Source organism: Macaca thibetana, chromosome 1, assembly GCF_024542745.1.
Source record: "Macaca thibetana thibetana isolate TM-01 chromosome 1, ASM2454274v1, whole genome shotgun sequence".
NCBI lineage: Eukaryota > Metazoa > Chordata > Mammalia > Primates > Cercopithecidae > Macaca > Macaca thibetana.
The window spans coordinates 46,628,856-46,700,359 of record NC_065578.1 but is presented as its reverse complement, the minus strand read 5'-3'; the positions used below and the strand labels follow the sequence as shown (position 1 = coordinate 46,700,359).

The following is a 71,504-nucleotide window of genomic DNA, read 5'->3' as shown; positions in this document are numbered from 1 at the left end:
CTCCTTCAGCTCTCGGCTTAGTGTTTCCTTCTCTATGAAGCCTTCCCTGACCGCTGGCAGCCTGGGGTCTCCTGTGTGTCCTCTGGATCTGATAGGATTATCTCCCCTACCCCCAACCCCAGGAGCTTGCACTCTATTTGAGTTGGAACTGTGGGTTTGCACATTGATCACTTAGATTCTGAGCTCCTGAGAGTCAGGGAGTGTTTGACCCCTGCGGTGTCTCTAGCGGCCATCAGGAACTCAGAGAATGAATGCATTGTGGGGTTTTTGAATGAATGAGTGAATAACTGGATGTCATCATTGCCATCACAACAATGGCTCCATTTGTTTATACACATTCTCAATATTAAGCCACTTCATTTTCACAGCATAGCCATGTGGTTGACACTATTAGTGCCCATTTTACAGTTGAGAAAACTAAGGCTTCAAGAGTGACTCCCCCAAAGTCAAACAGCTAGTAAGGCTTTCAAACCCAAGTTTGTTCATCTCCCCCATGGTGTTGAAAAGACTTTCTGTCAGCAGGTATCACAAAGCTCAAGGAAGCCTGGGAGAAGAAGCCAGCTCTGCTAGTGGCTCAGGAAGGACTGCAGGATGAGTCAGACCTTAACAAGGAGATCCTCTGAAGACAAGACTCCTTCCCTACCCCTTGGGGGTCACTCCTAATGGTTTAATTCAGCAAAAAAATGTCTGCCATTTCCTGTAACCTCTGTCTTCCCTACCCCAACTCCTTCAAGATGCTCTGCTGACACCTAGTTCCCTCCACCTTCTTGTCTCTTAGCTCAGGGGCATTTCCAAACTGCCAGCCCCATGCTGCTTCTGCAGCCTGATTTCTTAGAGCCTGGCCTCCTCCCACATGCTGTCTCGTCCAATCTGCTCTGCAGCTCCCCAAGGGGACATTATAGTGCCCAGATAGGAAAACCAAAGCACAAAGAAGTGGCATGACTTGCCCCAACCACACAGCCAGTGACTGGCAAGACTCAAACTGGGGTTCGTCATGATGGAAGACCCCTCAGTACATGAGTATGCTCCAAGTACAGGACTGCAGACTGAGAAACCAGGATTTAAGGGCTGGGTCTGCCGATGTTTCATATATGACCTTAAGCAGAACCTTGCTCCCCAGACCTCAGCCTATCCTCCAGAGCAGAGTCAGTGAAGGGGAATTTTGTGGTTTCTGAGGTGCCTGCGAGATGATGTCATCTTGTCCCTACGCAGTTCTGCGAAGCTGGAATTCCTGGCGTTAGCATCTCTATTCTGCAGGTGGGGAAACTGAGGTCCTGGGGGATTACATAACTAAAGCATTGGAGTATGTCTAGAAGAGGAGACCCAGGTGTGGTGAAGACTGGACCCATGAACACTGATGGGCAGTGAAGGTGCTGAAGTCATTTAGTCTCCATCAGTGCAGGGGGCCCAGGGTAGTGGGTCTGCCCCAGATCTGGGCAGGACACTCCCAAGTCAGAGATAATACGTAGCCTGTAGCCCCCATGGACAGAAGACCAGGTTCTGAGGGTCAGAGGAAGTTCATCAGCATCTAGTCTAAGCCATAAATGATATCCCCGCCAGGTATTGTCTGTCTATGTCTTGAATGCTTCCAGTGACAGAAAGTTCAGTACCTGTCAGTACAGCCCGTTCCACGGGGGTGCTATTCTGATTTTAGCTCCGTCAAAGGAAGCGTTTTCTATGAGGAATCAAGAGGAAATATCTAGGAGAATAGGCTGGGAGTGACGGGAAGGCATCGGAAGCTATACCTGGACACGGTAATAAAACCTTCCCTCCCAGGGTGCCTTCCCTTTTTCCAGTGACCACAAATGTATATGCAGCACTTCACAGTTTACATTTATCTAAACGCATCTCTCTAACCACCTTGCCAGAATATCAGGGCAGAAATTACGAAGCAGCTGGGGCAAGGCAAACAGCAGGAGTCCAGAGAAGGTATGGGCCTTCTCTGCCCAGGTCACTCAGCCAGCGAGAGGCTGCGCCAGGACCAGAGCCCAGACCTTCCCTGTCCCAGTGCGGCTGCCACAGTGGTGCTTGCCCAAGTCATCAAAAAGCCACCCACGTAGGGTGCCCGATACAGAGAACATTACAGGCCACTTCCAAATTTGGAATGGGGCACCCTCAGGATTCCAGGCTCTGCTATTTTTAGGTTGATCAGCTGTTCCACCCCTGCTCCCCCACCCCAGGCCCCCCACACAGATTTCCCAAACAATCAAATCCATGTGTTGCCAGTTCCAGCCCTGGCGCTCGGCGAGGTGAGCGCTGGATGCTCACAGAGCCACCAAAGGATGCACGGCCCTCCAGACCGGGACAGTCTTGCCTTTTCCTGGTGGTCCAGACTCCAGAATCTCCAGCCGCATTTCATCTTGGGGCGGACTCTGACACCTCAAGCCCACCCACATCTCCCAGGAAACTCCAGAGGCCAGGGGGCAGGAGGAAGCTACCCCATTTGATGGAGAAGCAGACTGAGAACCAGAGAAAGGTCCAAAGGTGCCCTGATCCCCTGGCCCAAGTTCCTTCTAGGCCTCACAAAGCCCATCTAATTGCTTCCGGTCTAAGCTGGGCTGGGAAGGGCTGGTGGCAGCTCCTGCTCCTGCTGCCTCCTCAGGAAGTGGCCCTGTGTTGAGAGAGTAGCACAGTCCCACACAGACCTGGGGTCAAATAAAATCCCTACCCTGCTACTTAGCAACATAAGACTTGGAGCCAGAGGCTCTGCCCCAGAGTCTATTCTCTGATTTCTAAAATGTGAATAATAATAGGACCTCATCCATAGTGTAGTTGTGAGGTTTTAATCACAGCATGTGTGTAAAAGGCTTCACGCAGCACACAGCAAGTAGCAAGCATCCTATACAATCTTTAGCTTACTATGACTTCTTAATGATATAAAGAGAGGAGTGGAGGCCTTGTTGAATTATCACAAAAATGGGAGGGAGGCAGCAGGGGTAGGAACATCTATATAACCCCCTTCCCTTTCAGCACCGTCCCTGGGAATCTCATCTTGCGCCCCCTCCAGCCCCCTGGCAGTGTCAGTCAGGGGTGCGGGCTGTGCCCACTCCAGCAGCCCTGGCCATCTTGACACAGGAGACCCCAACCTGGGTGACACTGTCTGTGCCGTTGGACCTGGGCTGCCCGTTCAATGAGGGCAGGAGCCACAGCCTCCACCTACTCCACAGCCCCACGGGGTTGGGTATACAGCAGGCACTTGAGACCTATAAAACATCAGATTTCAGGAAGGACACAGAGAAGTTAAAAAGCATGGACTTTGTAATATGACAAACTGGTTTCCATCCCAGCTCTGCCATTTTCTGGCCATGTGACTCTGGCCATGTGCCTTGCCCTCTCTGAGACTCTATCTTCCTATCTGTAAGTGGGTCTGAGAATATCAACTCTGCAGGACTGTTGTGGAGGGTAAAGAGAGCAGATGTGAGCACTTCTTAACGATGTAGATCCGCATGCCAGGTTGTCAACTGAATGGCTCTTAGCGACCATAGAAGCCCCACAAAGAGATGGAGAGGAAAGGGCTCCTGCAGGGTCACACATATCAGCAGATCTTGCAGACCCAGGACCCAACAGCCAGGCCCCAGGCTGAATCTTTTCCACACTAGATGAGCAGAATCTATAGCGAATGCAAACAGAAAAATACTGGAGGTATCTCCCTGGTCCAGAAAGGTCCTGAGGCCAGTTGAGGAAAAAGGCTTTCTGGAAGGTCCTGCCCACCAAGCCCCCCAGGACAGCATCCACACAGCCAGGGCCCTCTTCCTGCAGCCAGCACACACACGCAGCGCCAATGTGTTAGGACTTATGCACGCTCCCCGCCATGGGAACCAGCCACCTCCCTCCACCAGCCGCCCCCTAATTCTTCCAATGTGGCTGAGAGCTCTGAGACTCTGAGGGAGGGAGGCAGGAGGGAGGAGAGGGAGGGGCAAGACCACCTCTGCTGACAGCTCGTTTACAGCCCGCCCATCAAGCGCATATTCCCTGAGAGACTGGCCTCTGGGAGCAGAGAAGCTGGGGGGCCAGCTCACAGCTACCAATGACACATCACAGGCGCTGGGGGAGGCCTGACCCCTGTCACTCAGCGTGGTCCTGGGGACTGCCACAGCTGGACAAAACCAGGAAAGTCTGGGTTGTCCCCACCAGGCAGCAGAGGCCTGGCAGCTCTGGAGCAGGCCTGAGCCCGAAAATAACAAACGCTCAGCCTTCCAATCTGGATCCAGCCCCACGTCTTGCCAGGGCAGCCAGCAGGTCTTGGTTCCACAGGGCTGCTTGGGCTGACTGGGCAGGCCCAGGGCCGACAAGATGGAGAGCGAGACTGGGGATTCAGAGCTGCCTCCCACTCCCGGCGGCTCGTGTGCCAGGTCTTCATGGGCAGCATCCAAATAAGTGAGGCTGTGGGGATTGCATGACAAGACCTGGCTTCAATTCCAAGTCTCTCACTGGCTTGCTGTGTAACCCTGGGTTGGACTCAGCCTCTCTGGATCTCTGAAGCAAGGGAGTAAGAATGTTTCTCTAAAAACAGTAAGACTAAGGTTCCCAAGAGAAAAGGACGAGGCAACTGTTTAGCATCTGACTCTAGGCCCATCACTCTAAGTCACACTGTCCTCTAAAGCTGAGCATGAATTAGAATGGGAGCGGTGGGAGGGGCTCAACAGATGACTCAGAGAATAGTCATTGATGCTTATATAGGGTGGGGACTGGACAAGGCTTGGGACAGTGAGCTGAATCAACCTCAGTCCTTGCCCTTCAGGACCTCCCAGTCTGTTTAAGGACTGATTGTGACAAAAGGTAAATGGTGAGTGTGACACTGGAGGGACAGACATTTCTTCCAAGAAAAGGTAGGAATAGGCCTTCAGATTCCACAACAGAAGCTAGGAAATTACCTGGGGGAGATGGCAGTTGAGCCAGGCCTGAAATGGTACAGCCCTTCTCTTATGGTGCATGGTACAGAGCAGGGACTCAGGGGATGGATGGATGATGGATGCATGGGTGGATGGATGAGTGGTAGATAGGTGAAAGGGATGGTGAATGATGCAGTGGATGGATGATGAGTAGATAGATGATGACATAGATGGGTGGATGGATAAATGAGTGGGTGGGCAGATGGATGGTTGGATGAGTAAGTAGATGGATAAGCAGATGAATGGATGGATGGATGGATGGATGGATGGATGGATGGATGGATGGATGGATGGATAGATGGATGGATGGATGGATGGAAGGAAGGATGGATAAATGGATGGACAGAGAGACAGACGGATGGATAGAGGGCCAGATGTAAGAACAAATATTATTGAAGTGATTCTTACAACAATTCTGTCAAATAAAAGAATGAATGTGACAGCCCCCTACCCCAAGTTATCAAGATGAAAAAAAGTGACTTGTTTAAGGTCACATGGTAAATTAATGGCAAATCCAGGACCAAAATTTAAGGCTTCTGACTCCTGTCCAGTACTCTTACCACTCTATAACCCCTGCCTATTTCATCCTCCTATTCCCCTCCTTCTCCACATAAATAGTTGTGGCAAGAGAAAAGGAAAGGAAAATGAGAGGAAAGAAGAGGAGGGAGAGATGGAGGGAGAGAAGGAGGGATCCAATCATGACTTTGTGGTAAGGGTCATGGGATCATTTGATTTGTCTTGGCCTCTTTCTCTATTAGTAAAAATGGGCTTAGATCACATACAGGAAAAGTGTTTTGAAAGGCACGAAAAGCCCCTGCAAATGGGAGGAAGAAGAGAGTCATTTCTGTCATAGCTCCTCACCAACTCAGTGATTCCCCTTGGTTTCCAGACAAATGAATTCAAGGGCCTAGTCAGGAGAACAAGCCCATTGACTCTTCATCCAGGACCCCACTCCAACATGGAGGCTGGGAGGCAGGGGGAGGGGAGAGGATGTGGGAAGACAAGCATGGCCCTGGTGCTGGGCGCTGGGCTCCACTCCCACTGCTCTTCCCCTTTAGTAGAAAGGTGGCTAGAGTATGGATGGGGGACCCAAGGGCCTGGGGTAGAATTCAGGCTTCGCCCCTTCTTATCTGTGTGGCCTTAAGCAGGTCCCCTAATCTCCCTGTGCCTCAATTTCCTGATGTGTAATGAGGAGGTGCACTTGCCTCACAGAGTTGTCACAAAGATTAAATGACTTAACATACACAAAGGACTTAGAGCAGCACCCCATACATAAGAAGCACAATTATGTGTTAGCTGTTAATACCGTCTGAGGCTTCTCCTTGGTGCTGAGTCCTCCAGGAAGCTTTCCGGACCCCACAGGCTGGATTACACTCCACTTTGCTCCCACAGGCTACTGTGCTTCCCTCCAGCAAGCCCCTTATCTTCCTGTAGTTAAGTCCTATTCTTGAGCCTACTTCACAGAAAAGGAAACTGAAACCCTAGAAGTTAGGTGACTTGTCTCCCTGCCCTGATCATCCATCCTTGGCTTACACATCTCCAATTACAGGAAAATCCCCCCCTTCCAACCACTGTACATATCCTGGGCAGGCAGTACCATCTGAGCTGAGTTTTGCAGGGTAAGAGTTAACCAGGAGAAAGTGGGGCCTGAGATAGGAGGCATTTCCAGCAGAGGCCCAGCAGGATAAAGCAGCCGAGGTGAGAAACTCCCAGTGTGTGAGGTACCTCTAGCAGTCAGGTGGTGCTGGAGCACAAAGTAGGGCCGGTGCCAGGAGGGGACAAAGATGGAGAGGTGGGCTCTACCACATCACCACAGCCTGGGATGCCAGGCCAGAAGGCTCAGACATGAAGCTGCAGCCACAGGGAGGCCAGCAGACCATTTTCAGCAGAATAGCCAGATTTCCCCTGAGGGCCCTCAGTGAGCAATAAACACTGTGCAAAGCTTACTATTATGGCTAATAATGGTTTATCACTCTGCACCATAATTGCCATTTACAAGTCCATCTTCCACTAATTCATAAAGCCCACTAGGGCAGGATGTGTGGGTCTCACTCATCCCTGTGTCCCTATGCTTGACACAGAGCAGATACTCAAAAGATGTTCTGTCAAATTATTAATACTTACCTACCAAGAAAAAGTAGCACATGATGCCAACTGTTATGAATTGTTTTGCAGAGAAAATTCTCTGGAGTCAGGCAACCCTCAGTCCAAACACTGATGCCCCAGTCTCACTGCGGAATGGCCTTGGCAAGTCACATTTCATCTCTGAGTGTCAGCTTCGTCCTCCTCCAAGTGAGTTTAATAATTCCTTCCTCTTGGGGTCAGGGTGGAGCTCCCAGCAGTGCCTGACACACAGGTAGGCAACTAATAGCAACTCAACAAATAGCAACTAAAAGAACGATATGAAGATATCTGGGCTAGGCATGATGGCTCACGCCTGTAATCCCAGCTCTTTCGGAGGCTGAAGCAGGCAGATAGCTTGAGCTCAGGAGTTTGAGAGTTTGAGACCAGCCTGGGCAACACGGCAAAATTCCGTCTCTCAAAAATAAAATAAAATAAAAAATTAGCAGGATATGGTGGCTCAGGCTTGTAGTCTCAGCTACTTGAGAGGCTGTGGTGGGGGGATCACCTGAGACTGGGTGGTGGAGGTTGCAGTGAGCAGAGATTGTACCACTGCACTCAAGCCTGGGTGACAGAGGATTGAGTGCAGAGGTGACAGAGGTGACAGAAAGCCTGTCTCCAAAAAAAAAAATCTCTCTGCACAAAGTTGCAAAGCCACTGCCTATTTTAGACATTGGCAAACAGGAGGCAAACAGGAGGGAGAGTATAAAGGGGCAGAATTTTAAATCTGAGAAACATAACTTTGAATCCTGGTGTTGTTCTTTCCTAGCTGTGCAACCTTAGGGAAGTAAATGAACTTCTCTGGTTTCCTAATGTGTTCATTCTGGGCATTATCAATAATAGCAATCTCAAAGAGTTGTTGCATGGACTAAAGGAGGTAACAGATGTGAAAGTGCTTTGTATACAAGCGTGGGCGATTATTATTATCATGACAGTTCATAAAACCCGGGTGGAGCTTCTTGTTATAAACAAGTTCTCTCCCACCCCACCGGCAGTCCAGGGGCTGGCCCAGTGCTTTGTTCCCGGGAAGGGCACAGCTGGAGGGGCCGGCTGGGTTGGGGCAGAGGCCAGGGCGGGCTCCTGGCTCCCACCATCTGCACCGCGGGGTCGGCCCATCTGTCCAACAGTGGGCACACATGTGGCCTCATCTGAGGGTATGAGGTCGTTGGGGTCAAGCAGGAGAAAATTGGGGGCAGATGAGGGGAAGGTTCCAGCTTATTTTTAGAAAAGGGGGAAAGAGAGGAAGACAGGAAGGGCCTTGTTCGTCAGTATTTCCACCATGTGGATGGCAGGCGGGAGGGCGGGCAGGCAGCCAGGCCAGGGCTAGAGGCAAAGATGTGTCCACTTCTGCGGCTGCTGCCACAACCACCGCAGGATGGCCATCCCCGCCCACCCTACCAGCCTAGGCCTGGTCCCAAGCCTGCACCCTGCCCCTTGGGGGACCACTCTCTTGCCAGACCAAACTGAATCAGAATGGTAAATCAGATTGAACTTTTAAATTAATTGATATATTTTTAAACTAATTTTAAAGCATCATAAAGAACCAAGATTACAAATTCCATCTTCAAACATGCATTAAGCACCTATTCTGCGCTATTTCTGTGTCAGGCACTGGGAATGAAATTAATAAACTTAACAAGGTCCAGTTGGTGGAAGAGCCCCTAATTCCAGTAGGAAAGAAGGATTGGAAGTTCCATGAAAGTACAGACTATGTCTGTCTTGCTCACAAGTGTATTTCCAGTGCCTAGCACATAGGCAGCACTCAATAAGTACCTACAGAATCAGTTGCAACTATCCAACCCAAGGCAGGCCGAGGGGTTGTATAAAGATGCAGACACAGAGCAAAAGGGACCTGCAGAGACTCCCAATACCAGCTGTGTGATCTAGGAAGTCTCCCAGAAGAGGTGGCGATTGTGAGCTTTGAAGGCTAGAGGAGGTAACGGAGAGTGTACGGTACAAGCATAATGTAGGAGGTGGGGAAGTTTAAACCATGCATGAGACATGCAGGTGGGAGAAGAAGACACAGGGCAGGAAATAATGGGTTTGGGAACTGTGTCCCCCTTTGCACATTCAACCTCAGGTGACTGCACAGCCCAGCCCTGTCAGTGCAGCATTCTCACTTCCAGCCCTAGCTGTATCCAGTGGGAACTCCTTCAGGACCCTGAAGGAAACTGAGTCCAGAGGTGTTGAGCTAGCAGGACCATATCTGTGCTTGAGGAGGGACCTGCTAGTTGCAGTGTAAAGAGCCTGAGGGGTGGAATCTGATGGCAGCAAGGCCAATGGGCCCTCCCAGGACAGGGCCTGCACAAAGTAGGGCATGGCACACAGTAGGCCCATAAGATGTAAGAATCTCCTCCTCCCAGTCCTTTCCGGGGTCTTGAAGTCCTGGAACCTCTTGGGGCTAACCTGCCCTGTGTCCTGACAGGTGGCACTACAGAGTGATTAAGATGGTGACTGTTACCACCCATTAAGAGGGTGAGCTAGATTGCTGAGATGTGAATCCTGGCACTTCTATTGCCTGTGGTTTAGGATCAGTTGCTTTCCCTCTCTGTGCCTCCATTTCTTTGTCTGCAGGATAGATGTAGCTATAGTCTGTAACACACAGGGTTTTTTGGTTTTGATTTTGGTTTTTTGTTGTTGTTGTTGTTGTTGTTTTTGAGACAGAGTCTCGCTCTGTCGCCCAGGCTGGAGTGCAGTGGCGGATCTCGGCTCACTGCAACCTCCGCCTCCTGGGTTCAAGCGATTCTCCTGCCTCAGCCTCCTGAGTAGCTGGGATTACAGGTGCCCGCCACCATACTCAGCTAATTTTTTGCATTTTTAGTAGAGACGGGGTTTCATCCGCCCACCTCGGCCTCCCAAAGTGCTGGGATTACAGGCATGAGCCACTGCGCCTGGCCTTGTAACACACAGGTTTGTTGTGACAATGAGTCAGTCTATATAAAGCACTCTAAACAGTGCCTGGCCCTCAGCGTTAGCTGTGTCATATCAACCTCCAGCAGGCTGTGTGCAGCCAGGGCGGCCTGGTCTGGGGAAGAGTGGGTTGAGTGTGCACAGCCCTCTCCAGCAGGACTCTAGGTGGAGGGTGGAGCAACCAGAGGGTGGTGGGCTTGGTGTCAATGAAGAGACTAGGCTAGTCCTGAGGAAGCTGGAGGCCTGCTCCTCAGCAGTCAGACCAGTCCAAGGCTGGACATTGGCAGGCCCGGTGCCATGAGCATCTTTATGGCTCTGGTGAGCATCTTTGGGGAAGAGCTCAAAAATGACAAGAATTTTCCAAAGTGCTTGCTTTGCTATTCCATTTGCTGAATGCTTTGCCATTCTCAGGCCCCTCCCTCAGCCCCTGTCTTCAAACTTTTCAGTAGAACTTTGAAATGTATCAGGAACAACAAGGTAAAAGTCTAGAGACCCCAGAGAGAACTGTTCATCTCAAGTCCAGGTGGCAGCACACCTGCCAGAGCTGGCAGTGGAAAAGTGTGAGAGAGCATGGAGTGTGTGTGCGTGCACACATGTGCACACGTAAGCATGTATGTGTCCCTGACAAGAACATACATGGACAGACACAGGTGCTGATGTGCATGTCAACAAGGGGCTGTATTAGCACAGCGGTCGTGGCCATGCATCTCTGTGACTGTGTGCACATGTCAGTGTGCATGTGCCTGCATCTGCCATGAGTGTGTTCCCACGTGAATAGCAGCCTGGCCACAGAAGGCACAAGAGATGGCTGGCATATATTATGCATTAAACAGCCTGGTGCCTAGTGGGTGTTCATCAATCACCTAGTGGGTGATTTCTATGTCCATTCATCTAAGTGTGTACACTTGACATTGTGTAAGGTTTGGCTGTGTGTGACTCCCACACCAGTGCTCCTTGACGGGTCCAAAGGAACCCCCTACCAGGGGCAGCTGGAGGTTGAGAGGCAAGTTCCCAGCTGCCACCCAAGGATCTTCTTCAGATCTTCCAGAGCCCTCTTGTGGGAGGCCAAAGACCAAGTTTTCTAGCTCTAGTCTTGCAGCAATTAACCAGTGTCTGTTCCTTTCTGGGCCTCAGTTTCTCCACCTTTGTCAGAAGGGGCAGCCTAGATCTCTGAGGGGCTCCCCACTCCGAAGACCCCTGGCTCCACAGAGGATGGTAATTGGGAGCAGCTGCCACTCGAGCAAGCATGGAGACATTGGGGAGGGGGGTCGCTGGGCTTCTCCAGCTGCCGGACACTGCCCCGTGGCTTATGTCAAATTGTCAGACCCAATCCTGCTTTCCTCCTGGGCAGGGCTGTCTTCAATGGACGTCAGAGAGATGGCCTGTCCAGCCACTGTGTTTACAGAGCTCAGACGCCGCCGGGAACCTGATCCAGGCATTCCAGGGTGGGCAGCCCCACTGGGCCTGCGCTGTGTCCACACTCATTTCCCGGAGACTGAACACGGCTGGCCCGCCCAGCTCGCTGGGTCCAGCTGCCCAGTTATCCTCCCACAGAAGGCCCGGCTCTTACAAGCAGGCACCTTGGATAGCCGCAGATGGCAGGGCCCAGGGAGCCAGTAGCAGGGCTGGGTGGGGGTGCAGGGTGCAGATGGAGAAAGGAGGGGGTGTCTTTGCTCCAGACAGGTTCTCACTATTCCTTCAGGTGAGGGTGCTCTCCTGCCCCCTCTGCCAGGCGCGAGTGCCCTGCCACCTTGTTGACCAATGCGCACACTCGCTCACTCATGCAGTCCTCTCCATCAGGGTTTCAGCAAACCATATGGCTCCTGGGCCAGATCTGGCCACCGCCTGTGAGCTAAGATTGCTCTTTATGTTTGTAAATGTTTGGGGGGAAAATTTTAAAAAGAAGATTTTGAGACACATGAAAATTATATGAAATTCAAATTTCAGTGTCCATAAACAGTTTCATTGGAACACAGCCACACTCATTCATGTTTCCGTACTGTCTGTGGCTGCTTTTGCGCCACAATGGCAGAGTTGAATAATTGTGACAGAGACCATATGGCCTGCAGAGCTGAGAGTATTTACTATATGCCCCTTCACAGAAAATGTTTGCCAATCTCTGATCCAAATTATTCATGAGTGGCAGTATAAGTCCCAGGTCTCAATCATGGGAACCTGCATAGGAGCAAGGGGATACAAGAAACATCACTTCCTTTGTTTCCTGTAACTTAATTTCTTACCCCAAGTTTCTGGGGTCATTCCACATTTCTGGAATCTTACATGATGTCAAGATGTGGGGCCCAGGCAGGGAAGGGCACTTAGTCCCTGAGAGTTGACCCACGTTGCTTATACCTGAGAGCCTCCACTTGACCCCGCATATGTGGCTGCCTCTGCCACCAAAATGCAGCATCTCCCGGATGGAGCCCTTCCCCTCAGGGCTCTTGTTACCTCCCCAGCAAAGCTGCCTGGGAGACAGAGACCTGGTCCTGTCTCTTTCCTCCTCCCATTTATCCTTCTCCCCTTTACTTCCTCTGTAAACACTCTCAATTCTAAAAGCTCAGAGATTTGCAGAACAAAGGCCAGAAAGGCTTGCAGGGTTTCTGTGTCCTGCCTGTCACATACCTCCCCTAGGGCAATGAGCTCAGAGCCAGGGGCCTGGGAGAAGGAGGAGGGTCTGGGAGGAAGGACAGTCAGACCCAATGGAAGCTCAAAATCCAGCCAGACATGCATTCATTCACTTTCTACTCCATTATCTCCAAAAGTTCATTCCCTCATCCCCCCACTCACTCATTGAGTCATTGAGTGAGTCATTCCTCGTGGAACACCCAAGACCCCCATCAGACTCAACAGGAAGACAGAGACGAGCAAGGCACAGTCCAGCCCTCACGTTGTCCACAGTCCAAGACAATGGCTGACAATAATTGTTTAACAACTGGCTCTTCCAGAGGAAAATGCTCTTTATCTATAGGATTTGCTGATTTCCGTGATGTAAAATATCCCTCCATGGCCAATTTCAAGCTACCTACACGTGACCACTGAACATAAGGAGTTGGGAAAAGATGTGTGCTATCAACTCTCACAGCTGGTAGGAGCCAACTCCAGCAAACCATTGCTCCCAGGAGATTCAGACACACAAACAGACATCGCACACACTTGAGTAGATGCGAAATGAGAAAAGCAAAGGGGCAGTGGGAGCACAGATGAAGAGCACCAACCCTGGCTTGGAGGGTCTATCCCCAAGGGCTTCTTAGAGGAGGTGGCATTAGAATCGGACCCTAGAGGAAGAGTAGGAGTTTGCTGGGCAAAGACGGGAGGAAAGGTCTTCACAACCAGCTCACTCCACCTGTCTCTGCTTTCTCTGTACTCCTACGTAACCCCCACAGGCTGAGCAACACTTTTATATATAATTTGGGTATCATTTTTCTCCAGAGGTTCTTAAAGCCAGGAAGCACCTGCCTGGGCCACACAAGGTTGGTGGAGGGAGCTGGCTGGAGCCCACATGATGGTTACAGCCTGTGATTGATGGGCTATTGCTTCTGATCATCCATACCCCAGCTCCTTGCTCCTGTAGCAGGATTTACATTGCCAGGTAGCTTGCAGGGTCTCCTGTGGGCAGAGTTTACATGGGACCCCACCACACCTCTTGCTTTACCAGTGAAATGAGTGGAAGGGACATTAAGAGCTATTGCGTGGTTCACCCATTTCGCCTTTTGCTCTCTGCCCTGAGTAGGTCATGTCCCAAATAGGGACAGCTGCTTCACAAGACTCCTGGAATAAAGAAGACCCATGGAGCAGGGCCACAGTCAACCCACAGCCACCGCAAGCAGAATGTCATGTGGGCAAGAAGTAAACTTTCATTATTGTAAAGCCCCCATTTGGAGCATACCATGGTGTGTCTATTACCACAGCATAATCTAGAAAAAAAACTGTCTAATACTCAACCCATCCCCAACCAGAACTGGCACGTGCCCCAACATCCCCTTAGTGAGCCCATAGAGACACACTGAGTTTCCACATCTCCTCCAGTCTTGAGCAATGGTTTATGCAACACACACTGATGAGGCAAATCTGGAGTCCCTGAAATGTCCACAATTCTCTACAATTCTGGGATCACCCCATGGTCCTGGGGAAAGCAAAAGGATCCACTTATTAGTGACTTCTCCAGTTCAATTCTCCCCATCTAACAGTAGAGATTTGTACATGTCTCTCTTGGCATCAAAAAAATGCTCTCAGTCTCAGCCCAAAATCGCTGCAGACATTGAAAACTCTTCTTTGAGAAACAGACCAAATGCAAAAATCCTTCTGTCCAAGAAAGAAGTCAGGGTGAGGTCAACAGGAAGTGGACTCTGTGCTGGGCAATGCCTGGGGCAAAACAGAGTCAAACCCAGCCATCCCTCAGGGAGCTCCCAGGCTGGTGGAGCCAACAGACACAAGTACAAAAAATAAATAAATGCAACTGACTGGGGTGCTCACCTGTTTTTTCAAAATGCTGTGGGATCACAGGGGAGGCGGAAATGAACTCTACCTAGACAGCCAGAAATCCTTATGGGTAAGGCATAAAGAGATGGATGGTGGGTGATGATGGATGGATAAGGGAGGGAAGGAGAAAATAAAATCTATCTGGAAGGGTCAGAGGACCTTTCACAAAGGACATCTGCACCAGACCTGGAAAATGAGAATATCATCAGGTAAAGAATATGGACGGAAGAGATGGTGCTCCAGACAGAAAGAACAGCCCGTGTGAAGACAGGAAGGAAGGAAGGTTCACTGATCTAGGAAAGGAGAAAGGCAAGAAATACAATGGGTCACCGTGGCACACTGGAAAGAGAAGTGACTGGGAGTCAGACAGACTGAGTTCTGACCTCAGCATCAACACTTTCTGGCTGTGTCACTTCAGGCAAGTTACTTAACCTCTCTGTGTTTGTGCTAGTATTATCAAAACCAGCTGCAACATGGGAGTAATAATGCTTTCTTGCAAGGTTATTGAGGCATTTTAGTGAGATAATATAAGCAAACCATCTAGCACACTATTGTGCAATTGATGATGGCTCCCTCTTGCTTCTCCCAGGTTCAGTTCTCCCAGGGTCTGCGCCCTGCAGTGATAGGGCTCTGCCCCCTGGCTGAGACCACCACTTCCTCCCTGTTCTGGGACTTTGCTTCCCAAAACTCTTTCCCCAAGGGCCCTCTCTGCCCTCCTGCCCCTTCAACCACTCCACTCCAGTCTCTGCACTTAATTGCCCCACATGCACCAGCCAGCCCAGGATGCTCCCCAGGCTGTAGAGTGAGGCTGCTGGGTCTCATCCCCCAAGGAAGACATGGGCAGTCAAGAAGACAGTGCAAAGGCCAGGTGGAAACGCCATAAGGGGCCAGGCATGCCCTTGGTTGCCACCCTTGCTATCTCGCCTCTCCTGGACTATGATGTCCCTGATGCTATTCCTGGTCTTGAGGCCAGTTTCCTGTCCCACTCCCTCTAGTACAGCTATCCCCATGAGATGGGAAAAGCCAAACAGCAATTAACTAAATTTAGAAACAAATCCTCATTACAAATGTTACGGACACTCAGGCCAGGGTCCAGGAAGGGAGGTGATTCAGGATTTGGAAATGTCATTCAAGGCCTTTCACAATTTAGTATGCACTCAATAAATATTTTTTAGCAAATGCATACCTGTCCCTGCTCACCTCCCCTGTTGCTCACAGAGTCCTGTCCTGCAGTCCACCAAGCTACCTGTGACTCACTCTGCCTCCGACAATTGGACCTTTGCTTCTGCTGTTCCCTCTGCCTGCAGCATGGACCCTACCCCCTGCTCTTCTTTGCTGAATTCTGCCTCATCCTTCAGAGTCTAGCTCAGACATCGCTTTTCCCAGGAAGACTCCCCTGCATTCCCACAGCTTTCCTGCTATCCCAATCACAGGTCTTACCTACTGTGCAGACTGCATTTGGGTGGTCTCTGTGCATTTCTGCCCCCCTCATTGGACTGTGAACTCCTCCAAGGACAAAGATGGGGTCCCTAGCACCCAGCAAGGGTTCTGGCCTACAGGAAGGATTCTGGGTCTTTGGTGAGTGAATACATGTGTTTTCAGTTCAGGTCATTCCCAGGAGCTGGGCTCTCCAGGGGGAAACGGAAGCAAGTCAGGAGCAGCAGTAGCCCTCCAGGCCACCAGGGGTGTCAGACAGAAGTTAGGCGGGAATCCTGCTGAATGCCTCCCTCTCCCCATGCTGGTCCAGTAAAATTACTGCAGTTTCCCCTGGACTCACCGCAAGGAGCAGCTAAGTTTTGGGACAGTCTGGGCTGAATTCTGAGACCTCAGAATCCTGGAATATCAGAGCCAGAAGGGATTTTACATCTCAGAGAGCTTGAGCACCATGCCTGTCCCCATTTAACAGATGAACAAATTGAGGTCCAGAGAGAGGACGTAGACTACCAAAGGAAAATCCAGCTGGAGCTAGAACCCAGATCTCCTGAGGAATATGGAAAAGAGTTTGAGGACAGGGCTGTCCAAAGTGATGGGACTTCCAGCCTGCAGTGCTGCGTGATTGGTCCCTGGGTTCTATTTTCTCTCTTCCTCCAGGCTCCATGCAGCCAGAGCTGGCCACAGGCTATCACTTGTCAGATACTTGGTAATTAATTTGTCCTAAATCTTCTCTTTTAATGCCATTGTATGCTCTGGGAGGGGGGTTTGGGATCCCACTCTGTCCGTGACTGGTAGTGTGACTTCAGACAAGCTGCCTCCCCATCTCTGCTATTGCTTTTCTCAGTTAGAACTAGAGGGTGGGCTAGACCAAGAGTTTCAGATAGGTTTCCTTTCAGTGCCAACTTTGATTAGTAGTGTGCTTCAGAAGATAGGTAGGGCAGGGGCGCTGTGAATGATGAGCCAATGCCTGTCATGGGACCCGGAGCAGCTCTGCACTCTTCAGAGTCACCTAGATCTATAAACGCCAAACAATGACCTGGGTTCCTAAGGCCCTGAGCCCTTTCTAGCTCTCACCATCTAGATTTCTTCTTTCTCCTGTCTCTACTGCAACCATCAAAAGTGATATCAACATCCAAGTTGGACACGAAGTTTTCAGAGATAATCTCACAAGATCCCTGTTCTTGAGAAGCTTACAGTTTGGTAAAATATATTTGCCCACGTTCACACACAAACAAGTGCTGTTTTCTGTCTGAGCAACAGTCTTAGGGAGAAAGGGGCTTTAAAGGTCAGGACTCTGATGCCTCAGTGATTGCAAGAACCCTCTTGACCAGCCATTCATCATCCCTCACTCCCCACCCACTCACAGGCATTTGCTGTAGTGGTGCAGATTTCAGCCCTGGAGCCTTGGTTTATCACAGGCTCTGCCACTTCTCAATAATGTGATCTCAGACAAGTTATTTGCCCTCGCTGTCTCTCCATTTCCTTATCTATAACATGACCTGGTGGGATTGCCGTGAGGAGTAAGTACAGGTAAATTGCCTGGCATGGAGTAGCCTTCACCAAAGATGAGCTGGCTGGCCGGGCGTGGTGGCTCACGCCTGTAATCCCATCACTTTGGGAGGCCCAGGTGGGCATTTCACTTGAGGCCAGGAGTTCAAAACCAGCCTGGCCAACATGGTGAAACTCAATCCGTACTAAAAATACAACAGTTAGCTTGGTGTGGTAGCGCATGCCTGTAATCCCAGCTCAGGCACACGAATCACTTGAACCTGGGAGGCGGAGGCTGCAATGAGCCAAGATCATGCCACTGCACTCGAGCCTGGGCAACAGAGCAAGAGACTCTGTCTCAAAAAAAAAACAAAAAAACAAACAAACAACAACAACAACAACAACAACAAAAAACATGAGCTGGAAAAATGACTCTCATTTAAAGTCTCCTCCTTATCATTCCCCTGGCCCTGCACTCTGGGGAAACAGACATCTGCCCCCACTGCCCAAGGCAGCTCTCTAGGGAAGTAGGCCACCAACACAGCCCTACCCAGGCTTCTGGGACTGACGCGTGGCACCTCCACCCGCTGCTCCTGTGAACACGGACTGGCCGTGGTGCCCTGACTCCAAAGCCCATGCTCCAGACCAGCTTCTCCAAGGGAAGGTTCAGATCCCTGGAGAAGAGAAAATGTGACTGTTGTGGGGGTACTCCCTGCCTCCCCAGCCTGGTTGCGTACCCACACTCAGAGGGGCCCGGCCTGGGAGCTGTCCTTGCCCTCCTGGGAGAGCCTACCTCTGTGCAACCAACCTCAACTCTCCCCCGTGTCAGTCTGAATGTTTGCTCTTCCACCTCTCCCGGAATCATTAAACATTCTGCAGTGGAAACACGGCCGGTCACGTGGCAAGCACAGCTCGCCAACCTTGGCACTTCTCCTCTGATCCCGTTTGTTTTTCTAATATAAAACTAATATGACATAATGTATAATCTAATTTGGAAATTACCATTTGCTTGGCTGGCCACACTGCCAGCCAATACCAACAGCAAGAGAAATTATTTAAGAATGTTTCTTTTCCTTCGGAACACGGCTGATAATTTATTTTTCCGTCAGAAGATTACTTTTCTCTTTACGACATTTCCTGCCCGTGTGATTTGCGTTAACGTTCAATAAAATGGTCTGTGCCTAATGTAAGGAGGTGAGTCAACATGACTTTCTTCCCTTAAATGAAGGGAGGGTGTCAATTGTGGTCAATAATGGGCTCAGACCTGTTGCCCAGGTACAGGTGCCAAGGGGGATTTCAGTGGCAAGGATTGAGAGGATCTCAGGAAGTCACCCCTGTCCAGTAAGCCAGCCCTGAAGGTTGCCTATAGGTCCAGGGTACCCCGGGACCCACTGGCCTCTGGGGTAATGAGTAATGCCCATTTGGCATTCCTGGGCAAGAGGGCTTAGCACCAGGGTGGACTGTAAGCTGAGACTGTGTGTTACTGAAATTCAGGCTTCCAACCTGTCTACACCTGTGTCTCCACTGGGATGAAGTACCTCTTCTTTTGCAGCTGCCACACATTCAGACACACAGGTTCATTATGCACCATCTCACCTACACTTTCAGTACGATGCGGTTCAGGCCAACTCATTCCTTCATCCTTTTTTTCAATAAGGATTTCATAGGCACAGCTGGCTCCTTAAGTTAGAGCTGGTTTCAAATCCTGGCTCTGATACTTAGCAACTCCATAACCTAAAACAACTTTCTTCATCTTTGTGAGCCTCCATGAATCTCATCTGGAAAATGGGGGTAACAACATTGCCAGCCTCATTGGGTTTTGTAAAGATAAAATGTGAAGTATGTTAAAGGCTTCTTAGGTCAGTGCCTAGCACACAGTGAGAGCTCACTGTGTTACTGTCACTATTAACCTCTGAACAGTCTTGCTCTGCTAGGGACCAGGACTTGATGAAGGGGGTTCCTGTCCCAGTGAAAGACTTGGATTTTGGAGACCAGGCTTGTGCTGTGGGGTTAGTGCCTTTGGCTCTGAGAATTAACTAACCCGACACATAGGTCATAGCTCACCACTAACTTGCTGCAGGTTCTGAGCAGCTCACCCCTCAAAGGTCTGGTCATTGGAAGAAAGCATCTCCATCCCAAATATTTTGCAACCAGGGATACCAGAGGAGACTTTTCTCCTCCCCAGTATGGTCTGGGGAGAAGGGACAGAACTAGCTCTCTCAAACCTCTCTGTCTGCCGATGACCATTCTCCCCTGACCTGAGAAACTCAATCTCCAAGTTAGAGAGTTTATTTACCCAGAGGAACGAGAGGTCTGATTTCTTCCTGGATGTTTCAAGACTGAACTGATGGATGTTTTGGTGGAAGACAGAGACGTTAACCACTCATCTTACTGCACAGACCACCTCTTGGTAATGCTTGCCTGAGAATGCTGGACAGAGCAGAGGGCGCATCTCCAAGTACGTAGCCTCATCATTAATTTAACCGAGTTAAGTGGTTGTTTTGGTTTCAGTATCGAGGCAACTGGCTCTTCATGGAATTGACTGAATGTTTAGACACAGCCTCTCCTGCTTGAGTGATTGTTTGACAGAACGGAGTGGGTATTTTCTTACTGCTTGGTGACCAGTTTGACCTGTTGCTTTTGCATAGTTTGATTGGGTTGACTGCTTGTTTGGCTGTGGTGATTGGTGGTTTCACCAAGTAGACCAGTTATTTTGTCACGGTTGGACCCATTTGACTGACTGTTTAAGTTGAGTAGGTGTTTTGGCATTCATTAACTATGTTGACTGGGTTTGATGGAAATGACTGGATGTTTGAATGAATTAATCCAAATATTTTGACATTGTATGAGGCCATCAATTGGCTGTTTACAACAGCCAGGTGTGTTTCTATCATTTGACCCAGCTGACCCATTGTTCTGGTATTGTTTGACCTAATGGCTAGTTGTTGAGTTGGTTTGGTGTTTCAGCTTTGTTTAACTCTAAAGACAGGTTGTTTGAGAGTTGTTTGATCAAGCTGATTGGTTGTTTGACTAAGCTGAACAATTGCTTTGGTATGACTTGACCACGTTGACTTGTTATTCAAACTAAGTGGAAGTTTTGTTATAGTTTGACCCAGTTGTTTTGAAGGTACCGGTTGCTTAGGCTAACTTGATAGGTTGTCTTGGCACTGTTCAGACCAGCTGACTGATGTTTGACCAAGTTGACCAGTAGTTTAGGCTGTGCTTGCCCATTTCAGCTGTTGTTTGGCCAACTTGATTTAGTGTCTGACCGAATTAGCCAGGCATTTATATAGGGTTTCCAGTGCTGACGAGGTTTTGATCAAGTTGCCCAGCTGTTTGGTCTCAAACGAACAGGAGCCAGGGTGGCCAGCTCAGACCTGCACTTGCCAAGAAGCCACATTGGAAGGTTCCCTCGCATAGGAGTGAGAAAGAAGGGGGAAGTGAGGGGGAGTGGACCCCAAGTCTTGCAGGCAGGTGAGAACAGAAAGGCTGGTGGTAAAGCAGCTGCTGCGTCCAAGAGCTCAGGAGCTGTGGTCTCGGAGCCGGGAGATGAATGCATTTGGCAGAACACTTCAAGAATGCAACCTCTGGGTTAAGTGGTTGAAATTAGGCCCAACGGGGCTGTTTTACTGAGAATTTACAGTCGCTCGTAGAACTCAGCCCTGATCAAGAAAGAGTGCCTCCTGCCAAGATGGAGATTTGCTCCCCAGCCAAGGGGATTCACTGACAAAAATACACCTCTCCCTGCCTTTGATTAGCCCTCATCTGGGCACCTCCAAGTGGTGACCACACGGATGCTAATGTTTGTTCTCCCGGTGGGTGGATGCCTCTCCCTGAAATCCACGACTGGTCAGGGGAGGACTTTTCTCCCCGTCGGCTTCCTGGTGGAGGTTTCAGCAGAGTCAGGGCCGCCTACGCCGCCGTGTGTGATGTGAGTGGCGCCACTGAAACCTCGGTCCCACTGGCGGGTCATGAGAGCGGAAATGCCCACATTATGCACTCAGCACACCAGATATCAGGGCTGGAGGGGGCTTTAGAGAGAAGCCGGACTGGCCCCCTCACTTTACACATGGGGAAACTGAGTCCCAGAGCCAGAAAGAGACTTTCTGAACTGGGCTTTAGAGCACTCCAAGTTATTAACCCTTCGCAGTGTAGTTAGGTTGAAATTGGAAAGCCCTTATCAGGGAGCCAAGGGAAAGGGTCATTTCTGGAGGAAGAAGAAAGGAACAGCTGTGGCCAGGATGGGGCTGAAAGAGGAGCACAGCTCTCTAATTCAGTGTGTGTCTTAATGCAAGTCCCTCAGGCAAGGACCAGTGAGCCAGTGCTGAAGAAACATCCAAGGTTAAAAGTTCTGGTCAATGAGACTTAGAAGTTCACAGCACCTGGCCTGCCACCTCTGTTTGCACAATAGGAGTGGCATCTCAGGGCAAGGGAGGTGGTGGTCTCAGCAGGCTCCACAAGGAGTTTAAGATAAGGGTTAGTGGGCGAATAATAAGGTGAGCCACAACCAAGAAGGAAAGGTTCTCCAAGCCATGTGCTGGGAAAACCAGATGAAGGAGGAATGGCTGTCTTTGCTAGAGAAGACAAGGCATGAAAGATGGGGTCACTGTCTAGAAATCACAGACTTTCAGTGGACAGGTGGGGCAGATAAGCTTAATGAGTGTCAGAACAGAGAGAAAAACAGTATGGCATCCAGTAGGTACTTGAAAACCTTGCTGAATTACAAGGAATTTTACAAGGAAAATTACAAGGAAGCAGAATACAAAGAAGAACTTTCTGACAGAGCTACTTCAAGCAAGCAAAAGAGAACTCTTGGTCACTGGAGGCTTGCAGCCAGAATTCTACGTTGGGTAAATAGCTCATCAGATGAGTCGGAGACAACAGACTTGCTACCTCCTTGCAAAGTATCATTAAGTCAGCCTCAATTGTGCTTCCTTACTCTGGCATTGTCATCTTGCACTGAGCTTGGGTGCCACTATGACCTCCAGATTTTTTTCATACAAAAATTGCGAAACGGGCCTCACCACCCTATACTCAGGTTGTCATTTTTAAGATCCATGTTTTTGGCCGGGCATGGTGGCTCACGCCTGTAATCCCTACACTTTGGGAGGCCAAAGCGGGCTGATCACGAGGTCAGGAGATTGAGACCATCCTGGCTAACACGCTGAAACCCCGTCTCTACTAAAAATACAAAAAATTAGCTGGGTGTGGTGGCGGTGCCTGTAGTCCCAGCTACTCGGGAGGCTGAGGCAGGAGAATGGTGTGAACCCGGGAGGCGGAGCTTGCAGTGAGCCAAGATAGCGCCACTGCACTCCAGCCTGGGCGACAGAGCAAGACTCCATCTTAAAAAAAGAAAGAAAGAAAAAAAAAATCCATGTTTTCAAACACTGAATCTTTGTACATCCCATTCAGCCAACCAGCATCTCTACTCTCCCTTCCAGCTCCATGAAACTGACAACTAGAAGTACCCCAGTAGCCCTATGAGGACAGAGACTTGCAGCACCTCTCTGTAGACCTACCTTGGATACACTCTTTCAGACACTGAAAGGCAAAGGAGTCAGAGGACCACTCAGCAACAACCTGACAACTGCAAACTGTTAGTTTTTAGATGCTGCCATCCATTTGGTATGGACCAGCCTGAGTCCCTGGGCTAGTTCTAAGAAGGCATTGGAATCAGGCAGGAAGGGAAGTCAGCAGGCCAGCCAGAGCATCGAGCCTTCTGCCAGGGACTCCAAGAAAATACTGGGGGAGGATGGATATGTGATCAGCCTCCATGATCCCCAGAAGCCCTGGCCAGACAAAGACATATTGTGCCACTGCACAGTGGGTCCCAGGCCTCTGCCTTCTATCCAGGCAGCCTAGGGAGGCAGTGCAAGAACTCGCAGGACACCAGCAGGGCCCTCTTCATACTTCCTCCTCCAGGAAGCCGCCTTTCCAAATCGCCAGGGCCTCATCAGACCCACACAGCACCAAGGCCACCCAGGGGCTGAGAACAGAGGATCAGAGAAGGTCAGGCTTGCTGTAGACTGCTGGGAGGCATCTTGGGCAAAGAAGCAATCATCATATAATTGGCGAGAGGCTGTTCCTGGGACCACTTCCCATTAACCCACTGGGTGACCTGGGTTGTACCACCTGACCTTGCTTGGCCTCCTCTTCACAGCTCCTCAAGTAGGAAAAGTTAGGGCTGGGAAGGACCCTAGAAATCTTGCAGTCCCATCCCCTCAGTTCACAGGCAGGAAGACTAGCCCAGCAAGTCAGTGGCAGATCTGGGACTGTCCCCAGCTGCCAGCCCACTCTCTTGCGACCACACTGTGCTGCCTCTCCAAAGCTGTACATAGTAGGTCATCACCTCTAAAGCTCTAGAAACCTAAAGCCTAGACATAGTTTATTCATTTGCTCGGGCTGCCATAAGAAGTACTACAGACTGGGTGGCTTCACAAACAGAAAGAGATTGTCCCACAGTTTTGGAGGCTAGAAGCCCACAATCCAGGTATGGTTATGGTGCGTTCCTTCTGAGGATTGTGAGGAAAGATCTGTTCCATGCCTCTTCCCTAGCTTCTGGGGACTTGCCAGCAATCTTCGGAGTCCTGGGATTGTAGAGGCATCACCCCAATTCCTGCCTTCGCCTTCACATGACATTCTCCTACGTGCATGTCTGTGTCAATGTGTTCATTCATTTGTTACACATTTGCCCAATTCATTTATCCATTTATTCAGGTGAGTTATTTGCCAATCTATGCATTCATTCATTCATTTATGCTACTCCCTAGTTTGCATATTGAATCTGTCTCATTTACAAATTCAATAAACATTCATAGTAAGTGCCTACTATGTGCTAGACACTGTCCTAGGTTGGGGGATAGAGAAGTAAATAAGACGGATAAAAACCCCGGCTCTCATGGAGCTTGCATTCCAGAGGAGAAAGCCAGACAAACATTGCAAACACTGACAGATACAAGGAAGAAACTAATCTAGGGCTATGGGATTGAGAACGACCAGGGTGAGGGGGACACCTTTGGCTAGAGGTGACCCCTCTCTCTGGGAAAGTCTTTCTGAGAAAACATTAGTCAGGCTGAGACCTTAAAGCTGAAAAGTAGTTGCCCATGTAAAGACCTGAGGGAAGAGCACACCAGGCAGTGGGAACAGCAAGTATGGAGGCCCTGAGATGAGGTATGCAGGTCGGCATCCCAACAGGAAACAGGAGCACACTCCAGATAGGAGAATTCAGGCCAAGCACGATGGCTCATACTTGTAATCCCAGTACTTTAGGAAGCCGAGGCAAGCAAATTGCCTGAGATCAAGAGTTCAAGACCAGCCGAGTCAACATGGTGAAACCCTGTCTCAACAAAGAATATTAGCCAGGTGTGGTGATACGTGCCTGTAATCCCAGCTACTCAGGAGGCTGAGGTGCGAGAATCGCTTGAACCCAGGAGGCAGAGGTTGCAGTGAGTCGAGATCATGCCACTGCATTCTAGCCTGGGTGATAGGGTGAGACTCTGTCTCAAAAAAAAAAAGGAAAAAAGAAAAAAAAGAAGAAAGAGAAGAAAGGAAAGAAAGAAAAAAAAGAAAAAGGAAAAAGGAAAGGCAAGGAGAGAGGAGGGGAGGGGAGGGGAGAGGAGAGGAGAGGAAGAATTCAAGCAGAGATTCTTTACAAGGAGGCTATTGTGAAAGGAACACAAGGAATAGAGCAGTAGCCTTGGGCCAGTAGCAGCAAAACTGTTATCCTGAAGTGAAGAGGGGAAGGAGTGATTGCCGGAACTTACAGTCGGCTTCTTTGGGAGGAGTGATGGCCTCTGATCAAGGCACCAGTCCAAGACATCTATAAGGAAAGAACTGTGGAAATGAAGACCCTGACCCTCACTGCTTCTCTCTCTGTGGGTACCCCACAGTGACCAAACCCAGCTGGAGGCCTGACTCCACAGAGCCCACTGATGGGACACACAGGTCAGCCACAGGCACAGGGCAGGTTGGAGGAAGGTGAGTGTGCCCTTGGGGGGGCCACAGAAGACCTCAGCCCAGGCAGGAAGACTGGAGCAGGCCCTTGTGGCTGGAGCACAGTGGGAGATGGGACGGCGGGAGGGGCACAATAGTGAGGACAGAGGTGGAATTGGGATTTTATGCTGCCAGGGCATGGTGGGTGGTGGGGAGAGGTGGACGTCAGCAGGAGAGAGTGCTGTGGACATCTCAGTCACTGCTCAGCAAGTTCATTTGTCACCCACTCGCTCTTGTCTTCCTCTCATTCACCTCTCAGCCCTTCTGAGGTTTGAGCAAGCCTCTCCCTGCTCAGTCTTCTGTGCTATGGCCATACCAGGCCCCACTCCATGTACTGAGCTAGATATATACTGCAGGTACATTCACCCTGCAGAAGCTCACCTCTGGACCAGGAACCACCAGGTCCCTGGTGAATTCTGACACAAAGTGGAGATTGGTAAGGGCCTTAGGGGAGGACCAGGCCAGTGGGGGATGCTGAGGGTTGGGTGACCGGGCTGCTTCTAGCTGAAGAAGCACAGGCTCCAGGCCAGGAGACATGGTCTCTGACACCAACTCACTATGTGACCTTGGTGGGTGGTGGGAAGAGGCAAGGTGGACAGTCTCTCTGAGCCTTGTTTCTGCATCTGCAACACGGGGGGTGCTAATTCTGCTGCCCATCCCTCGGGCCTGGTGGAGGGAAAGGAAAAGGCTTTTAAGGCTGGAGCAGGAACAAACTAGCTGTTCACCAAACACATTTGTACTCTATCCTGGGTGCACAGCTGGAGTGTATTCCCCAGCCTTCCTTGCAGTTAGGTGTGGCCGTATGACTAGGTTTTATGAAGGGCCACCCTCAAGTCTGGGCCAGAAAACCCCCTTGTGGTTTTCTATGCCTCTGCTCCCTATGCCTCTGCTCCCTGCCGTCACCTGAGCCAGCTGAGCACAGAGGATCGGCACCCCAGCAGATGGCAGGGCCACCAAATGCAAGGCTTCTGGGTCCCTGAATCACCACACGGAGCAGGAACACTTGCATTTGTTTTCTTTTGGAAGCAGAAAAATATTTTATTCCAAGAGATGGAAGAGGTAAGAAGTTCATCCTGAAAATATAGTTTGGTGTAATTCTGTTGTGACAGAGCTTCCCTCTGAACGTGCTCTCCTACTGACTGCCCTATCCCAATCTTGTTTATCTTGAAGCAGTTTTTAAACGCTTCACTGATTCCCACGTTAGGAGAAGACAGGCGCCATCTTCAAATCCACAGATTCCAAGGAGAGAATAAAATATTCTCAGAAGAGCATCTTCTCTCAGAAGAGTGCATAAACACTTTGTAGAGTCAGCACAGTTTAGGTTAGGTAGGCACATAGTAAGTCAAAGTGTAAAAAAAGTGGAGGAAGAAATACTGCATTGTAGAATAAGATATTCAGATATGGTGTGAATGTTTAAGGCAGCTGATGCCCAAAACAGGCAAGTCAAGGAAGAAGGTCTCAGTTTGGAGGAGAATTTGCATCTAAAAGGAATTCTCTTCTCATAACATCAATGCCTAGCACTATAGAGCATGTCTTCTCCTCAAGGCCAGCGATGCTTCAGATACCAGCTGGTTTCATTTTTCAACTGTGGTCCAAAGAGAGGACAGAAATGAAAAAGAATTGCAATCAGCCAAAAGAGATAGCAGTAGCTGGGTGCAGTGGCTCATGCCTATAATCTCAGCACTTTGCGAGGCAGAAGTGGGAGGACTGCTTGAGCCCAGGAGTTCGAGACCAGCCTGGGCAACATGGTGAAACACCATGTCTACATAAAATACCAAAAAATTAGCAAGGCATGATGGCATGCTCCTGTTGTCCCAGTTACCCAGGAAGCTGAGGAGGGAGAAGGATCCTGAGCCTGGGAGGTTGAGGCTGCAGTGAGCCAAGATCGTGCCACTACACTGCAGCCTGGGCAACAGAGATCCTGTCTCAAAAAAAAAAAAAAAAAAAGCAGCAAACCGAACAGGTCACCAATATGGTGCTGATAACTACTCTGCTAAGACTCTTAGGGATGAACCAGGGAACCAAGAAGCTGATGAAGTCCCAGAACATGCTTATCACGAAAAGAGGCACCATGAGGCTGTGATATTCCCATGATTGCCACTGGAGCAGCCCACTGGACTCTTAATGTGAGCAAGAAACCAACTATCGGGCTAAGCCACAGAAATCTGGGAGTGGTATCAGTTGCAGCAGCTTGGGTAGCCTTCACTAATACGGAAGCTGTAAAGGCTGTCTTGATGTGAGGGGATGCTGAGTACCCTGGGGCAGTAGGAGGAAATAAGGTCAGAGGGGAAGTAGGAGCCCAGTCATGTAGGGGCGTGGCAAGGAATTTGGATTGTAGTGTAATTAGTGGGGTTTAAAGCAAGAGAATATTCTGTCCCAATCCCTAATCCACTGTACCACCTAGCCTATCCCACCCACAGCAGCCTAAGAAGTTGATTCAGGTGCTAAATCTTGAGGCTCCATCCCTGCTTGAGGAATGCAGGTTCCCTGTGAGTCTCAGTCTCTCCGGGAAGGGAGTTTGTGGGAGAGGTCCAATCCAGGGACAGGTTCTAAGGGCAACCAGCAGGAGGAGCCTCTGCCCAAGGGGCAAAGGTGAGGAGTTACTTAGGGTAAAACAAGAGGTAGTCCCTGTGCACCCCAAATGTCTACCTGAGCCCAGTGCAAAGGGGGACTCAGCTACTCAGGCAACCACAGACTGTCCACTTAAAGGGACTCTCAGGGACACATGGCCTTCACTGTACAGATGAGAAAATCAAGAGTCAGGACCATAGAAATGCTCAGGATCATACAGTGAGACAGCAGTGGGGCTGCCAGGGGCTAGCCTGGGAGTGCAAGAACCTGGTGCCAAAACCAGCTCTTCTATATTCTGCCTGTGACCTTGAGAATAAGAAGAACCACCCTGAATGGAGGCTGTGAGGACCAACCGAGTTAACATAGGATGTACCCAATAAATGTCTGGCATGTAGAAGGCACTCATTATAAGATGCTCAGTACGGCACTGCGCTTCAGGGGGGATAACATTGAACCCACCACTGCCCACTGCTATAGTGGGGAGAAACACTTTCCCAGGCCGCCAGAAGTTCATGCTGGGGCCTGGCTATCTTCCTACCCCAAGCACCCTGACAGTTACCAGGGGTTCAACTTGAACAGGAACACTTCTTTCTGTGTTCCAAGGACTGCTTTCCTAAACTCTATGAAAAGAAGAAAAAGGATGAGGAGGAGGAGGAGGAGGAGGAAGTAGAGAAGGTGGAGCAAGAGAATAAAGAGAAGAAAGGGGAGGCAGAGGAAGAAGCAGCCAGCTTATGTTGCTGACAGGCAGCTGTCGGGGACGTGGTGTGCCCCTTTTTGAGAAATTGCAGGAGTTTTTCTCTGGCCTCAAATCAAGGGACCGGCCCTTCTTCTAAGCAAAGGTCGTGTGTTTATCTTGTGAGCACAGTAAATCACATACCTGCTTGGGTCCCCTCTGCTGGAAGCCTGGAGTGACACACATGACTTGCCTCCACAGCGTGCAGGGCCTGCCTTAGAGGAGGATCCCTGCTTAGAAGCCTCACTCCAGAATCCACCCTACCTTCCTACACTTTTTAATCTTTGCCTTGAATGCTTACTTCTAACTTTATGTTCCCACATTTTAGTATATATTTCCATGTAGATTGCTTTCAGTCATTTCTGGGGAAAGCTGCGAAGGAAGGAGAAAGTGGCTTCATTCTCTGCTCTGCTTAGACCAGCAGGACTGTCCTCCCTCAACAAGTCGTCTGCCCCCGCGAATGCAGCCGCTGAGCTGGCCAGCTTCCTGGCACGCGTGTCCAGCTGTCGGCTTGTTCTGAACTGAGGTCCCCAAAAGATCCCCAGACCATCAGTTGAGCTCACAGAAGATCACCCTCCAGGGGGCCTTTGAGCAAATCTTGGGGGGCAGGGGAAGGGAGAGGGACGTGACTCAGCCAGGAAACTGGAAACCCCCCATATCCCTAACCACCTCCACAAACTCCAAAGCCAGGCCTGTGCTCTCAGCTGATGCCAAGAACTGCCCACTACCAATACTTCCCACCCCCGTTCAGGGCCAAGGACATGGGATTTGGCTGGGCTCCTCTACCCCTCCTTCTTGGGTGGAGAGTTGACATGTTATAGGAAACACTCTCTCTGACCCTTCTCCAAGATGCCTGAGTAGCCCCCAGGTCAATCCCTTCCCTACTCTGGTATACAACTCCCATCTTTAACATGTGGAGTAGGTGAGGGATAACCTCCAAAGGTCACACTAGCTCGGCTCCTCCCCATCCAGCATCCACTAATCATTTCCTGAGTACCAGCTCTGTGCCTGGCCCAGGTCCGGGGATCTTTTGGGGACCTCAGTTCAGAGCAAGCCGACAGCTGGACACGCGTGCCAGGAAGCTGGCCAGCTCAGCGGCTGCATTCGCGGGGGCAGAGGACTCACTGAGGGAGGAGACTCCTGCTGGTCTAAGCAGAGCAAAGAACGAAGCCACTTTCTCCTTCCTGCAGAGCTTTCCCCACTGAACAGAAGGAAGAGCCTATTCACACAGAGAGATGTGGTGATACCATGAGCTGGTGGGGCAATAAGGGACACAAGCATTTCGCACTGTTAGTGCAAAGATGACAGACTGCCAGCTGGTTAGCAGGTCAGAGAAGGCTTCCCAGAGGAGGGGACATTTGGTCAGGGCCTTAAAGGTTAAGTAAGAATTGGCCAGAATCATAGAAAAAAATAAGAATTTTTCTATAGCACTTTATTTGTTCACTTCCAGAATCTCTTTTTATCTTTCAGACTCATGACTCAGTAAGCTGGGATTTAGAATATGTAAACGTTTAGCTCTGGGAGTCTCTTCATTCCCATTTTCTGACTGAGATTATTAAGGCCTGGAGAGGGGAAGGGACTACCCCAAGGTCACACAGCAGGAGATTAGTGAGCAGATCCTGAAATCTGCATCACCGGACTTCCAGCCTAACGTCCCCACCACAATAACTCATTCACCCCCTTTTCCTTTTCCAACCACCATCTGGCCTGACCAACTGCCCTATCCCTCCCAGCCAGACTCAGGACAAGTTTTATAGGGAGGTAACTGATTGGGGTGGGGGTTAGGGAGTAGAAGGGAGAGTTTAACCCCACAATGTTTTCATACTTGGGATCTGAAAACATGATTTCCCCAGCAAAGAAGCTTAGCGTTAAGCGGAAAATCGGCTTGGAAGGATGTGATATCATTTATAACAGTACATTAAATGCAAGCTGAGAACCTGATATATTTTAGGAACATTCAGCACACTCTAGACTAATAAACATTTTACAATATTATTGCACATGTTCATTTCACTTTGTACAAATAATCATTCCCTTCACATCTAATAAGTCTGTTTGACACATAAGTGGTCTTGGGCAAACACCTCAGAGGGCCTTGTTTTTCTGTGCATTGATCATTTATTTGTGTAGCCTGCTGGGACAGTGACTAATGATTTTGAGGGTTTAAACGTCCTCAAACATCGTCTTTGTCTCCCTGCCTGTTATCGTATAAATGTAAAATAATTTCATCTTGGCCCCAGAATGTATTGTTTTTCATGTATGAAAAATGCCTGTCCTTTCCCTGCCTGGCACGGCATCAATCAGTTTAAAACAATATTTGGAGGAGCCCTGGTCTGCAGGTCTTCCAGCAAGCTCTCGAGGTCCCTGGGAGACAGGCCCAGAACACCACTTACTGGAGAATTTCCAAACAAACCTGCCATCACCACTGCATCAACTCGGAAGCCTTGTCTCCCTACAAGATAGGCATGAGTCCTGCCCTTCCACTGCCAAGTGAACAGAGATTCACTACTGATAGGCTTCTCCTTTCAACTCCAAGAACACTTATGGAGGTCTCTGGGGCCTAGCACTGCTATTCTAGGAGCTGGGGGAACAGGGATGAAGCCAACGTGTTCCTGGCCTACAGTAACTTAGAATCAAGGGAAGGTCACCACTAACTCAAAGAGCCCCTGTGTAGGAAACAGAAAAAGGTGCCCCATATGGGTGAACTCAGCCACTTGAGCTCATCACTTGGAGAACAGGTACCTTTGTATGAATTAGAAAAAAAGGACTCTTCCCTCCAGAGAGGTACAGCCCTCACATTAGGGCACATTCCTCAGCTGGGTGTTCCTGTGCAGTGTACAACCTAAACAAATGTACAAAGAGGCCACCCTGCTGGAGTAGGGTGGAAGGTCAGTGGGTAACAGACAGACAAAAAAACAATGCTATGGAATACATGTCCCATAAAAAGATAAGACGTTAGGAGTGGAAGACTAGAAGGAGGATAGCTGATAAAGCAAGAGGCTTCATGGAGGAAGGGACCTTTGAGTTTGGCCTTGAAGAAAAAGTAGGTGAGTGATAGGAAAAGAAGGGAAGCATCCCACCGCATCCACTGAACAGAAGGAAGAGCCTGTTCACACAAACATGAGGTCAAGGAAGCTGGCCATTTGGAGAGACTGAGCATAAGAAGAAAGAAAAGGAGGAGGAGGGATGAGACAAGAAATGAGTGTTTGTTGAGTGAATAAGGGGGTGAACACAGAGATGAAAGGACAGCCAGCCAGATGGGTGGATGGATGAATAGAAGGTAGAGATTATATTTAAAAGTTTCAGATTTCTTGAATGCCTTACTAAGAATTGTGTGCTTTTTTCCACAAGCAGTGGGTGATGCATTCAGAACCATATTTTGGACACTCTGACCAAAATGAACTGGGGAAAGCAAGTTTGGGTACCAAGGGGATCTCCCTGGGCCTCACCTAGAGTGACCATTTGGATCCACCTTGTAAGGAAAAGGGAAGGGAGAAAAGTAATGTTATCACCAGCCTTCTAGGATAAATGATATACTCCCAACTGAGCCATGGGAAACTGAGGCTCTAAAAGTGATTTGTGCAAAGTTATCTGTCTATACAGAGCCAAGAATTGACCCCATCTGCCCAACTGCAGTTTGTGCCTCATTTGCCCATGCACATCTGCTTGAGGAGATGGCCTGAAACTGAGCCACATAACTCCTCTTGCCCAAGGATCCCCCAGGCCTAGTGCGTACTCACTCGAACCTAGCACCAATTGCTAAATACAGGCCACACTGGCTCTGCGGGGCCTCCATCGGCACCTCCTCCCTGCCCACTTCCAGAAGAACCTGGACCAGATTCACGGGGCAAGAAATCTGGACTAGGCTCTAGCTGTGACCTCTCTCTCACCCCTCAACCATCTCCACTGCACATAGTTTGCAACCAGTATAACATGCTCTCTGACCCTTTCTGGGCCTTTGCATATGCTGTACTCTCTGCATGACTCTTTCATGCTTTCCCTGTCTAGCTAATGCCTTCTTGTACTTCAAAGCCAGCTCAAATGTCTCCTCTGCTAGGAAGCCTCCCCTGACCCCCATGGCTGGGATGGGACATCCTCTATGCTTCCATGGCTTTTGACTTTTCTCAAGATGGCACTTATGTTTTTATATTTTTTGTTGTCTAGTTGCATCATCTTTGTCTATCCCACTGTGAGCTGCTGGAGATCAGAGGGTATATTTGATTCATCTCCAAGATTCTCAGCATGATCACAGGGCCTGGCCCAGAGTAGAGCCAGAGGGCAGTAGAAAGATAGATAAGCGATTGGATGGATGGGTGGATGAACAGATAGATGGGTGAATAGATAGACAAACAGCTTCTTAAGGGAAAAAAACTTTGGACTTGACTCTTCCACCTCCAAGAAGAGTCTCCTGATCTGGGAAAAAAAGTCTTAAAAACTGAGGCTCTTGATCGCACAGAATAACTGAAGATAAAAACTTATAGGTGCATAGGCCGGACACAGTGGCTCATGCCTGTAATCCCAGCACTTTGAGAGGCAAAGTCGGGTGAATCACCTGAGGTCGGGAGTTTGAGACCAGACTAGCCAACATGGAGAAACTCCGTCTCTACTAAAAATATAAAAATTAGCTGGGCGTGGTGGCAGGCACCTAATCCCAGCTACTCAGGAGGCTGAGGCAGGAGAATCACTTGAGCCCAAAAGGCAGAGGATGCAATGAGCCAAGATTGCACCACTGCTTTCCAGGCTGGGTGACAGAGCGAGACTCCGTCTCAAAACAAACAAACAAACAAAAACTTATAGTGCATAGACCTGCACATCTGATTCATTCAATTTCACTGAGGTTAAGGCCAAATGATGTGGGACATTATTGTGCTGGCTGGGGTTCAAGGACAAAGTCACAGAGAATCTTGTACACAGATTTAAGGGTCTTGACTTTTATCACAAGGCTGATGGAGAGCTGGCAGAGGGTTCCTGGGGCATGACAAGAAGCCATCCACATCTCTTGAGTCCTTTAAGTGAGGATGAGATTGAGAGTCAGAGGCATTAGCCTCAGGTATTTCTTCTTGTCCATTCTGCAAAGGCTGGTTAGACAAACTGATGGTCCCCCAGACTTCAGGATGCCCATTCTGGGGCAGAGATGGTATATTAGTCCGTTTTCATGCTGCTGATAAAGACATAACCAAGACTGAGCAATTTACAAAAGAAAGAAGTTTAACAGACTCACAGTTCCACATAGCTGGGGAAGCCTCACAATCATGGTGGAAGGTGAAAGTACGTTTCACATGGTGGCAGACAAGAGAAGAATGACAGCGAAGCAAAAAGGGTTTCCCCTTATAAAACCATCAGATCTCTTGAGACTTATTCACTATCACAAGAACAGTATGAGGGAAACCGCCTTCATGATGCAATTATCTCCCACTGGGTCCCTCCCACAACATGAGGGAATTATGGAAGATACAGTTCAAGATAAGATTTGGGTGGGGACACAGCTAAACCATACCATTCTGCCCTTGCCCCCCAACAAATCTCATGTCCTCACATTTCAAAACCAATCATGCCTTCCCAACAGTCCCCCAAAGTCTTAAGTCATTTCAGCATTAACTCAAAAGTCCACGGTCCAAAGTCTCATCCGAGACAAGGCAAGTCCCTCCTGCCTATGAGCCTGTAATACCAAAAGCAAGGTAGTTACTACCTAGATACAATGGGGGTACAGGCATTGGATAAATGCAGCTATTCCAAATAGGAGAAATTGGCCAAAACAAAGGGGCTAAAGGCCCCATGCAAGTCCAAAATCCAGTGGGGCAGTCAAATCTTAAAGATTCAAAATGATCTCCTTTGACTCCATGTCTCACATCCAGGTCACGCTGATGCAAGAGGTACGTTCCCATGGTATTGGACAACTCTGCCCCTGTGGCTTTGCAGGGTACAGCCTCTCTCCCAGCTACTTTCACTGGCTGGCGTTGAGTGTCTGCGGCTTTTCCAGGTGGACGGTACAAGCTGTTGGTGGATCTACCATTCTGGGGTCTGGAGGATGGTGGCCCTCTTCTCACAGCTCCACTAGACAGCACACCAGTGGGGACTCTGTATGAGGGCCGCCACCCCACATTTCCCTTCCACACTGCCCTAGCAGAGGTTCTTCATGAGTGCCCCGCCCCTGCAGCAAACTTCTACCTGAACATCCAGGTGTTTCCATATATCCTCTGACATCTAGGCAGAGGTTCCCAAACCTCAATTCATGACTTCTGTGCACCCACAGGCTCAACACCACATGGAAGCTACCAAGGCTTGGGGCTTGCAACTCTGAAGCCATGGACCGAGCTATAGCTTGGCACCTTTTAATCACAGCTAGAGTGGCTGGGATGCAGGGCACCAAGTCCCCAGACTGCACACAGCAGAGGGACCCTGGGCCAGGCCCAGGAATCTTCCTAGGGCTCTCGGCTTGTGATGGGAGGGGCTGCCACAAAGGTCTCTGACATGCCCTGGAGACATTTTCCCCATTGTCTTGGTGGCTCCTAATTACTTATGCAAATTTCTGCAGCTGACTTGAATTTCTCCTCAGAAAATGGGATTTTCTTTCCTATCGCATTGTCAGGCTGCAAATTTTCCAAACTTTTATGCTGTTTTCCTTTTAAAACTGAATGGTTTTAATAGTACCCAAGTCACCTCTTGAATGCTTTTCTGCGAAGAAATTTCTTCCACCAGATACTCTAAATCATCTCTCTCAAGTTCAAAGTTTCACAAATCTCTAGGGCAGGGGCAAAATGCTGCCAGTTTCTCTGAGAAAACGTAACAAGAGTCACCTTTGCTCCAGTTTCCAACAAGTCCCTCATCTCTATCTGAGACCACTCAGCCTGGATTTCACGGTCCATATCATTGTCAGTATTTTGGTCAAAGCCATTCATCAAGTCTCTACGAAGTTCCAAACTGTCCCACATTTTCCTGTTTTCTTCTGAGCCCTCCAAACTGTTCCAACCTCTGCCTGTTACCCAGTTCCAAAGTTGCTTCCACATTTTCAGGTATCTTTTCAGCAGCACCCCACTTCTGGTACCAATATACTGTATTAGTCTGTTTTCATGCTGCTGATGAAGACAGACCCAAGACTGGGCAATTTACAAACGAGAGCAGTTTAATGGACTCAAAGTTCCACGTGGCTGGGAGACCTCACAATCATGGTGGAAGGTGAAAGGCCTGTCTCACACGGTGGCAGACAAGAGAAAAATGAGAGCCAAGCAAAAGGGGTTTCCCCTTATAAAACCATCAGATCTCATGAGACTAATCCACTAGCATGAGAATAGAATGGGGGAAATCACTCCCATGATTCAATTATCTCCCACTGGGTCCCTCCTGAAACATGAGGGAACTATGGGAGCTACAATTCAAGATGAGATTTGGGTGAGGACCCAGCCAAACCATATCAGATGGGCATTGTCAGAGTGACTGAGACCTGCATCCAGGCCAACCGAAATATCACACTAAGTCCCCTCCTTTTATTCTCTCTTAGCACCCTCTGGCTCACAGGCCCCTTCTAACTCTACTTGGACACAGACAGACATGCTGTGCCAAAAGGGCTGGGAAACATATGGTCTTAGAGTTTGAGCCCAAGTCCTTCTCCCACCTGCATCAGCCTCCAAGCAGATAGAGATAGACATTCATTAGTAGGTACCACGTACCAGGGGGGCCAATCATATAAATCATTCCTTAACTCACTTAATAAGTGCTTATTGAATACCTATGTATCAATCAGAGAAAGAACCACCAGAAGATACATGGAATAATAAATTTACAGTGGCTCACACCTGTAATACCAGCCCCTTGAGAGACCAAGGCAGGAGGGTTGCTTGAGGCCAGGAGTTTGAGACCAGCCTGGGCAAAAGCAAGACCCCAATCTCAACAAAAAATCAAAAAATTAGAGGGATGTGGTGCCACTCACCTGTAGCTCCAGTTACTCAGGAGGCTGAGGCAGGAGAATGGCTTATGACCGGGAGGTTGAGACTGCAGTGATCCATGAATGTGCCGCTGCACTCCAGCCTGGGTGAAAGCGAGACACTGTATCATTAAAAAAGGAAAAAAAAGAGAAAAAATATATTTATTAATTATAGCGATTGATCTTATGCAAGTGTGGGAGCTGGTTAGATAGTCCATATGCTTCCATATGAGGGCCACAGGGCTGGCAGTGCAGAAGGGAAGATGATATGAAGTAGGAGAAGCAAGGACAAACTGGGACCCACGAGGATTCCCACCACCCTAAGCCTCTAACTTCAATGACGGGTGGCCTCTTGGAGAAGCTGGAACCCTTCATCATGGAGCTGCACATGCTCCCAGCCCAAGATTCAGGGAAGCTGAACAGGCAGATGGGGTAAGAGCTGGAGGAGCCATAGAACCCTGGCTGCTGCCCCAGGCCAACCAGGCAAGCCAGGAGAGAAGCAATCAAGAGCAAGAACTCAGGTCCCCACACTAACCTTCCCAGCCCAGAAAGAATATGGCTGCTACTTCACTGCCACCTTCTGAATCTCAGGCAAAATATCTCCTGCAGCCCCTGCTAACCTGGAACTATGCAGGAGAAGGATTTCTGGGAAACAGGGCTCCAGCTCAGCTCAGCTGGCACAATACAGAGCCACTAACCTGCTGGGTGCCTGGCACAGGACTAGTCAGTGGAGACTCAGCAGAGAAAAATCAGAGTCCCTGCCATCACAGAGCTCGCTCTCACAACAGAGACGACAAATAATTTTCATCACATTGCAGTCTGAGCGATACTATGGTAGGGCATATTTAGTTATTGAAAGTCTACCACTGAGAAACAACAGTGAATTACTTAGGATTACATTCATATCCAAAATAACAGTTTTTTTCTGACTTCAAAACAGGCTGATATGATGGATGCTACATTGTCAGGGATGCAGGTTCCTGCTGCCTGGTTGCTGCACCATGTGTGGCTTCATTATCTTGCTGTCACTTCATGATCTAAGGTGTCTGCTGGCTGGTGCTACAGCTATTAGGTCACAATCTCAACCATCAGCTACTGGGGAGGCTAAGGCAGGAGAATCACTTGAACCTGGGAGGCATAGGTTGCAGTGAGCCAAGATCATGATACTGCACTCCAGCCTGGGCGACAGAGTGAGACTCGTAGGGGAACTCATGTCTACTCCATTCAAGGAGACTTCCCGGAGTTTCACACCTAACTTCTGTTACCAGCCAGAACTCAACATCTAGCTGAAAGGGAGGCTGCAAAACATGGTCTTTATTCTAGATGGCCAGGTGCTTAAATAAAACTTGACAGTTCTATTACTCTGAAATAGGGAGGAAGTGGATGCTGTGGGTCAACCAGCCGTCTCTACCTCAGGTAATAGACAATAGTGGTCAACATCTGAGATTCTGGAGTTAGACAAACCTAAATTCCATTCCCAGCTCTCCCACTTTACGTTGAACAAAGCAATTACCTTCTCTGAGCCTTTGTTTCTCTGAGCACATGAAAGCATTATCATTACATGCCAGGCACTATTCTAAGTTCCTTGCATAGATTGTTACTTTTAATCCTCACAATGAACTTATGAGTTAAGCTGTATTATCATCCCCATTTTACAGATGAGGAAGCTGAGGCTCAGAGACCTGAGATAAGTTTCCCAAAATTATTTCATATATAAACACATACTTAATGAGTGCCTGTTCAGTCCCAGGCTCTATTCTGGGCTCTAGAGATGCAGGGAAAAGTCAGACATGGTCCCAGCCTTGTCAGGGCTCCCAGCAATGGGGAGGTAGAGCTCAGCCAGTTTTTTCCACTCCTCCAGGCTGCCCCCAATTGCACACATGCAATGGATTGGGAACTGGGTGTAAGGAAACAATAGCGAAATATTTCTTTTTTCTTTTTTTTAAATGTAAGTTCCGGGATACCCGTGTGGGATGTGCAGGTTTGTTACACAGGTAAACATGGTGGTTTGCTGCACCCATCAACCCATCACCTAAGTATTAAGCCCAGCATCCATTAGCTATTTATCCTGATGCTCTCCACTACAGGTCCCAGTGTGTGTTCTTCCCCACCCTGTGTCTATGTGTTCTCATTGTTCAGCTCCCACTTACAAGAAAGAACATGTGGTGTTTGGTTTTCTGTTCCTGTATTAGTTTGCTGAGGATAATGGCTTCCAGCTCCATCCATGTCCCTGCAAGGGACATGATGTCATTCCTTTTTACGGTTGCATAGTATTCCATGATGCATATGTACCACATTTTCTTTATCCAGTCTATTATTGATGGGCATTTGGGTTGATTCCATATCTTTGCTATTGTGAATAGTGCTACAATGAACATATGCGTGCATGTATCTTTATAACAATGATTTATATTCCTTAGCGTATATTCCCAGCAAAATATTTCTTTGATTTGCTTCTTCCTAGACTTCCCAGCCTGGCCCACAACAAGTGTTTGAGAGCATCTTCCCAGCCCAAGCTCAGCACAAGCAGCTCACAGAGGGGTCCGGTTGGGGCAAAGAAAAGAAGCCAGTCAATCAATGGGTCACTCAACAGAAGCTCCTGGCCAGACTGACAACAGCCCACTGAAAACAGCAACAGTGATAGTAATCCCAAGGTACACCAGCTTGGGCCTTGTGGTCACAAAGTACTTGCACATCTACTATTGTATAAGGTCCCTCTTTTATAGAGGAGGATACTGGGGCTTGAAGAAGCTAAGTTACTTGCCTAAGGTGACACAGGAAGTATTTGAGGCAAGTATTCCAGGAAGCATTCTAGAAGGTAGAGGCAGAGGTGTGGCACTACCTAGTCCGTGTAAGGACTAACACGCAGCTTAAGTGGTCTTGGCACTGACTGGGACAAGGATGTGAGCACAGAGGCCATTAATGAGTTTGGTGTCTTGCAGCAGAGATCCAATGGCAGGAATGGCTAATGCCCAGTGGGAACCCTGCAGTGGAGCTGTATGTACATTAGGGATCTTTGGAAAAAAGCAATCAAAGTGTTTGAGCCCAATTTCTTAGGCAGCACCTCAGGGACATAGCTTGAGCTCGCCCAGTCACAGGCCTCAGTGTGCCCATCTATGACCAGAAGGCTTCTCAGTGACTGTGAGAAGCTGGGTGAGAGATAGTCATTCTCTAGGCCTCGGTCTCCACTTCTGCAGAGCCCTTGCCTCACCTCGGTCCCACTCCTGAGCACACAAGGCAGGCCACGCCACACTCTGCACACTCTAGACTTTGTTCTAAATCAGGCCATCTGTCCAACCTGGTGTCAGTGCTTTGCCAGGCATACCAGGAGACAGGGAGGAGGGGGCCAGGTGGACCGTAGGTTCCAGTGCTGGCCCTGGATTCCTCACATGTAGGAAGGAATCACAGCAAGGACCATTCAGGACGGCTGTGCCAAGTAAACAAGACAACCTCCAGACAGTACCAAAAACTGTAGCAGGTACACAAAATACCCTCCATGAATGGGGGTTCCCTCATTTCCCCATTGCTTTGCCCAAAAGTCTGGATGGCCATGATTCACAGAGAGAGAATGCCAGAGCTAGAGATCAGCCCCTCATGGGTCCATGATGGCTGAGGCCAGAAAGGAGAAGGGACTTTTCCAAGCAATTGTGATGGCAACCCCAATGTACACCAGCTTGGGCCTGGGTGGCAACGCAGATCCAGCCAGGCGTGGCACTCAGGTCCTCTGACACCCATCTGAGAGATCACTGCCCCTCGGATCCATAATGCTATGCAGGTTATGGGGAGCTTAGTTATTGATGCTGGGACCTGCAACATGGTAGCCAGAGTCTCACTCTATCCCTGACAAGCATTCAAGAAGCCCAACCCAGCCACATCCTCATTAACATCTCCACGGCCTATTGCTTTGAGGAGCAACTGTATGATTTGTGATTTCTGACATTCGCCCCCTTCTCTAACCCCTCCCCCCTTTCCTGTTTGGCCTGTGAATTGGAAAGGGCTGTAAACAGGCAAGCAGTCTCCTCGCCCTGGGGCGGGCCTGTCAGCCAGCCAAGGAAAGGTAGGACCCAGGGGACCCCCACCCCCACCGCCCCATGCAGCCCAGCTGAGGAGCTTGTAAAGATAGGATTTGTTTGTTTTTTTGGATCTGGCTCAGGATCTGGTTGAGGCCAGGCCCTTCGGGGAAAAGCAACTTTTAAATAAATGCTTCAAGATTGTGCAAACATTTCAGTAGTATTGGAGGCCTGGCGTTCTGGGTCAGGGAGGGAAAAAAATACCCGTCAATCACTCTAGAGATGAAAACCCGATAGCAGAATGGTTGGTGAGGACTAGGGCTTGGGTTGCAAATCTCAGTTGTGGCTGGCTGAGACTGAACTACACTTAAGTCCTCTCTCAAAAAATGATTTGCATGTTAATCAATACAGCAGCCCTGTTTGACAGACACACAGAGCACAAGGTGCTTGCAATCAGATTCATGCGATGTGTGCAAAAAGGACAGACTTTTTTTTTTTCTGAGACGGAGTCTCATTCTGTCGCCAGGCTGGAGTGCAGTGGTGCGATCTTGGCTCACTGCAACCTCCGCCTCCTGGGTTCAAGCGATTTCCCTGCCTCAGCCTCCTTAGTAGCTGGGACTACAGGCGGGCACCACCACGCCTGGCTAATTTTTTGTGTTTTACTAGAGACGGGGTTTCGCCATGTTGGCCAGGATGGTCTTGATCTCCTGACCTCATGATCCACCCACCTCAGCCTCCCAAAGTGCTGGGATTACAGGCATAAGCCACCATGCCCTGCTCAGACTCCTTTTAAAATTCAGACAGAACTGAATTTTAGTCCTGGCTCTACTGATTAATTCTACAGTCTTGGGTAAGTTACTTAGTATCAGTTAGCCTCAGTTTCTTCACTGGTAAAATGGGATTGTAAGTTATTATAAGAATAAAATGAAATACAGATTGCAACATCAAACCTGGCCCAAAGCAAAAGCACAGTAATAAATAATGACAATATTATTAGCTGCCATATATCAAGCGTTTTCAACGAGTGTGAGGACTTGTATCCATTTGCAGTGGGCCTCAAAACACATCCTGCCTGGCCAGGCATTCACAAGCATATCCAACATACCATTCCACGCAAGTTCTCTGTAGGCCAAGAGTTAAACTCAGCCTCTGACCTCAGAGCTCATAGTCTTGAAACAAGGATGCTCCAAGCTGACACTCTAAGCTGGGTGAGAGAAGTGTATGCAGAGCATGAAACAGGGAAAGAAAGAGACGGTTCTGTGGGCTTCTGTGAAGAGGGGGATCTGGGCTGGGTCTTGAAGGAAGAATAAGACGTCCACAGGCAGGCTTTGGAAAAGAGCATTCCAGATGCAGGGACCAGTTTAAGCAAAGGCTCCAAAGTAGGACCTATATACAGAAAGTTACGATGCAGTAAAGAGGGTTATTTGGGAAACAAAGCTGGCAAAGTTAGGCTGAGGTTGAAGAGCAAAGAGTCCTGCATGGAGAGGATCTCACTTGGTTCTCTGGGCCAGAGGAGTGTCTCCTCCGGCTCCACACCCCCCTTATCTTCCCAGCACCTGTGTAACTAAGGCAACAGCCCAACCTCTCTATATCTATATATCCCTTCTCGACCAACCTCAAAGGGTTCCTGGAGGTGAGAGGGTTTTGAGCAGGTTAAAGTGCCACCAACTCTGAGTGCCATTAGTTTACATGTACACACACAGACAAGCACATATGCATATGCTCACGCACCTATGCACAGGCTCAGGAATCAGAAAGACTCGGCTTCTGATCCCAGCTTCTCCGTTTACTGCAGCATAACCCCAAATAATGCATGTATCTAATGCATATAAAGCACCAATTTGGTGTGTTCCATGTGGCAGGCACATACAATATGGTTATCGTCTAACATGCGGACACACTCAAACTATCTGTTTCTCCTTCAAGAGGAAACTAGCACCTAACCCCATAAATTCATGAGATCGTGCAGCCCAGAGATCAGCCCCCAACTCCCTCGTGTTACATATGGGGAAACTGAGGCTCAGAGAAGAAAGCAAGCATACACAACTTGGAAGCAGAGGAGCACATGGCAAGAAGGCTTCCTGGAATGCGCAGTCATTGTGCTGAGTCTTGGAGATAGAGCAGGACTCCCAAGGTGGCTCCATGTGGGAAGAGCATTTTAAGCAGAGGGAACAGCATGAGCAAGTGTCCAGAGAGATGAACTCCGGGAAAGGCTAGTCACCTAGTCTGTCAAGGTCAGGGATGGGGTATGATAAAGATGAAGCTGAGGAGCTGGAGGAGGCTCTAAAGTCCAGGCAGGGAGGGCCTGCTGGGGCATGCTAAGGAAGCCAGATGCCCTTGGGAGCAGTGGAGGGCAGCAGCGTGGGTCAGCATTTCAGAAAGATCCCTACGGTGTCCGAAGCAGGACCAGAAGCTTGGCCCAGGGCAGTGCCAGGAGGGCGGCAAGAAACGAGTGGATTTGAGAGACACTGAGGAGATACAACAAGACTCCTCAAAAAGCATTTATTTCCTAGAGATAAAGACAGAGTGAACACGAAGCAAGCTGACACTCAGGGACCATAGCTGTGGGATTTTGAACAGAGGAGCATGCTCAAAACAGGGGGCTTCCTGAGGCCTTCCCCCAACAGCCAGCCACTGCCCCTCCTACAAGGAGTCCTGCACCACACCCCATTCCATCCCAGTGTGGAGGGCAAAGGCCTCAGGCCTACAGGAGGAGGCCCATAGAGCAAGGTGGAGGAGAAAGCCCAGCTCCCCTCGCGGGAGGTGCCAGGGTGGCCCAGTCAGCGGGCAGTGGACCAACTTCTCCTCCAACTCTATCTCCACCTGGTTACCTGCCTAGGGCTGCCCTCAGCCTCTTCCTGTGTGCCTTGGAGCCAGCCCCTCGCTGCTCTGACCCTCAGTCTCCTCCTCTGGAAAGGGAAGGTAACAATTCTTAGCAAGTGAGGCTGCTGTGATCATTCAGTGAAGTGGCTGGCAGCTGCCATGCCCAGAAGGGATGCTTAAAGGGCTTCAGTTCCTTTCTCTCAATAAATGATTCGTTTTATGTGTGATATGCCCTTTCCAATTTACAAACCCCCTTCATTTACCTGCACACAACCCTGTGAGATGAGTATTAGCCTCACCCCCGTGGGCCGCCTGGGCGGGCAAACGTTCTTTTACGCTGGCGGGCAGGATTTGAACCCGGGTTCCTAGGGCTCTCCAGGCCGCCACCGTCTCCCTCCTCTCTCTGTCTCTGGCTCCGCCCGCCTGGCTTGCCGCGGCCCACCGCCCCCTCCTTCCTCCCCTCTTCCGCCCGCCCCCTGCCCCCTGCCTCCGCCTTCTCCCACCCCCTGCCCCTCGCGACTTCCCCCTTCCCCCCTCCTCCGGCGCCGCCCCCTCCTCCTCCTCGTCCTCGCAGCCCAAATACGCGACACCTGGAGCAATAGCAGCCGCCCGGCGGCCTGGGCCTCATTACAGGCCGGCCCTTATCGCGGCGTGCATCACATTATTTCATTTCAAAGAATCCGCAGAGAAACCCGTCCCGGCCGACAACAGAAAGTAAAAACACAGCTGACTCCCATTAGGGCCCTCTCACAGGCTCCGCGTGAGGTAATGAAATATGGAAGCGGTGAGATATGTAATGCTTTATTAAGCGGTCTCAGCTACAACGGCGTGCATGCCAATTACGCCTGCAGGCTACCGCCCGCCCCCGGCCGCCGGACCACCCAGCGCGCCTCCCCCCGCCCCGGACGGGGAGAGGAGGAGCCAGGGGAGGAGTGGGGAGGAGGCGGGAGGAAGGGAAGGATGGGGAGGACAATGGGGGAAGAAGAGGGAGGATGGAGGAAGGGGGTGAGAGGGAAGGAGGAGGGAGGAAGAAGAGGAGACAGCGGAGGTGACTAGTGCCAACTCTGGGTCACAGCTTCTGTGGCCTGAAAGCCAGGCCTGTTCTCTTCCCCAGGCCAGTAGGGCCCTGGGAATCTCAGAGCTGGAGGACACCTAGATTCCTAGAAGATCAGAAACGGAATGGCCAAAAATAAGGCTCAGAGAGGGAAGGACACTCACGGAGGTCACACAGATGAATCCTGAACAAGGTTGGAGGGAAATCAGGCCTTCTGTTTCTTTTTTTTCTTTTCTTTTTTTTTTTTTTTTTTTTTTGAGACGGAGTCTCGCTCTGTCGCCCAGGCTGGAGTGCAGTGGCCGGATCTCAGCTCACTGCAAGCTCCGCCTCCCGGGTTTACGCCATTCTCCTGCCTCAGCCTCCTGAGTAGATGGGACTACAGGCGCCCGCCACCTCGCCGGGCTAGTTTTTTTTTGTATTTTTTAGTAGAGACGGGGTTTCACCGTGTTAGCCAGGATGGTCTCGATCTCCTGACCTCGTGATCCGCCCGTCTCGGCCTCCCAAAGTGCTGGGATTACAGGCTTGAGCCACCGCGCCCGGCCAAGGTAAATTATTTAAATCAGTGAAAGGCAGGGTACTCATTCATTCCTTGGTAATTGTTTTTCTTTTAACCTTGCTCCCAATAGAATTTCTCCAAGCTATTAATACTGTGTTAGAATAGAAAGATCCAGACCTCTGTTTTCATCATACAGGTGACATTACCCCCATTTTACAGATGAGGCTCTGAGAAGTCATTTGTATCACACAGAAAAAAAAAAAAAAAAATGGGACTTTCATTTATTGTGAACTTAGTATGTGCCAGGTACTGTACTCAGCATTTTACATACATTTATTATCTCATTTGATCCTCAAAAAAAAAAAAAAAAATTCTATGATAACGTTTCCTAAAACTAACTTCTTTCACTCTTTATGTCTTCGGACAGGCTGTTCCTCCTGTCTTACAAGTCTTCCTTTTTCTTTACCTGATGCACTGTTTAGGCTTCTGGCTAAATAATGGGCTTCAGACAAAAGAGCCAACAATACACTAGTTCAGATAGGGTAGAAGTTTATGCACCTCTCATATAATGGCTTGGAGATAGGCATGTGGCCCAAAGTGAATGGGACAGGTGTGCTCACCAAGCTTATCTGGAGGCTCAGGTTCATTCTGTTTTGTTATCCTACCATCTCCTTATGGCCAAAACTTGTTCACCCATCCTATGGCCACATTCCAGCCATGGCAAGTGGTGGCAAGTGATTTCACTTCCACTTGCGTTTAGTTAGTATAGAAACTCAGTCCCATGGGCTTCACCTAGCTGCAAGGAAGGATGATAATTATCATCTCTAACTAAGTGGCCATGTGTCCTGCTAAATCTGAGAGGAATATTTCTGTTATTTAAAGGAAGAAGAGAAGATCAAAATGGGGAATGAACAACATATGCCACCACCCCTACTTGTCATTTATGGTCCAGTTTGTTTCCTCCTCTGTGAAGCCTTCTTGGATACCTCCCCAAGAAGAATTAATTATCCCCTCATCTGCGTGTTTCTTTTGGGTTTTTTTTTTTTTTTTTTTTTTCTTTTTCTGAGACGAGTCTCACTGTCTCCCAGACTGGAGTACAATGGCACAATCTCAGCTCACTGCAACCTCTGCCTCCCGCATTCTAGTTAGTGATTCTCCTGCCTCAGCCTCCCAAGTAGCTGGGATTACAGGTGCCCACCACCACACCCAGCTAATTTTTGTATTTTCAGTAGAGACAGGGTTTCACCATGTTGGTCAGGTTGGTCTCGAACTCCTGACCTCGGGTGATCCACATGACTTGGCCTCCCAAAGTGCTAAGATTATGGGTGCGAGCCACTGCGCCCAGCCCATCTGTGCTTTTATCCAGTCCCTTGTACTTTGCTGCTTTATACTTCTCAGTTTACAGGCCTATTTCCCCAGCTGGCCCTTTAAGCTGTTGTCTCCTCATCTGTAATAATACACCCTATAAATAATGATCACTTGCTATGTCCTAGGCACTCTGCTAGGCAAGTCTGGTTTTCTTCTTGTTGTTGTTGTTGTTTGTAGAGATGGGATTTCACCATGTCGCCCAGCCTGGTCTCGAACTCCCAAGCTCAAGTGATCTGCCTGCCTTGGCCTCCCAAAGTGCTGGGATTACAGGCATGAACCACTGCGCTCAGCAAGCTAAGCAAGTCTTATGCATTAACTAATTTAATCTTCCCAGAGCCCTGGGGATTTCCTTCTTTGTAAAATGAGAATAATAATGATATTGACTTCATAGGATTGCTGTGAGGATTGAAACTGGTATTGAAATGGGTATTCAGTACATGCTTAATGCTTAATAAATAATAGCTACTACTATTGTGTAAGTATGGATTAATAAATCTACCAATGTAAGGGGTTAGTCCAGTTATAAACTATGCTCCCTGCCCAACACAGCTAACAGCTGACCTATAAACATTAACCTTACACCAGGGTATGTAGGCACCTAAAGGTGCAAGGTCAAAGAGGGGCTCTTGGTAAGGTGGGAAGTATTCTATGAATACAAAATACCGTCAGCCCTCGTTATATGTGGGTTCCTATTTGCAGATTCAACCAACAGTGGATCAAAAATACTCCAGAAATTAAAAAATAAATAAATACATAACAATATAACAATCAAAATAATATAAATGTTTAAAACAACTATTTACACAGCATTTACATTGTATTGGGTATATAAGTAATCTAGAGATGATTTAAAGTACACTGGAGGTTATATGTGTAGGTTGTATGCAAACATTATGCCATTTTATATATGCGACTTGAGCTTCTGTGAATTTTTGTATCAATCTCCCCTCAGATACGAGGGATGACTAGATCACAGTCCTGGAAAGCACTACTGTTATTTCCCTACCCTCAGGTAAAAAAGCGAATTTACTCAATCTAGCCAGAACCATGGATCAAAGCAGACTGAGCACTGTGTTACATTGCTTCCAGAAATGTTGCTTAATATAGTATAATTTCTATTTTAATGGAGGGGAGGGGACAGTAACTGATTAGATACAGTGCATAAATTGCTGGCCACAGAGATTGACCACAAAAGAAAGATTATAGTTTGGACACATAAGCTATTTTAGACACTATCACTACCTGGTGGCAGCAAGAAGTATTGCAGGCATAGAATCTCATTCAGTCAAATGAGGCAAAAATTCCCAAATAACCAATTTTGAATTGTTTTAATATGCTAGATATAATCAGGACCTTTTGGAAACATTTGGCTTTCTCTCTCTTATCAATAAGCTACCCCAGGCCATTTCCATTGTTCTTGGCCACTAGCATTTCCTGTATTTGTTCTTCTTTACACTTTAGAATTTCTGAAAACAGAATGTGTTTTACAATAATGGGTCAGCCTCCAAGAGAAACAGTAAGTTGTCAGATAGTTCTCTCATATATATGCAATGTTACTTCAATTGTGTAATCTACAATGATAATAATATACAGATTGACTGTTAAATATAAATCCCTAATTATTGCTCTAAGTATCCCACAAAAATATTAAATTTGGTGCAAAAATAAAGTTGGTGTTTATCCAAGAGATGGACTGTTACCCACCAGTCAGTGCAGTAACTGGCAGTTAAACTTGCCCAGGCTCCCTGAATATATCAGAGAATTTCCTGAGATGGTTCTGACAAATTGATCCTTCAACTCCTATAACTTGAGCACTAAACACCTGCCTATCAAAGCGTCCAGCTAACTTTCAAGAAAAGCTATTTAACTTCCAGAAATATGCAATGCAGATAATGGGGCAGAAAGGGGAACTGGGTGTTTATTCAAAGCAGAAATGCACACAAAACACCAATATTATTCAATATATCTTGAGATCATACTGTTAATTTTAAAGAAATAAAGTTCACATCCATGAGATGCAAAAACAGCACCATGGCTATGGTATTCTGCATAATTGCTGATGACCTAAAGGAATTCAACAGAATAGAGATGTTCTATTATGCCCTCAAACATTGATTGTGATCCTGAAAAAAAAAGCGACCAACTGTAGAAACAACTGCGTGTTATCAGTTATTTGTCTTAAGTATGTATTTTTAATGTGCAATTCTCCCCAACTCCAAAGTGTAATTAAATCAATAGGGTATCTTACAAGTTGTAGTGCCTTAGTATCAAGAAACTCCAATTTCAGTTGACACTAAGCTGCTCTTTAGAGAAGAGGTGTTCAATATCTCATTAGCCACTGGGTTCTGATACTCATTCTAGCATTAAGTTCTCCCAACCGTGACATAATAATAATAACAATGATGATAATACTACCAATAATACTAATGAACACCTGTATAGTACTTTACTATTTCCAGAGTGCCTGCATGTATTTTCTCATGTCATCCTCACAACAGTTCCTGAAGACAGCTGCTTTTTATTGATGAGGAAATGGGGCTCAGAGAGATGACCTGGCCTAGTTAAGGTCACACAGTGTGACTAACACCCGCCATACCCCTCTACTCCACACATCGTCATCTTACCACACAGGCCTGACTTCCTTTCACTCTTTCTTCATCCCTTCTCTGTCTGTTTCCTTTATCTCTCCAGGCATCTCTGTCTTCTGTCTCCATCTCTCTCTATCCCTGTCTTTAGGGCTCATTTTCCTGTTTCCCTTCTCTTTTTTCTATCTCTCCCTCTCTCTGTTTTATGATTCTGTCTCTCTTTAATTTTCTGTCTTATTGCTTTCCCTCTATTTTTGCCTTCTTATGCCTGTCTATTCTCTCTTCTTCTCCCCTCTTCCTCTCCTCGTCCTCCTCCTCTTCCTCCTTCTCTCTCTCCATCCCTTCCTCCTTCCCCTTGTTTCTTAGAGCCTGAAGATGAATGTTTTGTCTTCTGACAGGCAGCATCTTTCTCTTCTCTGAGGATAGACCTAGGCAAGGAAGGAGGGAAAGGAGCATGGGGCAGCAATGAGGAGTCACCTTGGCCTTTGTCGCCCCCTAGAGCCTGCTCATTCTGCCCAATCTTCCTGCCCCAGACTTTAGCCCCAACCAGTGACTGTTGGGGAGAAACCAACTAGGAACCAGCCTCCACATATTCTACCTGAGTGTCTGGGCGGGGCGGGGGGAGTTAAATGGAGAGTTCTGGGCATTTTGACAAGGAAAATATAACTAACACCACACTTGGAGTCCCTAGAGCTGTGTTAGAATCACCTTGTCTTTCTGAGCCTCCATTCCTCACCCATGAAGTGGATTACCTTGCAAGGGCTGCTTTTAGGTATTGATTAAGGCCATGACTGTGAAAACACCTGCCATATGACAATTGCTCAATAAATATTTGTTGATTTAGACACAGAGTCTAACAAAAGGAAGATTGTTTAAGAGTGAAACAGTAGAGAAGGAAGAAGTGTTTAGAGTATGAGAGATGTTACATCAGCTTCATGTTCTACAGTTGCAGAAGTGACCACAAATTCTTCCTCTTCCATCAAGAGATGGAGTCTATGTTCTCACCTTTGAATCTGGGTTGGCCGTGTGATGTACTTTGGCCAATGGATTGTTAGCAAATGTAATGCAAGCAGAGGCTCTAAAAGTGCTTACACATCTAGTGTTCTCACTTATAAATGGGAGTAAAGCTATGAGGACACAACAGCACAAGAATGATACAATGAACTTTGGGGACTCGGGGTGGGGGGAGTTGGGGGGAGGGATAGAAGACTACATATTGGGTACAGTGTACATGGCTCAGGTGATGGGTGCACTAAAATCTCAGAAATGACCACTAAAGAATTTATCCATGTAACCAAAAACTACTTGTACCCCAAAAACTACTGAAATTTTTTTTTAATTTTAAGTGCTTACACATTGAAGTTTACCTATTCTTGCTGCCTTTAGAAGACTGTGACTACCACTATGTGAAGAATCCCAGTCTGGCCTGCTGGATGATGAGAGATATGTGACCCTTGTACCCTTGTCACCCCAGCCATCAGCCAGCCAACCGCCAGGTATGTGGATATGGCCATCATTGCCATCTAATCACATCCTTGAGTATATTGGTTATTTATAGCTACATAACAAATTACCCCCAAGGCAGCTTAAAACCATATTTCTTCCCTCAGTTTTTGAGGGTCAGAAATCTGGGAGAAGTTTAGCTGAATGATTCTGGCTCAAAACATCTCAAGGTTGCAGATAATTTGGTTATCTCAATACTAAACTGGGACTGGTGAATCTGCTTTCAAGCTCGGTTACCTGATTATTTGCAGGCCTGAGTTCCCATCTGGCTACTGGGCAAGGGCTCTAGTTCCTCACCATGTGGGCCTCTCCATAGAACTGCACACAATCTGGCAGCTGCCTTCCTCCAGAGTAATTGATCCGAGAGAACAAGAAAGCATGAATGAGAGTGCCCCATACAGAAGATGCAGCCTTTTATAACCTAATCTCAGAAGTGACATACCATCATTTCCACTATTTGCTAGTGATCACAGTGCAACCATGCTATAGCATGGGAGAGAACCACCCAAGGATGTGAATACCAGTAGACAGAAATCATAAAGGATCATCTTGGAGGCTGGCTGCCACAATGCATCATAAGTCCAACTGAGACTAGCAGAAGAACCAAGTGGCTAAGCCCAGCCCTGATTGCCAACCCACAGCTTTATAAATGGTGTTGTCATAAGTTTCAGGGTAGCCAGTTAAGGAGAAATAGATAACTGATGCAAATACCATATGCCCCAGCATCACCTTCTTGTTTATCACTCAATTTAGACTTGTTTACCACTAGTCTAAAAGAGTTCCTCACCAGTCACCAGCAGGGTGGATCATGTCTGTATAAGCTGAGTCACTCTGCAGAGTCTGCAGAGGGCTTGACTCTGGCTGCCACTCAGCCCAAGAAAGCACAGGATGGGCCAGTCTCCTACTGACTGTGGCTGCTCCCCAGACAGAGAGCTCCCACCTCCATTCTACCCAGCCGTCTTCCTTCTCTGGAACCACCTCCTAGGTAAGATGAGTCTTTAGAAGACAGGCATATGAGACCAAAGGAGGCGGGGCTAGCAAGAGCAGGAGAAAACAGTCAACACCTGCCACACTCTGCCTTTACTATGGAGTATAGCCATGACTCAACACACATTGCAAAGCATGGTGCAAGCCTGCTTCAAGGAACTGAACATCAGGACCTGAAAGGTCCTCAGCAATAAGCCTCCTTAACCCCTTATTAAACAGATGAGGACATTTCCCCAAAGTCACACCATGAACCTGCAGCAGCAACAAGGTTAAACCCAGCACTTCTGTTCTCAGCCCTGGGCTTGTTTCATTGCAATATACAAAGAGCACATTGCAACCCTGATGACATTTCTGTTCAGAACAGAATGTATTTTTAAATATTGCCCGTCTGGGAGTCAGAGAACAGCCTAGGGCAACAAGGAAGAACCAGCAAGAACAGAAAAGGGAAAGGTGAACTTATTACCTAATTACTTCTCACTAGTGTGACACCCTCCTGCCCCTTCTCCCCACTCCTTGCAATCCAGGACTCCTGCCTGCTTATATAACCAGACCCCACTGAGGCATTTACCCGAACCTACACTTCCCAAGAGACACATGTCAATAATAGAATATCTGAATCAGAAGCAAGAATTCTGGAATCTTAGCATCTCAGAAGAGGAAGGAACCCTCTCCTGGACTGTACTCTTTTCATGACAAGTGGCCTTTCAATCTCTGCTACATACTCCCAGGGACCAAGAACTCACCACTCCTGAGTTGGCTGGAAAGAGTTTTGGAAACAGATCTACCTCAGTTCAAGTCCTAGCTTTGTGACAGACAGCTGTGCAACCTTTGATAAGTCATTTGACCTCTCTACACCTCATAGTCCTCCTCCACAAAATAGCAATAATGCCACAACAGGTTTATTGTGATAATCAAATAAATAAGTTTATCAATGCATGCAAAGTTCCCGGAAAGTAATCAGTACACCTGAGATTAGGCAGATGAGATAGGCAGAAGCTAAGAACTGCAGACACAAGGATCCTTTCCCTTAGCAGTATCTGCTTCCCACCTGAGTACCCCACCCCAAACATGCAGAGCTGCAAGACATTTAGGGTGCCCCTGAGGTTCCTCCTCAGACACAGAAAGTCAACAAAAGTTACCTGTCATCTCAGGGATGCAGGAAGGGACTGGGCAGTAGGATACCAGAGAGTGAGAAGGAGGGGATTGCTCAAGTGGATGTGTCAGGCTTAGAATATCCAAGGATAAGGGAAGGGAGAGAGAGAGAACGATTGCAGATATGCACTAGTGAGGGGTGATGGAAAGGTTTTAGCAGGAAGTCACATGGACAGAGCTAAGGTCCCACAGCCCGGGCACTGGTTGAAAGGGGTTAAGAAATACCTCCCACCAGGCATGGTGACTCACGCCTGTAATGTCAGCATTTTGTGAGGCCAAGGTTGGAGGATTAATTGAGCCCAGGAATTCAACACCAGCCTGGGCAACATAGTGAGACCCCATCTCTACAAAAATTAAAAAGTTAGTCAGGCATAGTAGTGAGTGCCTGTGGTCCCAGCCAGTTGGGAGGCTGAGGTGGGATCATTACTTGAGCCCAGGTGGTAGAGGCTGCAGTGAGCTATGATTGTGTCACAGCACTCCAGCCTGGGTGACACAGCTAAACTCTGTCTGGGAAAAAAAAAAAGGGGGAGAGAGAGAGAAAAGAAATAACTCAACACTGCTGTGAAGGCTAAATAAAGGCCAATCACAGCTTTGTTCCTTCAACAGAAGTTGGCAACTCCAACATATGAAATCAGAGGCATGAGCCATTCAGATAGAGAATTTGACACTGGGGGGGCAGGGGTGCACCTCTCAGCATTCATATCATCTGCCACAAAGCAAAACAAATTTGCAAGCCAGTCATTGAGTGTGGGAAGTTGCTAGGGAGCAAGGGACAGGAAATGGAAATTGATTACACCTTCCCATTGTCATTCACGCACAATATACAAACTGCCACAGGAGCCTTTTAATTTAGTGTGCTGCCTCTGTGGTTCATTTTCGTGTAATTAAACAGCTCTGAGGCCTTCCTGGGCTTGCTTTTGAGCTCACCATTTTCCACTGCCCCTTCACATCCACCTTCCACCCTTCTTGCTCTCTTCTGTGCCTCCAAGGCTGGCATGTAAGGACCACACCGATAGGACAGTGGAGACTTGGCAGAGTCAGAGGGAAAGCTGGCACACCAGGAGTTGGCACATCCCTCTAATTGGAAAGCCACAGCCCCTGGCAGCTAACACCTGCCATAGAACGGTCTCTCCAGTTTTCAGTACCTAGCGGTGGTAATAGCTTCCTGATATGACCGGCCCCAGAATACTGCCCCATCCCTTACTGCTTTTCCCAAGCCCTGCCTACACTTTTGTAAATAGTCCCTTTTAGAAATTCTCCTCCATACCTAGAATAGGCAAATTCACAGAGATGGAGAGTAGAACAATGGATACCAGGGGGAGGGGAAGAGAGAATGGGGAGTTCGTGTTTAAAGGGTACAGAGTTTCAGTTGGGGAAGATGAAACTGTTCTGGAGATGGATGATGGTGATGGTTACACAACAGTGGGAATATACTTAATGCCACTGAACTGTATACTTATAAGTGGTTAAAATGATAAAGTTTATGTTATATACATTTTACCAACGTTATATTAAAAAAAAACTCATCTACATTAGCCAACCTTAGCATGCCATCTGTTTCCCCCTGGCATCCTGCCTGAGAAGTATTTTCCCCCAGCGCTGTTTTCCCCAGCAGGTCCAAAGTCTGTGAATCTTGGACCATGGGAGTTTCAGGACACTGACCTCAAGGTCAGGGCAGCTGGACTCCCACAGGTTATATGCTCACTGAATGCAATGGAGACCACTGAAACTGAGCTGAATAGAATGGACACTCCTGTGCTATGGACTGAATGTTTGTGTCCTCCTCAAATTTCATATGTTGAAACCCCAATCTCCAGTGTGAGGATATTTGGAGGTGGGGCCTTTGAGAAATTATTAGGGTTAGATTAGGTCATGAGGGTAGAGCCTTCATGATGGAATTAATGCGCTTGTAAAAAGAAAACATGAGATCCCAATAACTCCCCTCTCTCACCTCTCTCTCTTTCTCTCCCTCTCATACAGCAAGAAGGCAGCTGTCTGCAAGCCAAGAAGAGAGCCCTCACCAGAACCCAACTAAGCTGGAAGCTGGCACCTTGGACTTGGATTTTCAGCCTTCAGAAGTGTGAGAAAATTAATTCTTTTGTTGAAGCCACACAATCTATGGTATTTTGTTATAAGAGCCCAAGCAGACTAACATACCTGGGAGGGTGCATAATTCTGGGCTCCCACAGACATACCTGGACAGGATGGTCACACATGGGGATATTCATGACCTGGTCCGCAAACTTGGTTCCAGACCAATGTTTCTTGTTCTCTGATTGTTTCACATGCCAGTTCCAGCTCCTCACACAACTGGGGGCCAGGAGATGGATCCTTACTCTGCAAATGTCTATGTGACCTTGGGCAACTCTGTCCCGTCTCTGGGCCTCTGTTTCCCTTTTTTACAATAAAGGAATTAACAGTGATATTCAGACTTTTAACCAGAAGAATCCATTCTTCAAATGAAACCTTAGAGAGAAGCTCAAAGTCAAAGTATAATAGTCAGGGCTACTCAGGCTGAGGATGGGGTGGGAGGCCCAGAGCTCCGCTTCTTTCCTACATACCCCATCCTGGTAATTTCCAGAAAATACCAGTGGTGTAATTTCTGAACCTAGGGGTCCATGAGGCACAGTTTGATGATCACTTTTCTAGGTGGCCCTCTTTGGCAGGGTGTGGTGGGGACAGTGCTGAGCATGTGTGCTCAGTGTAAATGTTTGTCAGTGAATGAAAACAGAACTGGGAAGCACACACAACCCCCTGCCCTCTCCCCTCTGCCTCATTTCTCACCCCTCAGAACTGAGTGGAGGAGACTTGGGCCCAGGCCTACAGTTCACTAAACAAGGCTCCTAACCACTCACTCCCTCCTCACCCTGCAAGACTCACCCCCTCCTCACCCTGCAAATAATACTCTGGTGGATGAGGAATTGCCAAGCCCTTGTCTGCCTCCCTCTTGATGGGAAACTTGCAGTTCCCTGGCCGGGGCAGCCTGTTACCTCTGAACACAAGCAAAGGGGCCAGGCTGGGGCCAAGAACAATATTTTGTCAGTGAGTCTATTATAAAAATAATGGAATAAAAGAAACCATCCTCAATAAGTGATGTGCAAGCTTCCCTTCGATCTGCCACAGCCTGACAAGGGCTGAGATGGCCCTTCCAGAACGGGCATGCAGCCAAGAGCTTTAAATAATCATTAAAAATATGTTTGTGATTTATCACCGGGGACAGGCTGGGCGTGAGGCTGCGAGGCAGCAGCTCCTTCAGCACCACACCACAGACCTCACAGCCCCGCCCCTTCCCTCTTCAGCTCTGGCAAGAGGGGAGATGGGCATGGTCACCCTCACCCTCCCAGGTAATCCCTGAGCTGTGGACTTCCCAAAGGAGAGGAAATATCCAACTGTAAAAGGTCTATCTCCCTCCCTTCTGGCCAGAGGAGAGCAAATCAAGGTCATGTCCAATGTTTCCTGTGTGTTTAAGGCATTGTTCCAGGAACTGTACACGTATCACCTCATTCAATCCTCTTGACAACCCAGTGAGCCCTATGCTAGTGTGACTGTGCCATTTTAAGTCTGAGCAAGCTAAGGCATAGAGATTGTAATGTGCTCCCTGAGAAGTGGAGGGGTAGGGATTGGAACCTCATGTGCTTGGCTCCAGAGTGCCCTTAACTGGGATTTCATGATGCCTCCTAGATGAGGGTGGGGCAGGGCCTTTCCCCTGCCTTCACTCCAGATTCCCAATCACCACCCCACTTGGTGCCTTCAGGGCCTCTGTGCAAAGGGAATCCCAGCATCCCTCAGCCCCAATTCCATTTGTCATTTATACCCTGTGAGTAGTAGACATGGAAGCCCCTACTTAGCCCGGCTCTCCTGTATATAACACCTCACCTTCAAGGCCCTTTCTGAGTCTCCGCTGAAGTAAGGGGCAGAGAAACCCCTCAAAAATGGAAGATGGCCAACCAAAGTGTGGAGGATTCACCTAAAGGCCCCTGAGTCCAGTACACTTGATGCTTTGTGGCTCTCCACGAAGCTGGAGGTGGTCATGCGTGCTTGGCCAAGAAGGCCCCTCCCAGGACTACAGAGCAAAGAGGCATGGCTGGGAATCAGAACACTGGCGTCTTGGTCCCAGCTCTGCCCTGGACTTGCCTAGAAACCTGGACAAGCCTAGAAACCTGGACAAGGCACTCCTCTTCCTTGGGTCTCAGCTTTATTTTCTGATAAATGATCATGAAAATACTATTTTATCTTCCAAGGCTTGTAAGAAAGTCAAAGAAGGAAATTTGTTAAGTGGGAGGAGAGGAGGAAAAGAATTTGCAAACTGTAGGGTGCTGGGCCTGTGGAAGGGACTGTTATTATTATTATTGACTTCCCAAGTGCCAGCAGACTTCTTCCCACATGAACAACTCTCAGGTCAATTAATGCCAGCTTCAAATCCTGGGCCATGCAGTTGGAGCTGGGTTGAAGATGCCTCCTGAGTCAGTGATAGCTCCTCAGCAAGCACAGCTCTTCCTGGAGACAGAGCCTTCCTCAGCAGGTGAGGACAGTGACAGCTGTTCCCCAAAAGGCCCACGCTGACCTAAAGAGATAAGTCCTGGCTTATCATGAGTGACAGACAGACCAGCCAAGGATGGCCTTGTTCACCAGTGGATGACTCTGTTTACTCATGTGGCTCCCTGCAAAGCTGGACAGACAGTCTCATGTCACTCTAACACTCACCTCCCCTCAGAGGACAGTGTGCCCTTCAGCCAGAGGTCCACAGTCAGCAGCAGCCCCAGCCCCACTCTGGGTGCTTATCCTGCTTTGCTGCCCAAAAGCTGCACTCACCGGCCAGTGCCCAGGGCTTTGCTCACATTGAATCTTCAGAGTTACTGTGTGGTCTGTATGGCTGATGCCCATTCTATAGCTAAAGAAACTTAGTTTGTTTTTTTTGTTTTTTGTTTGTTTGTTTTTCCATTTTATTTTTATTTTTATTTTTTAATTTATTTTTTATTATTATTATACTTTAAGTTCTAGGGTACATGTGCATAACGTGCAGGTTTGTTACATATGTATACTTGTGCCATGTTGCTGTGCTGCACCCATCAACTCGTCAGCACCCATCAACTCGTCATTTACATCAAGTATAACTCCCAATGCAATCCCTCCCCCCTCCCCCCTCCCCATGATAGGCCCCAGAAACTTAGTTTTAAAAGGATTAGCTGGGCACGGTGGCTCACGCCTGTAATCCCAGCACTTTGGAAGGCCGACGCGGGCGGATCACAAGGTCAGGAGATCGAGATCATTCTGGCTAACACGGTGAAACCCCGTCTCTATTAAAAATACAAAAAATTAGTGGGTCGTGGCGGTGGGCGCCTGTAGTCCCAGCTACTTGGGAGGCTGAGGCAGGAGAATGGCGTGAACCCAGGAGGCAGAGCTTGCAGTGAGCCAAGATCGCACCACTGCACTCCAGCCTGGGTGACAGAGCAAGACCCCGTCTCAAAAAAATAATGATAAAATTAAAGGATTAACTGGTCTGTATGGCTGATGCCCATTCTATAGCTAAAGAAACTTAGTTTCAAAAGGATTAACTGCCTTGGGCAGAGTCAAGGCTATTCCTCCTCCTGATCCATCATGCCTTCATCCACCCTCCCTCCCTGCCCACACCATCACTGATTCATAACATCATGTATTCAGTCATCCATCAGACATTCTTGGGTGCATCATCCTGTCCTTGGCCCACTGAGTTGGATCAGATAAGGCTCTGGCTTTCAGGGAGATCACAGTCCAGTAAAACACACTTTGAAATCACAACTCTGAGTAGCACAATGCTGTAGTCAGAGACCTGGGTCCCGGTCCTGACTCCACCTCTTTTTTTTTTTTTTTTTTTTGAGACGGAGTCTCAAAACCTTCTCCAGTCAATTCCACGCTCCAGAGGCAAACACTGTTCTGACTTCTAACACACTAGAGATTAGTTTTTTTGGTGTGTTGTTTGGTTGGTTTTTGTTTTTTTTAGACGAATTCTCGCCCTATCACCCAGGCTGGAGTGCAATGGCACCATCTCAGCTCACTGCAACCTCTGCCTCCCGGGTTCAAGCAATTCTCCTCCCTCAACCTCCCGAGTAGCTGGGATTACGGGTGTGTGCCAGCATGCCAGGCTAATTTTTGTATTTTTATTAGAGACAGGGTTTCACAATGTTGGCCAGGCTGGTCTTGAACTCCTGACCTCAGGTAATCTGCCCACCTCGGCCTCCCAAAGTGCTGGGATTACTCATGTGGTGGTATGAGCCACCACACCTGGCCCTGACTCCACTCTTATATAGCCCTCTCTGGCTACCCCCATGCCCTTATTATCATTTCCTATTTATAGGCCAGTTTCTGCCACCAGATCCAGGGACTCTGAAGGATACAGGCACTGGGTCTTATTCATAATAATGATAATAATGCCCTGTGGCCTTTAAGCTGAGGCTTTGCAGTAGCAATCACTAGGCACTGAGTGGCTACAGGCCACACATAATGTGGATTATTCCTATTCATCTTCACAGCAATCCTCAGAGAAAAGGCCCATGTTTTCCCCCATTTTACCTTGTGGAATCTAAAGCTCAGAGAGGTTAGATAGGTTTTCAAGGTTACACAGTTGGAAAGTGGCAGGATCAGGACTCATACTTTGGCCAGGCGAGTAGCTAAGTCTCTACTCTTAAGCATGTGCTGTACATCTCCTTCAGTGTTCTAGTACCACAGTGCCTGAGTATGAGCTCCGTGAGTGCTTGCTGAGTGAATGAGTGAACAAATGAATGCATGCATAGCTGCCCCACCACCACTAGGATACTGCAGCTATAGCACCCAGACCACCTGTGTCTTAGCCTGCACAGGCTGCTATAACAAATGCCTTAGACTGGGTAATTTATAAACAACAGAAATTTATTCCTTATGATTCTGGAGGCTGAGAAGTCCAAGATCAAGACACTGGCAGATTCAGTATCTGGTAAAGGCCAGCTCTCCACTTCAAAGATGGTGCTTTGCTATTGCACCCTCACACGGCAGAAGTTCCCTGGACCCTCTTTTATAAGGGTACTAATCCCATTCATGAGGGCTCTGCCCTCATGACCTAGTTACCTCCCAAAGGCCCCACCTCTTAATACCATCACCTTGGAGGTTAGGTTTCATCATATGAATTTGAGGGTGGGAGGGATGCATACATTTAGGCCATGGCAATCTAAGTCTCAGGAGGTGACATCTAAACCAAAAGGAGAAGAAAGAGGTAGCTGGGTAGAGAGTGAGGGGAGGGTGTTCCAAGCAGAGACATGAGTGTGAGCAGAGGCTAGGAGGCAGCAGGGCCAGTGGAGCAACACTGAGGGGACTGAGAAATGCTCTGTGTTGCTAGAGCAAGATGGGAGGGAGCAAAAGGGAGAGAGGCTGTTGACAGAAAGGCTAAAGAAGAAAGCATGGGCTTGCAAATCTTGTAATCAAAGAATCAAGCAACTATGGGGGCTGACCCAGGTTTCTGGGCCCAAATCCAGGAGACTGACCAGGAGGAAGATGGACAGCCAGTCTACAGCTCCAGAAAGATCTAGAGATAGATCGAGGTTTGTGTTGTGGGTACATGGACTGTGGTTGGAACCATAAGAGAACCTGAGATCCCCAGCTGAAGAGATGAGATGTGTAAGGATGAGATAAAGGTGAGATACCACTGTGGGAATGGCCATCATTTTCCAAACGCTCCTGTGGCTCATGTATTCTACCCCACCCCCAAGAAATAGGGGTCTTTATCCCCATATTACACATGAGAAAACTGAGTTTGGAGAGATTATTTGTGCAAAGGAACCTGGTGGTAAGTGGTGAGGCTGGGGTTTGGGCCCTACCTGTCTCATCCCAAAGCTTAGGCTTTTATGTGTACATGTTACACATTTAAGTGAGCTTCAGAACTGTAACCCAGGACTCCCACTATTGGTCAGAAGACAAGGTAATCTGTGACTCTTGGTCCAGCACTGTGCTTATCACACATGGTGCCTAGCCAGTCAGCACTGAGGAGCTAAATATCCCCTTCCACATCCAGAATGGTTTCCCTGACCGCCCCCCAGCCCACTCCTACCCCTCTGTCACCTCCAGATGCCTCTACCCAAGGAATTCTTCCAGGAAACACCATAGGATCACCTTCTAGTGAGGTGGTAAGCTCTGTGTCACTGAAAGCAGAGGCAAGAGGCCTGGGAAAGGCCAGGAGAGAGGTCTAGAGAAGTTCCTTCCAAAGCTACCCTGGGAATCTCCCTCACTCTGCCACCAAGACTGCACTGTGGATTGTGCATGCCTCTCGTGCCTTTCCAGCTGTGGCTCATGTGGCTTATGGCTCCTAATCTTCAGCATTCTGGTGCTCCACTCCAGTTAAACAAGCCTCTCATCCCATCTTCCAGGGGCTAGCTCAGCTCCCATCATCCAGGAAGCAGTCTTCAAATAGAACAGGGACCAGAAACACCCTGGACACTCACTATCTGGACCCTTCAAAATACTCCACCTTACACAGCCTCAGAGGTCATCATTAATCCAGCTCTCACTGAACACTTTTGAGCCAGACCCTGGGATAGCTCAATGAGGAAAACAGCAGCCCTGCCATTAAAGGGTTGATGGTAGAGGGCTTGGGGACAGATGCATAGATGAAAAATAAAAAGGCGGCCAGGCATGGTGGCTCATGCTGTAATCCCAACACTTTGGGAGGCTGCAGCGGGAGGATCACTTGAGGTCAGGAGTTCGAGACCAGCCTGGCCAACATGGTGAAACGCCGTCTCTACTGAAAGTACAAAAATTAGCTTGGCGTGATGGAGGGCACTTGTAGTCCCAGCTACCCAGGAGGCTGAGGTGGGAGAATTGCTTGAACCCAGGAGGTGGACATTGCAGTGAGCCAAGATCGCACCACTGCACTCCAGCCTAGGTGACAGAGCGAGACTCCGTCTCAAAAAAGAGTTTTAATTGACTCACAGTTCTGCATGGCTGGGGAGGCCTCAGGAAACTTACAATCATGGTGGAAGGCACCTCTTCACAGGGTGGCAGGAGAAGGAATGAGTGCCAAGCAAAGGGGGAAGCCCCTTATAACACCATCAGATCTCGTGAGAATTCACTATCATGAGAACAGCATGGGGGAAACTGCCCTCATAATTCACTTATCTCCACCTGGTCCTGCCCTTGACACGTGGGGATTATTACAATTCAAGGGGAGATTTGGGTGGAGACACAGAGCCAAATCATATCAATTACCCTGAAGGAAAACATGACATAGAGCAAAAGGAAGGGGCAGATGAAATGCCCTCAGTGCTCCTAGAAGTGGGTGAGAGGACATCAGAAACAGGGGAGGGATGAAGGAAGGCTTCCTGGAGGAGGTAGTACAGTTGGGGCTGTACCTTCCAAGAGAAGTAGAGGGTGGAAAGGCAAAGAAGAGGGTGGAAGGGCATTCCAGGTAGCATGCACAACAGAAGCAAAAGCCCAGAGTTTGGGTTAAGGTCACTAGTTGGTGTAGCTGAAGCACAGAGGTTTCAGTGTATTGGGGTCAATTCCAGAGATTTTATTGAGCCCCATGTTAAACGTACCATGCAACAACTCTCTTCCCTTCAATTTCACCATCTGCAGAATGAGGCCACTGGAGTCAGTAACCCCTGGGCCCCCTAGTCCCTCTAGAATATGTCATTCTGTAGTGCCCAGTCTCCCAGGCTCCTAAACACTTCCACATGTCAACCCCGACCCAGCTCCTTATCTTTGCCTATACAACACGGCCAGCCAGCCCTGCTTCCGAGCCTTGGATGGCCTCCCTGTGGTCCTGGAGTGTACAGCTATTCTAGGGCTACCAGCCAGGTGGCCCCCTCTCCAACAGAAACACAACACCCAGGGTGGTGGGTCCTATGGAAACATCAGCCATTTCCCACCATCCTTCCCTTTTCTCCTCAGGCCTCAGCAGAGCTGCGGAAAACGTGGGTTTATTTGGGGTCTGCGGGATGCAGAGAATGTTATCATTCTCAGGGAACTCCAAGTCCTGGTTTCACTGCTTATTCTGGCCCCTCTCCGCGGATGCTGCAGGCCTATCAGGCAAGGAGGTCTCCCTCCTGCTCTCATACCACCCAGGGCTCCCAGTTCCAAGAGAGGTTTTGGGTTTCAGATAAATGAAGTAAATGCCTAAAGGGGTAGGCAACATCTTTAACTCCTGGAGCAGAGGGCTGAGCAAGGCCGAGGGCTCAAGCTGAGTCATTCCCCATCATGTCCCCTGATCCCCACCCCCATAGATGGCAGGAATTTGCTTTTTCAAACTGGAATCTGAGAATTCTAGAAGCTTGTGATCTGTGGATTCAAAGATCTTCAAACTGATGGAATCTTAGGCTGCCAGAACCTTAAAAATGGTTGAATCTTAGACTCCTAGAACCATGAAATTCTAGAATCTCGGGATCAGACCATTTTGTCCAGGAAAGAGATGGATTCCATGGCTTCCTAGCTATGTGACTTTAGGTAGTGATTTAATATATCTATGCTTCCATTTTCTCATCTGTAAAATTGGATAATAATTGTACCTACTTCCTAGAGTTATTATGTGGTTTGAATGAGTGAGTATGTATAAAGCACTTACAACACTGCCTGACACATAGAAAGCACCAGAGACATGACAGCTGTAGTTCTAAAATCACACAGCAGGGTAACAGCAGAGTTTGTGCTACAGTCCAGGTCCCTGGCTTTCCTGTCTAGAATTTTTCTGCCATTCAGCCCTGCCACCTCTCAAGATCATTAGGAAAGGACCAACCTTGGGACCAGATAGACTTTCAATGATGGCACAATGGAGACCCTGCTTTGGAAATGTCCATGCAGGAGACAGGTTTCCCATCACTGAGAAATACAATGGGCAGAACCATGTTTCCTCCCAGAACAAAAAACATTTGGCAGATGGAGTCAGTGAAAGGCTCTTGCACAATTTAGTGTACTCTCTCAATGGGCTGATTGGGGCTCAGCTAGGTGGTTCTTCTGCCCTACATGTAAGCTGAGGCTACAGTCTTCAGGGGACTCAATCGTGCTGGAATACCCAAGATGACTCACTCATATGTCTGGCACCTTGTTGGGGATGGCTGGAAGGCTTGACTTAGCTGGGATACTAGGGCACCTAGGTCTCTCCCTCCCCAAGTATCTCCCTCCCTCAATCCCTCCCCTAGCCTCCCCATATGGTTTCTCCATCAGGGTAGCAGGACTTCTTATATCATAGCTCAGGGCTCTCAAGACAAAAAGGAAAGTTGCTATGTCTTAAATTTGGGCCTTTGTGATAAGCAGAATTCTACATTGGCCCCCAAGAATCCCACCCACAGTGTACACACCTGAAAACATGTACAAAAACTAAAAATATGATGGAAAAGACACTCCTTTGATTAGGTTACATTATATGGTAAAGTGATGGCATAGATTGCAATACACCATGTAAGGCTCCATTATAATAGACTGGAGAGAAATTCTCTTGCTGGCTTTGAAGAAGTGCCATGTTGAGAGAGAACCATGCTGCTAGGACCTTAGGGCAGCTTCCAGGAGCTGAGAGAAATTGCCCAGTTAACAGCCAGCAAGAAAATGAGGGCTTCTGTCCTATAGCCACAAAGAATGGAGTCCTGCCAGCAACCTAAACAAGCTTGGAAGAGGACTTAAGAGCCTCAGATAAGATTGCAGCCCCAGCCAACACCTGGATTTCAGCCTGGTGAGGCCCTGAGCACAGAACCTAGGTCTTACTATTGGGAGAGCAGCACCAAGCCATTCATGAGAGATCCACCCCCATGACCCAAACACCTCCCTGCCTAGGAGTCGGCTCCCAACACCACCACATTTGGGATCAAATTTCAACGTCAGTTTTGGAAAGGACAAACCATATCCAAACCATGGCACACAACAATCCAGAGACCAGGGCTGGAGGCCAGGTGTCTGGACTCTCAGCCTACGGACTACTTCCATTCAGCTCTTGTTTTTAGGTTGAGTGAATAAAATCTGTCTCCTCTGTCCCCAAAGGCAAGGCATTCATTTTGTCTTGGCCTTCTTCGTCTCCTGAGCTCCACCCTATCCTGGTTTCTTGGGGATTCTGAGACTCACTTTTTACTCCCTGGGTCTGACAGGTTAAAAAGAGAAATCAGGAGTCTCCACGAACTAGACCCCAATATACCTTTACCTCCAGAAAAGGACTGACAGGGTGGGGAAACCTCCCATACACAGCCTACCCAAGACCTGGAGGTTTGGTAGACAGGCGTGGACTAGGAGCTAGAGTCCATCCTGGTCCAAATGTGAGACCTGATCCCCTGACCTACTCGGGTACCTTAGTTAAATTACACCCTGTCTCTTTTCCATTCCTCACCATAAATGAGGAAAATGCCGTGCAGGTGAGATAAATCAAGTGAATACCCTTTATAGACCACAAAGGGCTGATTTCTTGAGCAGAGTTCTTCAAAGGAAAACTTTAGCTCCTGCTTCCTGATGTATCATCCTCTCTCTCCAATTAAGGACCCAAGCCTCCCACCATTGCAGTCCCCTTGTTCATCTCCTTCCCTTTCTCCAGTGGATATTCCCAGGAATTTCCAGTCCGAGGAATTCCCAGGAATTCTTATCCTTGACCAAATGTCAACTCCTCAGAAAAACCTTCCTGATCTTCTTGTCTAAAATATCATCTTCCTTCCTGCTGTCTTCTCCAGCTCTTTTTTTAATAGCACTTATCAGTGTCTGAAATTATATTAGGTGCTTGTTTAGTGTTCATTTCCCACACTAGATGATAAGATCAACAAAGACAGGATCTGTCTGTTATTCACCACCCAAGAATTTGACAGGTAATAGTGCTCCAAAAGTACTCGTTGAACAAATGAATGAATGGAATCAAGACTAAGCACAGCGCAAAACTTCAATGCTGGTCCAGGCAGGATTGTGTCTTGAGATACCAGCTGGTTCCATGAGGACTATAATGCAAAGGAAGCCTGACCTGAGCAGCCTACCTCACACTGGCCCCCTCTCCTGATTGCACTTAGAGCCTAAACCTTTCACTGGACACTTATTTACAAATTGCTGAGAAAGTTCCTAGCTTGTTGACATTTAGGAATAAGTAAGCTCTGTAGGTGTGAGCCTGGTTTATTTCTCTCTCTCAAGTTTACTGAGGGCATATTCACCTTTGTTTCCTTCCCCAGAGTGCCTAACAAGTACTATTTGAATGGTTGTACCTCAATGAATTAATAAATAAGTGAATAAGTGGGTGAAAGAGTAAATAGGTGAATGAATGGATAAACAATGGATGACTGAACAATGACATGGATGGATGATGGATTGATGGATAGAAAAAAGGAGGGAAGGGTGGATATATTGATGGATGGATGGTTGATGAGTGGATAGTGAGTGAATAACTAGATGGGTGATGGAGAGATGGATTATTATATGATTAGTGGATGACAGAGGAGTAGATGGATGAAGGGATTAATGGATGGATGGGCAGGATGAATAGATGGATAAAAGTATGGGTGGGAGGGGTATGGATGGCAGGGAAAGGGTAAGGGTGGGGCAGAATAAGAGAGCAGATAGATTTGATTTACTGTGTCTAAATCTCCAAAGTCACAGAACAGAGGAAGTAAATTTGCTCTGTGAACCTACAGGAGAGAGTTAGGATCACTAAGTCAGAGTGACAGGGAGACAGGTTTCAGCTCATGATAAGGTGGAAACTCCCTGTCACTAGAGATGTGGAAATAGAAAGTGCCCGCCTCCCTGCCCAGCCACCAGCCCCTGCCCAATCAGGGTACTGGGGAAGGCAAGAATTCAGATACTGGTCAAGAGGTTGAAGTATATGACTTTTGCCTTCCGACACAGAAACTGTAGGATTCTAAAAGAACCAGAAGCAAACCCCCCATCATCTGGGTTTGGTGAAATCTGGGCCCTTATTCTCTACCCAGAATCTTGGAGATGCTCTACCTTGATACCACTCCTGGGGCTGAGGATAGAGGCAATGACAATTGGGCTAGCACTGTGAGAAATCATTGGGTGCACTCCGACCACAACCCATGAGGTCGGGACTGCTTCGAAGCCATATCTGTCTACTTTTTCCACGGCTTTATAGGCAAGAGTTTAAAAATCTCAGACTCTTAAACAGTGACTAACTGTGTAGCCTTGAACAAGTTATTACCCTCTCTGATCTTCAATGGTATCATGTGTAAAATGGAGATAATGCCTCATAGGATTGTTGGCAGAATTAAGTGAAAGAATTATGTAATATGCATAGTGCAGTGCTGAACACATTGAAAGCCCTCAATAAATGATAATATTGGAACTGGTATTGGTTTTAGCATTGATATCAGCATTCAAAGCCACGTTTGTATTCATATTTATTAGAAGTATTACCATAGTATACAATGGTATTACATATATTACATGGCATTGTCATAGAATCATAAATCTAGGGCCACAGATTCATATATGCTTGATAACAGATTTTCTAAACTGACCACCTCAGAAATTTAGAACTTTTGAATTAGAACCAAACTTAGAGACATCATGGATGGTTGAACTACTCTCACAGTAGACAAGACCTTTGAAGTCATAAGTCTAACCACCCCAACCAGCCTCTCTACCCATGACAGATGCCTCTGCCCAATGTCCTTCACCCTCCGTCTCCAGGCCAGAACATCCTGTGAGGCCGCTCTGGGGGGCCTGACTGGACCCTTTGGCCCTGTGCTCCTGTTCTCAGACAACCCAGAATCCCAAGAATTTGTGGCCACAGGAGTGGGAGCCTTGGATTGGGCCCAGGGGATGATGAAATATGGAAGCTCCCAGAGTTGGGCCTGGTGGGGAAGGCCACATTTTCTGTGTCATGTTCTATTGCACGCCAATCAATTACAGTGTGCCCTATATAAACACATCATGAGGGCTTTGACAGGGGGCCGGGGTGAAGTTGGGTGTCAGGGTAAAACAGGGGATAATAAAATCACTGGAGATTTATTTCTCTAAATTGGAAACTTCATGCTTACACCTGACTAAATCATCAGGCTGAAATCGGAGCCGACTCCCACGGAAAACACATGTAACCTTATCCCATCTTTGTTTAACGGCGACCCATCAAGCCGCCTGATGAATTCTGCAGATGCAGCCAGCATCCTCCTTGGGCTCCTTCAGTTCTGGGGGTCTCAATCAGACCTAGTTGTTCTCCCAGGGCTGGCCAAAGAAACCTCTTCTACAGGTGGGTGTCCACCTGGTACCCCGTCCCCTAAAATAGCTCTGCGTTGCTCCCACGCCTGAAAGTACACCATTTGTGTACCTAATCACTCTACATAAGATCCTCCTTTTCATGAAACCATCCTCCCTGAGAAAGGGAACGATGTTGAATAATATGAGAGTCATTTGTGACATCAAGAAAAATTCTCTAAACTGGAAATTGTCCAGTCTGGCTTCCAACACGGTTCTGTGATAACATCCCTCTATCTCTGGGTAAAATGACCTCGCTACTTCTTTTTAACCTGTCTCTTCTTTCATAGAACTTTTGTGAGGATTTGATGAGCTAATGGGTTAAAAGTGCTTTATAACTTATTAGTTTATGGTATATATTAACATATAATTTTCTATCTGAATTATGAAGCACTGTATGTGGAACCAGGAGGCAGTGTGAAGTCAGCCACCGCCTGTGTTCAGGGGTTTCTCCTTTACCAGGAGTGACCAGCCAGGGTGGGCGGAAGAAATTGGGAGCAAATCTCATCAGTAAGCCCCGTCTGTATGCTGGGCACTGGGTTAGTGTATGACACTCATACAATACTTCATGTGATCCCCACATCATATATAAGAATTATGCCCATTCCAAAGATGACAATTCAGGGATCAGAGAAGTTACCTAACTTTCCTGAATTACACAGTAGGATAGTGACCAGGGGGTCAATCTAGATTTGTCTGACCCCAAAGTTCATTAAAATACATGACAAGTGCTCTGTGGGACCTGAAGGAGAAAAGGACGGCAGTATGTGCCCAGGCTCAATAGAGGCCCTGCCCCTCTCCCAGCCCCTCCCTTCAGGTCCATAAATCCTTACACACACAAACACACTCACCCCAACACACACCACAGGTGGTCAGCGGACAGGGAGGCTGCAGGCTGAGGCTTCCTCCTCAGAACAGCGCTCCCTACCCACACCTCCGCCATGGCCCTTTGGGTGGGGTGAGGTGGGAGGGCGGGGAGGGCAGAAGGAGCCCCCGTGTGTCATTTTCGGCAGCAGTCAGCAGAGCCTTGCAAAGTGCAAGATGGCTTTTTTAGCCCAGCATAAGGATCTAGTTAAAAACCAATAAATCAGGAGTGAAATGTGCATAGCAGCCTGCTCCGTAAAATCAACATGGCTTGTGCCTCTGCAGGGAGCCCTCTGCCTGCCCGCTGAAGCCTGCGGCTCAGGCAGAGCCCTCCTCTGTCCCATAGACGTCTTCGGAGAGAGAGGTCTCCTCTGTCCCTTGAAAAGACAGAGCCAGGCCACCGGAGCCCCTACTTAGGAGGTGCCTCGCTTATGACATCCCCTTTCTAGATGCAGAAATGCCAAAGAAATGTGTGCGCAGGGCCCAGACAGCTCTCGGCCTCCATCCACACTGCTCCGCCCTGACACAGAAAATCGAATTAGGAGATGAATGGGCTGAGGAGTGGACGAGAACGGAGAGCCCCAGGGCGTCTCCCCAGTACAGATTCCAGAAAGCCATCTGCAGAGAGGGGCTCGGGACCCCCACTGAGATGACCCCCGGTGGAACGGGCATCCCGGGCCTCGGTGTGCCCAGCGCAGCCCCCGGGCGGGGGCGGGGAGCGAAGGAGCCCCGGCTCAGCCTCGGGTCGGTATTTAATATCTGTAAAACTGCCACTCGGGCAGCCAAGGTAAACAGCGTCCCTGGCAGTTCAAAGGTGAGCGAGTTTAAATGTTTCCCCTCTGCCTGAAAGGAATCCGTGCCGGGCCTGCGGCCGCGGCGGCCCCAGGGAGGGCCGGCCCCCCGCGCCGCCGACCCGCAGCATCTGTGCACACAGAGGCTGCGTCTCCCACACAAATACTCAAAATTTCTCATTAAAACTTATGACTGTGTCAACAGTGCGGGCTGGGCCCCTAATCTGGAAAAGCCATTTCGCCACCGCGCCCCGCCCCCCGCGGCCCGCGCGCTGTCCCCGCCCGCGCTCTGTCGCCGCCCGCTCCACGCCCCACGCCGCGGCTGGCGCCCCGCGGGGCCCGGAGGTGCCACCTGCCCGCCCTGTCTCCGGGGCCGTGTGGAGGCCAGGACCGGCTGGCACGGGGCGGGCGTCCTCAGAGGATCGCGGGCGCACAGGGTACACGGTAGAGGGGCTGGCTTTCCCGCCAGATAAGAGCGCCGGAACCTGCCAGGCTCAGGACGCCCGCGGCGCTTCCGCTCAACTCAGAGAGCTTTCTCCTGGCGACGGTCCCCTTCAGAGTCCTCTGAACAACCCCGCCCGGCCGCATCCCTTGCAAACTTGTTCCCAGGAGTCCCTTTCTGCCCCCGCCGGGGAAGGCCCAGCTCAGCCCCGGCCTGATGCCACAGCCGAGCTGACACTCAAGGCCCCCAGCTCCCCCAGCCCCGCTGAGCGGGAGGGGCCCGGGTGGGGGACAGAGCAAAGATGCTCTGAAGAGGGGGATGAACTCGACTTGCAGTAGACTCCAAGGCAAGAGAAAAATCAGAGAAACATTTGAGCGTAGAAAGAGTCCACCCTGGGTTCAAATCCCAGCTCTGGTATTGACGATATTTCCGTTTCCTCCTCCATAAAATTTAGGGGACAATAAGAGAAAGAAAACAGCTGTGCCTACCTACTCCAGATCCTGGCACACAGTAAGTACTCCATACATGGTAGTCATTCGCTCAGTCAACCTATACTTATTTATTAAAGTTCTTTTCTGTGGACCCACAGACAGCTGACAGTCTAGGGAGAAACAGTTAAGTACAACAATAGAGGCTGAGTGTTATGAAAGGGGAAGTAGAGGGTTCTAGTGGGTGCTCCAGGCAAGGGTCCCAGAGGAAAGGCTAGATACACTGACTAAAAGATGAGGCAGCAGGGGAAGATATTTCAAAAGCAGAACAGCCTATGCAAAGGCCCTGAAGCAAAAGAGGAGGTGATCATGAGCAAAGGCACTGAGACAGAAATGAGGCTGGGGAAATGTGAGTGCATACACAGTGTGCACCTCTCAATGAGCACTTTTAGACTGATTCTTTGTTGTATATGAGTATACACTTAATGTATGCGTATTTGAATATGGCCAAAGACATGCACCTACACCTATGCGTGTTTAAAATGTGTATGTTTGTTTGGACGTGTGCACATGTGCCTGGGTATTTATGCATGAACATGAGTGTATTTGTGTGTGTGTGCGTGCACGCCTGTATATGTGACCCATACTTGTGAATCCGAAAAAGGACTTGTACATTTGTGTTTGCACAAGCATCTGCACTGTTGATGTGTGTCTCTGTTATGCACTTGTGCTCACACACAATTTAACAAATGCTGACTCCCCACTCCCCACACCTTCTCTGGTGTCCGTGCTGTAAGAGCGGGCAGCTAGGTCCTGCATGCACTCTTACCTTTCATTGAGGCCAGATATTCCCACTGACAGGCTATGCCTGGAACCAGTACCCATAGGCCTGATGGAGCCCCTGACTGTCTTTTATTTGCTCCACTCCAGAGAAACAAGAAAATAAAAGCATGTCAAGATTTCCCTCCAGAAAGCTGAAATCCAGGCACCCATACCTCCCACCCCATTATCCTACCACAGTCAGAATCTGTGGAGACACTGGTTACATGGTGAGCAGGAATAGCTCAGCACTGAAAGTGGGAAACTGCTGTCCCAACCCCTACCAGTTTCTCTGCAGATGTGCTGTGTGACCCAGGACAAGATGCTTTGCCCTCCAAGCTGGTGAAAACGAAGATGATGCTCCCTTCATCTTAGGCTGAAATAGAACACCAACAGAGATGTGGCGAGATGATGATCATCCTTCCAAATTTTCTATTAGACTGGGTTAGCTACATTTAAAAATAAGAACAAACCAA

The 71,504-nt window shown here is 48.5% G+C and overlaps 1 protein-coding gene and 1 long non-coding RNA gene across 2 annotated transcripts; one reads left to right on the top strand and one right to left on the bottom strand.

Annotated features, from left to right (window-relative positions):
- Positions 1-26,856: 26,856 nt before the first annotated feature.
- Positions 26,857-32,416, bottom strand: LOC126947683 (V-type proton ATPase subunit e 1-like). The gene is made up of 4 exons (XM_050778633.1): positions 32,361-32,416; positions 27,523-27,572; positions 27,268-27,436; positions 26,857-26,962 (listed from the first exon to the last, which is right to left on the bottom strand). Exons 1-4 carry the CDS (start codon positions 32,414-32,416, stop codon positions 26,857-26,859), a joined length of 381 nt encoding a protein of 126 aa, XP_050634590.1.
- Positions 32,417-43,894: 11,478 nt separating this feature from the next.
- LOC126943764 (uncharacterized) lies at positions 43,895-54,855 on the top strand. The gene is made up of 3 exons (XR_007721843.1): positions 43,895-44,139; positions 50,264-50,373; positions 54,500-54,855. It is a non-coding gene; the product is annotated as an uncharacterized LOC126943764 (long non-coding RNA).
- The last annotated feature ends 16,649 nt before the right edge of the window (positions 54,856-71,504 follow it).

Coding starts and splice junctions, on each gene's coding strand:
- LOC126947683 (XM_050778633.1), bottom strand. CDS start 32,416: ATGGAGGCCCCGCAGAGCCAGTGTGGCCTGTATTTAGCAATTGGTGCT. Junction 27,573..32,360: donor GCAATTGGTGCTAGGTTCGA/GTGAGTACGCAC, acceptor CTACTGCCCCAG/GGTACTCAGCATCCCCTCAC. Junction 26,963..27,267: donor TTGGTGACCTGTTCGGTTTG/CTGCTTTTTTTT, acceptor TGCACCCAGCTA/CTGCTATCTCTTTTGGCTGA.